This window comes from Sus scrofa, chromosome 8 (genome assembly GCF_054392235.1).
Source record: "Sus scrofa isolate SSC_HxYL_T2T_F1_AM1 chromosome 8, Sscrofa_HxYL_maternal_Yorkshire_Landrace_v2.0, whole genome shotgun sequence".
Taxonomy (NCBI): Eukaryota; Metazoa; Chordata; class Mammalia; order Artiodactyla; family Suidae; genus Sus; species Sus scrofa.
In genome coordinates this window covers 45,761,787-45,833,875 of record NC_139390.1, presented here as the reverse complement: position 1 = coordinate 45,833,875, position 72,089 = coordinate 45,761,787, and positions in this window count along the sequence as shown.

Below are 72,089 nucleotides of genomic sequence, written 5' to 3'. Positions count from 1 at the left end.
ACATATTTCATCAGATCTGATTTGACATGAAAAAACATTTCTTGCAGGTTTGGGTATTTTTTTCTTTCACACAGACCTGTCTTCATATAAGAAGTTTTGTGCATAATACTATACGAGCTAAGTCCAATATTCCTTGTTAAATATATTGACCTATCTCATCCTCAATGATTATTGCAGTTACTCCTGCTATTGACTTATTCTTTCAAGTGAAATCAGTTAAACACTTCTTGGTTGGAGCACATTGGGCTGACTACTGGGATAAAAAAAAGAAATCTATGTCAATGCCAAGGCCTTATAACCAAGTCAGGTCACAGACACATCAACCCTTGAGTAAAATACATTGTCAAAACACATATGATAAGAGGCCCAATGTTTTCATTCCCTCCCACTGCTTTTCAGTTCATGCACCCTCTTTCAACTCCGAAATGCTCTGTACTATCATTCATCATTAGACTCATTCTAATGCATCCTTTGAGACTCTGGTCAGATGAAATCATTAGGTAGCTTTCATCCCTCTTTCCAGAGTCTGGAAGGAAGGAAGGTACTTTCAAAAGCATCTTTTCATTGCACATCACTGGACTAATCACATTTTATTATGTTATAGTTTTTCCACTAGGCTAAAATTTTTAATGAGGTTTGTAATATTATCTTGTGCATCCTCCACTAAGCCTGGTTATAGAAGGTGATTAAAGAAGGTGATTATACATGAAACACAAAGTCTGAGAGTGTAAGAGAACACCAAAGTGAAAACAATTAATTTTGCTGGTATTGGAGGTAATGGAAAGATGGCAGAAAAGCTTCCTGGAAGTGAGGACATTTGAACCAGATCTTTTAGAGAAGGAAGTTGAAAGAAAAGGACATGCCTAGAAGAATAAAAAACAGCATTTAGATCACTTAACACAGATTCCAATTGAAAAGTTATAAAAATATCTTGGGACTTTTCTGATAACCATGTTTTCTAATTTCTAACTCCTCTCTACAATATCCTCTGTACTTTTGGAACATATTTACATACTACATTTTCTAAAATCACTATGTAATTTGACTCAAAATATTTATTTTCTTTTCTCTGCCATTCACTGTATCATTTGCAGTAAAAGGGAATGTGTAATAGGATTGACAAAATAATTTGATGCCGTTTAAAAAAATCTGGAAAATGGCTTATAGTTAGAAATAGTTAGATATTAGAAGAATTTCATAGAGGAACTCCTGGTATAACAGAGAAGAACAAGCCTGACTCCATACTGGATCTGTCCTTTAGGCCCTAACCCTTGTGCTCTGTTGCCTGTGCTTAGACATGCTGGCTCCACATCTTTTGTAAAAGAATGCTGCCTATAGCCTGAAATATACAGCACAGTCCATTCTCAAGGCTTTGCCTCTCAGGCTTGACCTTGTGGATGAAAATTTGGCACTTGCCATCTGTCTCTACAAGGATGAAGTCAGAAGTCACTTGCCACTGCAATCACTGACCTTCAACACACCTTGAAAGGAGCTGAGGGTGGAGAACAGGAATGAGGCACTATGTGCTCTTGGAAAAATGGTGGAATAGGCCTTCAGATAGGTAGATATTTTCAGAAGAAGATATTATGAGCCCAATTTCTTACATATTTTTATTCCTAGAAAGGCATAAAAATTACTAAGGGAGACATCTGCTCCTCGTGACTAGCGATAAGCTTCAAACAAAATATGTGCTTTGAGTATATCCCTCTTCGCCAAAATTGTGTATGTATGAACTTCCCCCCTTATCTCTTCAGAGGAGTTCCTTGGAACTATCTAGAGGCTGTCCCCTAGGCTAGCATCCTCATTTTGCCCCAAATAAAACTTAGCTCATAGCTCTCACATTGTGCTTTTTTTTTCAGTCAACAATCTTTAAAATTATAGCACTTTCCATTCATATAGAGATAAAAAGTTACAAAACAGAATAATATTCATCTTGTCAGAAGTTTACAGGAATGCCATTACTAGACCTAAGTGGACAGTTGCAAGAACAAAGGATTCAGCACCAAAAAGTTTGCAACAACCAATGATCTCATCTACTTTTTGTATAAAAGAAGCTTGACTTCTAACTTTAGGAAGATGGTTCTTTGGGACAATAATCCACTATCCCCTCAGTCTGCTGGCTTTCCAGGTAAAGTGACTATTCCTTGTACCAATACCTCTTCTCTTGATTTATTGGTCTATTATGTGGTAAGCAGTATGAGCTTGACCTTGGTAACACTGGCATCCTTAGTTATTGAGCCTGGCATGTTCTCTGTGTCCCTTTTTACTGGGATGTCACTAAGCATAGACTTTACTTTTGGCTGTGCCCTTGGCATGCAGAAGTTCTGGGTCCAGGGATCAAACCTATGCCACAGCAACAACCTGAGCCATAGCAGTGACAATGCCAGCTCCTTAACCAGATGAACCACCAGGAAACTCTGTTTGGCATAGACTTTTAATTTGCTATTTCATAAAAAGATTTTGTCTTAAATTAAATAGCATTCTAATGCTGACATATGCATGGCATTCTTCACAGTTACCACCAATAGCTTCTCCTGTAATACTTTCTCTCCCTCTAATGAAACTGGTATAGTTTCAGGACAATATGGTTTTATAATAGAACTGTTAAGTTTGAATTTATTTAGAAATGATTGTAAAGTGGAAGGAGTTTTGATGTGCTCAGTGTAGTTTATAAGGCGGTGGGTCTCCACAGAACCTTTAAATTCACATGGAATCCAGGCTACAGTGATCCAGAATTCTCTGTTCTGGATTTTTTTGAACAGAAACAGAATCATGAATTAGACTACTGTAGTTGGCATATATGCTTAATGGGTGGAAAAAAAAGAGGGAGTCTGGGGACAACTAAGTTAGAAAAATATTGGAGTAAAGGTTAGGACGTTTTTGGTTCTTCAGTGTTGAAGAGGAGGGCTGCCACTAATCTGAGAGGACTTAAATGTTGTTATTCTCTTTGTAATCTCCCCTCTGTTATTTTACTGAACTGTTACTTTCAATTTATTTTTCATATCTTATGAGATATTTAGTGAGCATAGTAAGTGCTATCGACGAACTTGATGAAATACTTCATTTAATATATTGTTGTTGTATTTACTATTGACTAGGATGAGAAAAGGGAAAATATTCACGTCTTAAATTTTCACACATATTAGAAAATATACTAATGTTAAGGTAAATTGACTTGTAGTTTTTTACATGGATTAATTCCCTCCTGAGTTAATTATACTGTTTATCATATAGGAACAACTTAAAGTTTCCATTTAATAGCCAGTTTTTTCTTATAATTTCATTGGGGACTACTTTCCCTTTGGGAAAATATTTTAACAAGATTGACTGAAGAGTTGTGTCAGGTAATGAAACGAAATTTAAAAAGTGTAAGATGTTATGTAAATTACAAAGCAAAAATATTAAAAAAAAATGATAAATCAACTTTGGCTTTTGTTTTTAGTCTCACCAAAAAATTCATTATAAAGAAGATAATATGGGAGTTCCCGTCGTGGCTCAGTGGTTAGTGAATCCGACTAGGAACCATGCGGTTGCGGGTTCGATCCCTGCCCTTGCTCAGTGGGTTAAGGATCTGGCGTTGCTGTGAGCTGTGGCGTAGGTCGCAGACGTGGTTCGGATCCCATGTTGCTATGGTTCTAGTGGAGGCCAGCGGCTATAGCTCTGATCAGACTCCTAGCCTGGGAACTTCCATATGGTGTGGGAGCAGCCCTAGAAAAGGCAAAAATACAAAAAAAAAAAAAAAAAAAGGAGATAATATGTTATAAAATGATATCTACTTGGGCTTTTGATTGGAATTGTATGTATAGCTTACTTTGAAGAGAACTGATCTTTGCAAAAGCGATTTTTATAGGAGTAAGATATATTATTTCAATTATTCAAGTCTCATTTTATTTCACAATAGAATTCAAGATAGTGCTTGTTATACACTAAATTGTGAGTCTTTACAATTCATATGTTGAAGCCTCAACTCTCAATATTTAGAGATAGGGCCTTTAAGGGGGTAATTAAGTTTTACTAGGGTCATAAGTGAGGGACCTTAATTCCATAGAACTCATGGTCTTATAAGAAGAGGAAGCTCTCTCAAGGAAAGGCCATGTGAGTATACAGGTTGGGAAGATGGCTCTCACCAGATCTCAATCAGCTGGAACCTTGATCTTGAACTTCTAACATCCATAATTCTGAAAAATAAATTTATGGTTTTTAAGCCATGTAATTTATGCTATTTTATGTTCTATGTTAGTCTGCAAATTGAGCAGACCAATACAGTGTTTTTAAAGTGGTTGTGTATTCCTCGTAAAATTAGGGTTTATTTTTGAAACAGTAATAATGTAAATAATAAGTTTGAATTCTTTTCTTGATAGTCACTCTCCTTAAAAATCTTTGCCAACAAAATGATTGACAATGGATTAATCTCCAAAATATACAACATATAGCTTTATATCGAAAAACAAACAACCACTGATCATCTTAGAAACATTAAGGAAGGACAACCCAACAAAAAGCACATCTTTCTCATGAACTAAGAATCAACTCAAACTTAAGCTGGTGATTAAAGACAGATGTGAAGACTGGAGCCCTCATCCAGCTCAGGATATGATTATTGAGTCAGCTGAAATCACTGAGCATCATCTCTCTCCTATTATTGTTGCAACATCTGTTATTATGAGGTATCACAGTGGAGCAGTGGTCCTGAAAGGGTGAAGAGGGGATGGGCACAATGGCCATCAGTTACCTGACTCAGGACGGAATATCTTTCCTGTAGCTCCTCTGAGGCACTGGTGATATTTAAGTGTCTTCCTATCCAATTAATTATAGCTCCTTCCACTATAAGCTTAAAATCACTAGTGGGGGGTGGTCCAAGGATCTACTTATGTTTCTTCTTTCTATAACTTTTGACAATTATCATGACAACTTTTTCTTTTTTTGTATAATGATTTTTATTTTTTTTCCATTATAGATATAGGAAGGGGTCAACATACTTTAAAAACTGGGCAACCACAAATCAAAACCAAATATTACATTCACAAAAACTGAAAAGTACTCAAGCATAAAATAAATGGAAACCATCCAACCAAAAAAAAAAAAAAAGAAAAAAGAAAAGAGAAACATAGAATAAACTGGAAAACAAGGCTTAAAATGGCAGTAAATACACATCTATGAAGAATCACCTTAAATTTTTTCTTTATTGTTTCTTCCTTCTTTTTTCCTTTCTTTTCTGCACTGCCTTTATTCTGTTCCTGCTTCTATTTTCTTCAAGCCTTCATTTCATTTGTTAACTAAGTATGACATATATCATAGACAATACACATAATAGCTTTGACTGTGAATTACAGAATTGCATCAGGAATGGAAGTTATGGACTTGGAGATGAAATTGGAGCATGTGCATGGACTTACTACTAGCTCTTGGTGTCCCAGTGTTCATCTCTGGAAGTTAGACATGTTGTTTTACCAAAAAAAGGCAATGTCATGCCTTGTGATTCTTTGGTCAGCTTTATCTTTCATCCCATGAATTTGGTAATTTTTATTTATTTATTTATTTTTTGCTGAGCCCATGGCATGTGGAGGTTCCCAAGCCAAGGATCAAAGTGGGGTCACAGAAGTGGAAACACCAATCCAGTGTGTGTATGTAGATCCTCTCCATTCATCATTTATTGTTTAGCTCTCTCATTATGTTCTCTAAGGAACCCTCTTCAAACTCCTCACCCTCCACCTAGGTCCTCAGTGGCTTAGGAATTCCTTTTCTGAACACATGAACATGTATTTCCCAAAGTATGTCACGATGATTCTGAGCATTTCTGCCATTCTATACTGTCAGAGACTTGAGCGAAAGGGAACATTTTTTTTTTAAATAAATTTTATGGGAATATAGTTAACTTACACAGTTCATTAGCTTTGGGTGTACCAGAGAGCAAATCAGTTATACATATGCATATATCCATCCTTTTGCAGATTCTTTTCCATCATGGTTATTACACAGTATTGAATAGTTTACCCTGGGCTATACTCTATGTCCTTGTTACCTATCTAGTTCGTATGTAGTAAAGTGTGCATGTCAGTCTCAACCTCCTAATTTATCCCTCCCTTTGACCATGTTTCCCCTTTGGTAATCATAAATTTGGTTTTGAAATCTTTGAGTCTGTTTCGGTTTTGTAAGTTCTTTTGTATCATTTTATTAGAATCCACATATTAGTGATTTCATATGATATGTCTTTGATTTACTTCACTTAATATGATAATTTCTTATCTTACTTTTACAGTGGCATTCTCAGCACTTTGAATAGACCCTAATATGTAATATTAAAAAGAGTTTACAATTGTAAAGTATTAACTCTGGCCCAGACATGTCCTAATGGCTTTATATATTGAAATGTTCAGTTCTCACAAGACCACATTGAGACAGGCACTATTTTTCAACAGTTGCACAAAAGGCCCAGAACTGCTGCATAACCAGCTCAAGGCCACAGGGTTTGCAAACAGCAAAACTAGTATTTCAGCCGTGGTAATCTGGAAATGGAATGAATGCTCTTAACCTTCATATTATGTTACATCAGTGTACCTGCTACTCGATGGATACTTCCAGTGCTATTAAACTTGAGGATAAGTACCTGTGATAATAGTTATTTTTAATGATATAGCATTATAGATGAATTATGATGATTTGAAATATTTTATAGGGGTGTATAAATCCAGCCACCTTTCCTAATATTGCTATTATGAGAAACTGTTGACTCTAATATAACTAATTTTTCTAACAGAGCTTATTTCATCTTGATGGCTCCCAAATCAAAAAATTGCAAAGGCATGAGTGTTACAATACATGAAATGAAAATACAAACAAATCCTGTAGTTTAGAATAAGTCGAAGCACACTGGGAGTTCTTAAGAGACTGGATACCTATAAGTTAGAAATTTTATCTTAAAAGGAGTATTTTCACTCAGGATCTGATATTTAATAATAATAGCAAATAGAATTCATTAAGTGCCTACAAGTCCCATATTTGTTCTAGTTCTTTACAATATTACATCATTTAATCCTCACAACCGACCTATGGTTTCATAAATTTTTTTTTCCATTTTACAGTTAAGGTAATTGATGGAGCCTTTATACCTGTGTATGCACATGCCTAAGACAGTGATAACAGTAATCCTTGTTGGTACTTTTTTCGAGTTACAAATGCATATTTATTTCCATAATTAATTTCATAAAAATAACAATATTTCTTCCAATTCCATAAAGAATAATGAATAATTAACTTCACTGACTGACACATTCTAAAAGCAAGTCTTTTATGATGTCACTTCAATTGCGGAGTGAAAAGAATCCTTGAAAGGAAGTGTATTGCCACCAAACTGATGACAGAAGCAGATAATAACCCATTTCTTCCTGCCACCAAATGGGCCCCCAGATTTCACTCTGTTATAGAAGAAAGATGCCATGAAAATACTAAAATGAATTCATGTGTCAGGAGTTATTACTAGGGATAGGTCTATAATCTAATCTTAGGGTGAAAAAGAAGCATAAAAGTAAAAAACTAAAATAATAATAATTTTAAAATCACCCATAAATTTTTCTCAGTTGTTTTTTTTTTTTTTTTGGAAGACCTTTATAATGACAATGGGTTTTAAGGATGATTTTAAGTTGGCTTTGTGAAAAACTAAAATTATTTTTTTCTGGGTAGAAAGAAATAGGAAAGCATAGAGAATGAAAAAATAACCATCAAAATAATATCTTTTGCTTTTGGAAAATATGGAGCATTAATTATAAAAAGCATACCTAATGAAATTTGACATTTACCATGTTTTTCATGTTTCCTTTGACAGTATTGGAAATAATAAGTGATTTCTTTCTTTTAGTAGATTTATTGGAATGTCAGAGATGAAAGTTTAAGAAAGTGGTTTTTTAAAAATTGTATGTACAAATGATTTTATACAAATATTAAAAATAAAGCAGAGAGATAACTAGGGTATCACTATTATATCTTCAACATAATGAGTAAAATGGAATATTGTCAAATATATTTCTCACCTATTAAATGAATATAAAGAAATATAGACTCATCATCACAAGTTGAAGATAACCCTGGGACATTCCTCTCTCTCTCTCTTTTTTTGTTCTATTTCTGGAAAACCTGATTTTTAATCTTTTCAGAGAAAACCATAAAACTTGCTCATGACAGTGACAATATATGCCCTCTCATGTAGGGCTATAATGGAAAATTGCACATTGGGAAACTATAATCCTCAGATCTTGAACTGGGGTCATTTCATGGAGGCACCAACAGGTTCTCACAGCTCTGAGACCTTGGATTAGGTTCATAAAACTGCTGTAACAAAACACCCCAAGGTTTGTGGCTTAAACAGCAGAAGTGCATTCTCTTATAGTTCTGGAGGCTGGGAGTCCAAAATCAAGGCGCCATGGGGCCGGGTTCCCTCTGAGACTCCTCATGCAACCCTTTCTTGCCTTTTCCTAGCTTCTGGTGGTGCAGAAGGTCCTCAGCCTCTTCTGGTTCACATTTGCATCAGTCCAGTCTCTACTTCTGTTATCACATGACATTCTCACTTGGGGCTTCTGATTTATATAGTGTGGTGTTTCCCTATTTTTATGAGGGCATGAGTCATACTGAGTTAGGGCTCACCCTAATAGTGTCTTAGCTTGCCAGTAGAGAGCCTCTTTCCCAATAAGATCGATTTATAGGTACCAGGGATTAGGATTTCAACAGGTCCTTTAGGGGATACAGTTCATTACAGGCCATTAGAGCATTACAGTGTCACATCACAAGATGTGATGGCTTACTCGAATCTTAGCATATTGGAGCTTGAAGAGACCCATTGATTTCCCTACCCCAGCCTCTGCAGAGTATGAAAGAAACTCTATGCCAGAGGGGAAATGACTGGGAGGGAGTAGCATGGTGAATTAATGCAGAGTTACACTCACTCTTGTGTTCATGTTTATCTAATAGGTTAATTACTACCTTGCAATACAGGTATTACAAAATCATTACACTTAGTAGCTTATTTAGGAGAAAGTAAATGCATACTTCTAATAATTTAGGAATGTTTTCATAAAAAGCCATTAAGTGCTAAGTCTTTTTATGTATTTTTTGCAATTCTGACTATAACCTGGTAAGATATTTTTGCTCTCATTTCTAAGATAAGGAAACTAAATGTCAAAATATATATTTAAGTGACTTGCTTGAGGTGACATAGCTAGTAAATGATTAAATTTGGATCACAAGGCCCATCTGCTTGGCCAAAAGTCATGCTATTTTTAGGAAAACATGAAGCCACCTAATAAAATAATACAACGTTTGTGCACTTAACATTGTCAGCTTTAACTAATGTTAATGAATTTTTAATGGACAATTTCTCTTCTCAACCATGTTGGTATTGGATACCAGGTAAATTTCTTAAACATCTCGGAGTAATTTCTTACTGCATCAATAAACTTAGGTGACTGAAAGACACAATTTCTGGGACTTTTTATTTGCATAATACTAAAAATACATCTATTTTAATCTTCAAAGATATTTACTTATCCAAAATACTTTATTTCCTGACTATATTAAACAAGAAAGTATTTTATTTTTCTTTTAAGTAAATTACTGAAAATCACATAGAACATTATCACACTCAGGAACTCCTTTAATGATAGCAGTCAAAATATATTTACATGAATATGCATGCACATATACATGCAAAAAGAAATAAGAAAAATAAATGTTAACTTTCTCAATTAAATATATTACTTTTTTCGTAGTATTTAAAAAGCTGAAGAATGTATATTTATGTGTGATTTGGCCAATTTGCTGTACAGTAGAAATTGACAGAACACTATAAACCAACTATAATGGAAAAAAAAATCATTAAAATAAATAAATAAATAAATAAATAAATAAATAAATAGCTGAAGTTATCCACTAAGGGGCTTAGGAAAAATTTTCTTCTTTAATTTAGTAATTAAATGTTATTAATCCAAATAGTTAGCTTTGTATAAAGGGCTTTATTATATCCAATAGAGTCCTTAGATTGGTTTACATTATTAGTTAATTGAGCAAAGAAGCTGTTGTAATTGTCTTTGACTTACTAAAATCAACAGTGGTCTGGGACAAAAGAATGTACTCAATAAGCATTTGTTAATGAATTAACATATTAATGAGAAGAAGAAATCCCTAAAGTGAGAAGCCTTACATGCATGAAACTTAAAAGACAAGACAAAATAATATGAAACACCAATATTTTATTTCCTCCCATTCACTCTTGGAAGTAAAAATACAAGAGTAAACAAGACAGATAAGATCCCTGACCTCTCAAGGCTACTTTTTATTGTTAGAGTCAAGTACTGAAAAACAAACAGTGAAACAAAGAAATAAGCTATTGGTCATTGAGGAATGCTGCGAAGGAAATAAGCCAGGGTAAATGATAGGTGATGTCTGTGTTGGAACATGAATGAAAGGAAGGACACAGCCAGGTGAATGTCAGATGGAGCACTATTCTTGCAGGGAGGAGAAAGTGCAGGGGCCCCAAGGTGGAAACAGACTCCTAATGAAGCCAGCTTTGGAAGATGAATCCCATATGAGGAAGTCATATGGACAGATCCTAAGTGCAATGGGAAGATAATACAATACGATGTTAACTATTAATCAGATGTGATGAGATGGTTATAAATAATGGAGTGGCGTGTTTTTAAACTCTAAAAAGCTCTCTTTGTGGGGAGGGACAGATTGGGAGTTTGGGGTTAGCATCTGCATGCCATTATATGTAGAAAGAATAAATAGCAGTGTCCTACTGCATAGCACAGGTATCTATATTCAACATGTGGACATATTTTTTTTTCAGGGGAATAGCATTCAATTCACTACAAAGAGGATAAAATCAAAAGAGGTCCTATTTATTTATTTATTTATTTATTTATTTATTTATTTATTTATTTATTTATTTTGACAGCCACACCTGTGGCACAGGGACATTCCAATTCCAGTAGAATTGGAGTTGCAGCTGTCAGCCTACACCACAGTCTATGGCAACACCAGATCTGAGCTTCTCTGCAACCTATGCTGCAGCTTGTGGCAAGGTTAGATCCTTAACCTCAGTGAGGCCAGGCATTGAATGAACCCACATCTTCAGGGATGCTGTGTTGGGTTCACTGAGCCACAACAGAAACTTCAGGGCCTTTTTGAAAGTTAGAGTCACTAAAGTGGATGCTACTATAAATTATCCACTAGGGAGGAAGAAATTTATGACACGGTAGACAGAGGAGATATTTACTGCACTTAGAAAATCAGCAGTAAGATTAGATGACATAGGATTCTGAGCCTGATGAAATTTTTTTTTCTTTAACTTTAGCCAGGATTTATTGAAATGGGTTCTGGTAAAAGAGATAAAGGTAAAGGTAAAGTTAAAGGTAAGATTGAAGTTAGATTGAAAATATATTGAAGTTATAAATAGAGATGTTCAGTGTTTGAAGATTGGATGGACAGTCCCAAATTCCTAAACTAAAAAGAGGTTGTACTGGTACACACTGTCCCTGCCAAGCACTCTTGAGAACTGTGATCATGAACTGGTAATTAAACTGGTTAATATGGTTTGCTACATTTCTCTGGCAATATTTAACTGGTGATATGGAGATGGACATGAGGAGGATACTGGGTAAACATGAATTATGGTATTTTCCAGGTGGTTGTTTGGAGGGTGAAAGAGACAAGGGGTACACAGTGTTGGCTTATGAGAGATTATAGTGTTTGACAATGGAATTGTCATTGGTTAAGGAATAACCTGGGGAAGTGGGTCATGGATAGTGATGACACTGTAAGGACAATAGTTTCCACTTCTCAACTTGGTTGAGAAATTGCTGATTTGAGAATGATAGAATAATTAAATTGAAAAAATAAAGTCATGGTCAGTGAGAAAAATGCTTGGAATTGAGGTTTCTGAGGCTCCACAATACCACAGATCTGACCAAAGAAGTAGGTAGGTGAATTTGGTACTAGATTTTCCAATTTGCAGATTAAAAACAGGCCTCATGAACACACACACACACACACACACTCATGGGCATAAACATGCAAACAAATAAATTTGAAATAATTTTATGCATTAATATTTATTTTAGAAGATTAAAAAATCCTAATTTTGTTGGATGTTTTGCTTGTTTTATGGTTAGTGGTTTTATTTTTTCTTTTCTTTTCTTTTGGCCATGCTTGCTGCATGTGGAATTTCCCAAACCAGAGACAGAACTGGTACCACAGCAGCAACCGCACCACAGCATTGACAATCCCAGATCCTTCACCCAGAGTGCCACAAAAGAATTCCTTTAAAAATATTACTATGAAATTGACAGAACATTGTAAAGTAGCTATAATGGAAAAATAAAAATTATTATTAAAAAATATTAGTGGTTTTCATTTTATTTTTTTAAATTTTTTTCTTTAAAATTTTTTTTAATTGTTATATCCCCAACACAGTTGTTTTCCCCACTGTACAGCATGGGGACCCAGTTACACATATATGTATACATATTTTTTCTCCCATTATCATGCTCTGTCATAAGTAACTAGACATAGTTCTCAGTGCTAAACAGCAGGATCACATTGTTAATCCATTCCAAAAGCAATAGTTTGCATCTGTTAACCCCAAGATCCCAATGTATCCCACTCCCTCCCCCTTCCCTTCCCTCCTTCCCTCCCCCTTCCCCTCCCTCCTTCCCTCCCCCTTCCTCTCCCCCTTCCCCTCCCCCTTCTCCTCCCTCTGGCAACCACAAGTATATTCTTCAAGTCCATGATTTTCTTTTCTGTGGAAAGGTTCATTTGTGCTGTATATTAGACCCCAGATATAAGTGATATCATATGGTATTTGTCTTTCTCTTTCTGACTTACTTCACTCAGGATAAGAGTCTCTAGTTCCATCCATGTTGCTGCAAATGACATTATTTCATTCTTTTTTATGGCTGAGGAGTATTCCATTGTGTATATATATACCACATTTTCCTAATCTGATCATCTGTCAATGGACATTTGGGTTGTTTCCATATCTTGGCTATTGTGAATAGTGCTGCAATGAACATGCAGGTGCATGTGTCTTTTTTAAGGAAAGTTTTGTCCGGAGATATGCCCAGGAGTGGGGTTGCTGGGTCATATGGTAGATCTATGTATAGTTTTCTAAGGTACCTCCATATTGTTCTCCACAGTGGTTGTACCAGCTTACATTACCACCAACAGTGCAGGAAGGTTCCCTTTTCTCCACATCCCTGCAGCATGTTTTATTTGTGGACTAATTAATGATGGCCATTCTGACTGGTGTGAGGTGGTATCTCATGGTAGTTTTAATTTTTGCTTCTCTAATAATCAGGGGTGTTGAGCATTTTTTCATGTGCTTCTTAGCCATCTGTGTATCTTTGGAGAACAGTCTCTTCAGGTCCCTTGCCCATTTTTCCATTGGGTTGTTGGTTTTTTGCTATTGAGTTGTATAAGTTGTGTATATATTTTAGAGAGTAGGCCCTTGTCAGCTGCATCATTTAAATTAGACACCATAGTCATTTCCAGGTAGAGAACTTTTTTCAGTTGATTTGCGAGATTGTGATAATTTCTGCTATACAGCAAAGTTATTCATTCGTACATATACACATATCCATTCTCTTTCAGATTCTTTTCCTACATAGATTATCACATAATATTGGGTAGAGTTATTTGTGCTATACAGGAGTCCCTGTTGGCCAATAATTCCATATACCTCAGTGTGCATATGCCAATCCCACAGTCTTATCCCCCACCCCCACCTGTCCCCTCTGGTAACCATAAGTTTTTGAAATGATATGAATCTGTTTCTGTTCTGCAAATTATTTCATTTGTATCCTTTTTAAAGATTCCACATATAAGTAGTATTATATGATGCTTGTCTTTCATGGTCTAACTTCACTTAGTATTATAGTTTCTAGGTCCATCCATGTTGCTTCAAGTGGCATTATTCATTCTTTTTTTATGGCTGGGTAATATCCCATGTATATATGTACCACATTTTCTTTATCATTAATCTTTTGATGAACATTTATTTAGCTTCCATGTCTTGTCTATTATAAATAATGTTTCAATGAATATTGGAGTGCATGTGTTTTTTTGAATTCTGGTTTTCTCCAGATAGATACCCAGGAGTAGGGTTGCTATGTCGTATGGTAGTTCTATTTTTAGTTTTTTGAGGAACTGCCATACTATTTTCCATAGTTGTTGCACCAATTTACATTCCCACTAACAGTGTATGAGGGTTCCCTTTTCTCCACACCCTCTCCAGGATTTATTTGTAGAATTTTTGATGATGGCCATTCTGGTTGGTATAATGTTATACCTCATAGTTGTTTTAAATCTGGCTCCAAGGAGCAAGATGTTTAGAGATTAGTGGTCTAAAAACTGAAAGAACTGGGTTTTTTGATGACTTATCAACAAGGTGAATAGATTTTTTTTTTTGAAATACTGTATGAATGTCCAAGACAGATGCCTGTGTATTGCTGAATTCTAAGGTGACTAAGTCAGGTGTTCATTAGAAGTGGGTCCTCAAGTTTGTGTAGAATATTTAAAAGTTGTTATCGTTTGCTTTTTTATTTAAAAATAACATATCCCAGGTAAAAAATACAATAAATACAAAAAGAAAAAGGAATGAAATGTGATTTGATGACATATATCTCATGATCTGAAGCCAGTCTCTTAGTGCTTTAGGTCTTATCCAATTTTCCTTCATTTTTTTCAAAAATTTTGTCAACTCTGTATACTGTTTAATAACTTCTTAAATTCAACAATATACCATGTGCTTTCCCCCACAGCAATAAATATTTCCTAAAACAAGAGTCAGAATTTATCAAAGTTCCTGCTATCGTGCAATAAGATTGGTGGTTTCTTTCCAGCACCAGGGCACAGGTTCAATCCCCAGCCCAGTAAGGATCCCAAGTGGCCACAGCTATGCTGTATGTTGCAACTGCAGCTTGTATCTGAGCCCTGGCCCAGGAACACCAATTTTTTTTTTTTTATATTGAGGGGCTGCCAAAAAAATAGAAAAAAATCAGAATCTATTTAAAATGTGTAGGCAAAGAGGAAATGTATGCACAGGAGCTGAAGGGGGACTTTTATTCTGTGTAGATGGTAGAGAGAAGACAGTGATCTGACTTTTATGTAAAATATTCCACCTGAGTTAGTAAAGGAGGTACCAGCCTTTAGACCTCTCTGAGTAACAGTCTGAGAAATTGGAAACAGATTCTTCTGGCAAAGGGATTTGTTAGGGAAATAAACTTGATTACAGATTGCAGCACGTCTGACTTATTGAAAGGGTTCAGTGGAATTCACTGAAAACTGTGCGTCCTTAGGGGCTTAGACCCTGAGATGTAAGGTAGCTGCTAGAATTTTAAGATGGCACTTGGTTCAAGAAATGATTTGAGGGAGGAATTATCAACATTTAGATAAAAGAATGGTGATTTAAAGTTTGGATCAGAAACAAAGATATTTCTGAGTAAAGTTTACTCAGAAAGAACATTTAGAAGGGAGTGCTAAAAGCATGAGGTCACCAAATAAAACATGCAACACAGACAATAAAAGGCACACACACCCACACACACTTACCAAGATTACTGAGTTTACAGTGGTTCTATGCTAGGTGGGAAAGTAGCAGTTTCTCAGATGATGATCTCACCTCTCAAAAGCTTTGATGTACTTCTGAACATCTGTATTATAAAAATAATTTTGTTGTTAAGCAGTCAGTGACTTAACAGTAGATATTCAAGATTTCATTTGTTTTAGAGAGCAAAGCTAGACAGTTCTTGCTTTTTGTTCTTTTCCTTTTTCATTCACATTGGTGTGTGCATTTAAATTGTTGGTTGTGATGAGCATGTTTACCCAAAATGGAAGCATACTTCTGCTTCTTTAGGGGTTAAATAAAATCTTCTACAGAAAAGACCGTAAAAAATTGTCAACTGTTCTCAACATTTTTTTATTGCTATACTTACAAAGTTTGTTTTAAATAGAGTAACCAGAATTTAGTACAAGATTTTTTTTTTAATTGACAGCATACCCATATGTCCATGATAGGCTGATTCTACTGTGAGGAATATCTGCTGCCTTGAATGGGTTGTGTACCCTAACCCCCAAATGCCAGTGTCACTTCTTGCTGTCTGAATCCAGTCTGCCTCCTGTTACCTGCCTCACTGTAGTTAATACTTATTTATATATATATATTTAATACATATATCTTTTTTGAATTATAGATGATCTAAAATGTGTTAGTTTCAGGTGTGCAACACAGTGATTCAGTCACACACACATACACACATATGTATATGTGTATATATGCATTCTTTTCAGATTTTTTCCTTATGGGTTATTACAGAATATTTATAGTTCCCTGTGCTTATACAGTAGGACCTTGTTGGTTATTTATTTTATGTAAAATAAATTTATTTTATGTAAAATGTATATTTTAATCCTAATATCCTAGTTTATCCCTCTCTCCCCTTCCCTTTGGTAAAAATATGTTTGTTTTCTATGTCTGTGAATCTATTTCTGCTTTGTAAATAAGTTCGTTTTTATTATTTTTAGATTCCTCATATATGCTATATTATAACTATCTTTGTCCGGTTCACTTCAATTAGTATGATAATCTCTAGGTCCAAACATTTTGCTGCAAATGGCATTATTTCCTTCTTTTTTATGGCTGACCAGTGTTCCATTGAATACATGTACCAACCAGAAAACTGCATAATAAAAAAATAAAATTAGAACATTCTCTAACACCATGTACAAAAATAAAATGGACAAAGACCTAAATATAAGACTGTATACTACAAAAATCCTAGGGGGAAACATAGGTAGAGCAGTCTTTGATGTAAATTGCAGCAGTAGATTTTGGGATCCATGTCCTAGACTAATAGAAGTAAAAACAAAAATAAACAAATGGCACCTAATTAAACTTAAATGTTTTTTTCATAGCAAATGAAACCATAAGCAAAATCAAAAGACAACCTACAGAATGGGAGAAAATATTTGCAAATGATAGGACCAACAAGGGATTAATTTCCAAAATGTAGCCAATATTTGAATCCACAACTCATGCTCTGACATTCTCCTTAAATGACCTTGTGTGAAGAGCTATAAATAAGCAAGCCATTTTGGATATTACCCAGGGCTGCTCCAAAGTGAAAGGAAAGAGAAAATATAATAAAATTTGTTTGGGCCCTGTTTGTTTGGGGTTGCAGTGCATCAAGTGAGAGAGAGAAGGGTGACAGCTACACTTAGGAGAGAGGCTTGGTTGAAGGTACCAGATCTGAGTGGCATGCTTGTAGAAGAAAAAAAATTAATGTCATAAATATGAGTCAATTCAATGGGAATGCTACATGAAGAGAGAAGAAAAGAGAGACTTTACACCGAACATTGGAAATTGTCATAATTAGATATTGGGGGGCATTTGGCTGCATATTATTGAAAGAAATGTAGGAAACCAGACAATTCTCTAGAAAAAGAAGGAAAATGAATCATAATTGTTTCATTTTTCCATTTTTTCAGAAGTATTCACAAGTTCTATTTGATGGTGGATTTTCAGAAAGCACTGTATTGTATTGTAGCATATTTACTTAGGCCATTCTGGCAACATGCAGACGATCCTGAGCCAGGGACTGAACCTGAGCCTTAGCAGTGACCTGAGCCACAGAAGTGGCAATGATGGATCCTTAACTTCTAGGCCACCAGGGAACTCCATTTCATTTATTATTAAGGATTTGCAATTTTAAAAAGTTCTCTATTCTGTTCCATTGGTCTGTATGTCTGTTTTGGTATCAGTACCAAACTGTCTTGATAACTGTGGCTTTGTAATATTGCCTGAAGTCTGGGAGAGTTATGCATCCTGCTTGGTTTTTGTTCCCCAGAATTGCTTGGCTATTCTGGGTCTTTTATGATTCCATATAAATTTTTGGATTGTTTGTTCTACTTCTGTGAAAAATGTCCTGGGTAATTTCACAGGGATTGCGTTGAATCTGTAGATTGCTTTGGGTAGTATAGCCGTTTTTATATTAATTTTTCCAACCCAGGAGCATGGAATATTTTTCTATTTTTTTACATCTTTTTTAATTTCCTTGACTAATGTTTTATACTTCTTGGGATATAAGTCCTTTACCTCCTTGGTCAGGTGTATTCCCAGGTATTTGATTTTTTCATGGTACAATTTTAAAAGGTATTGTATTTTTGTATTCCTTTTCTAATATTTCATTATTAGCATACATAAATGTGATGGATTTCTGAATGTTAATCTTATATCCTGTTACTTTGCTGAATTTGTTGATCAGTTCAAGTAGTTTTTGGGTTGAGTCCTTAAGGTTTTTTATATATAGTATGTCATCTGCAAACAGTGACAGTTTTACCTCTTCTCTTCCTATTTGTCACACTGGCTTTGTCAAAATAACTAATGAAAAATATTGATTTCTCAAATGATAAATCATTTAAAATATAAAATTTTTCAGTGGTATTATTTACTATTTATAAGATTTTGATACATGTGCCCTCATAGTTTCAGTACTAACTCAGTAGAAATGTACCTTACTAAATTACTCTTTTATGATGAAACATTGGCATTTTCCTTGGATTTCTAGCATTCAGTACATAATTTAATTTTACAAGGCTTAATGAGCAAATCTGAGCATGATAACCTGAGTTAATTAGTCTAACCTCACCTTAAAAATGAATTTGTGGAATTCCCATCGTAGCTCAGTGGTTAAGGAATCCGACTAGGAACCATGAGGTTGCGGGTTGGATCCCCGGTCTCGCTCGGTGGGTTGAGGATCTGGCTTTGTGGTGAGCTGTGGTGTAGGTTGCAGACATGGCTTGGATCTGGCATTGTTGTGGCTATGGCATAGACCAGGGGCTACAGCTCCGATTCGATCCCTAGCCTGTGAACCTCCACATGCTGTGGTGCCGTGGGTGTGGCCCTGGAAAGAACAAAAAGACAAAAAAAATTAAAATAAAATTTGTATATTTAAAGGCAATACATAAATTCAGTCTCCATAATAAATAAATAAAATTTACAAGTGTTTTCATGCCTCTTTGACCACAGCATTAAGTCTAATTACCTCTCCCTTCCCTCAAGGTAATCACGGTTATCAGTTTGCTGTATAACCTTTTGGAAATTTCTTTATTATTTCTATATTTACTCATGTTCACATCAATCTGTATGTACTAACATGGACCAATCTTCAAATTTTTTAAAAAAAATTATTCACGTGTAGTTGATTTACAATGTTGTGATAATTTCTGCTGTACAGTAAAGTGATTCAGTTATACATATATATTATTTTTCATATTATTTTTTATTAGGGTTTATTACAGGATATTGAATATGCTTCCCTGTGCTATACATTAGGACCCTGTTTTTATTCATTCTATATAAAATAGCTTGCATCTGCTTACACTAAACTCCCAATACTTCCCTCCCTCCCCCTCCCCCTTGGGGCCCGCAAGGTTGCTCTCTATACCTGTGTGTCTGTTTCCTAGAGAAGTTCTTTTGTGTCATATTTTAGGTTCCACATATAAGTGATATCATATGGTATTTGTCTTTATCCGTCTGACTTACTTCACCTAGTATGATAACCTATAGGTCTATCCATGTTGCTGCAAATGGAATTATTTTATTCTTTTTTATGGCTGAGTAATACTTCATCGTATGTATACACCACATCTTATTTATCCATCCATCTGTCAATGGACATTTAGGTTGCTTCTGTGTCTTGGCTATTGTAAATAGTGCTACTATGAACATAGGGGGCATGGGAGCATGTATCTTTTTCTTTTTTTTTGCTTTGCTACTAACTTTTGTTGTTTTGTTTTGTTTTTTAGGGCTGCATCATTGACATGTAGAAGTTCCCAGGCAAGGGTTCCAATCAGATCTATAGCTGCTGGCCACAGCCACAGCCCAGCAATGCAGGATCTGAGCCGAGTGTGTGACCTACACCATGGCTCACAGCAATGGTGGCTCCTTAACCCACTGAGCAAGGCCAGGGATTGAACCCGCATCCTCATGGATCCTAGTCTGGTTCATCACTGCTGAACCATGATGGGAACTCCCACTACTGATCTTTTTTAAAAAATTCATTTTATTAAAATACAGTTGATTTACAATGTTGTATTAATTTCTGCTATACGAAATATTTTTGTTGAGTAAAAAAGATTGAATTCTAGTACATTTATTATAATATTGATATAAAATATACATATTCAAAATAATACTACCTATTTTCTACAAGTTCCCTTTATTACTACCTTCTTCTCCCCTCCCTCCATGGTCCTTCTCCTCCTCTTCTTCAACTCTTTTTATAGTGCCACTCATTTAGATCTCCCTTCTGCAGTTCTGATCCACATTTCCAGCTGCTAAAAGACATCTGTATCTAATGCTTCATACACATCTTAGATGAAATTTAAAAGCTGAATTTATCATATTCCTGTGTGTCCCTTTTTTACCTTCTATTTCACTATTCTCATGAATGGTATAGCATTCTGTGTAGTCATCAAGGTCTTTCTCCCTCTTAGCCTCCAAATCTAATCATCTACTCTTGTATGTCCCTAAAGCACTTAGCCTTCATGTCCAGGGCATTTCCTTCTTTCTGTGTTCTTGTTGCCACTTATATTATTCCAAGCTTTTGGCTTTTCATTTAGACTATGTCAGTGTCTCTAAGCTACTATGTCTGCTTCTTGTCCAGTGGATCACACATTTACTGGACCCAAGAGTTACTGATGGGAAGTAGTCAAAGCATAGATGGCTTTCACATTTTTATTGTTGAGAAAGTTGAAGTTTGGGAAGGTAGTTCTCTTGCTCAAAATCTCAGAGTTAATTACATGTTTTTCATTCTCCATATTTGAAATCTTTCCCATACTAGACTACATAAGTCTTATGAATTTAGATCTGGTGAGTTTTCTGTTCTCTGGGGGCACTGAAGTTATGACTATAGATGTTAGTGTTAAGATAGCACTTGGTTGCAGTTGTTGAAGAACTAAATGATTTGCAGGGTGAGATTTTCAGGAACCTTAAATATCCATATACATCTTTTCACTTAACGTGTAATTTATTGTCATATTGTGTTTCTTATATAAAATATTTTAACATTACAATAAGAATAATTTTCTAATATTTTAGCTAATATATACCAAGTATGTATCTATATAAAGCCATGTCACAAATTTAAAAAATAAAACAAATAAACAAAAACATTGTTTTTGTCACATTTGCCCTATTCAAATATGATTTAAAAAGTGAAAATTTCTGTACCCTCTTAAAGCACAAAGAAAATTACTAGTCTTTTGATTGGACCTGGATTCAGATATTTCAATTTAAATGTAAGATCAAAAATCTTAGCTCTTTGCAGACAAGGAGCACTGAAAAGTCTCATATGAACACAAGCCAAAATGCTGTAGTATATGAAACTAAGCACATTGTGATTTCCTCTCCTAATATCTCTGTTTTCATCTATATAATTGGAGAACCATACATAGAACCTCCATTAACAATGGGGTTTGCAGACTCAGGACACCAGTGGCCTGCAACAGGTGGGGATTGGTGTAAGTGGTGGCACCAACCTGAGGGTAAATTTTCATTGATACTATGTAGTGACAGTAAAAATCCAAATACATTTCAGTTTACTTTCTATTTTTGTTAAATTCTCAGCAGCTAATATAGTCTCTTTATTACTTTCCCAGAGGTGAACTACTCCCATAGACATACTCCTGATATGACATTTTCTAATTATTATTGTTATTGGCATTATTATTAATACCATAATGAGATTCAGAAGTCATGGGATATTTGTAGCCACAGTAGGAGCAGAAGCAATACCAGCATTTATATTTTTGGGAAAAATGAAACAAAAGATAATATGAACTAATTCATAACTAATCAATGAATTAGTTAGTTCCCTCTTTCTTCACACTTCTTTGGAGGAGGAGGATGGATGGCTTTGTTGTTTGGGCAGCTATAACTGCCTGGATTTTTCATGGCATTAATGGGCATCATGGTTGAGGTGGTGGGGTGGAGCAGGCCTGGGAGACTGTAAGATGGTTTTTCCCTAAAAAAAGCAAAAGAGGGTGTTCTAGCTGTGGCTCAGTGGGTAGGAACCCAACATCGTGTTCATGAAAATGTGAGTTCCATCCCTGGCCTCACTCAGTAAGTTAAGGATCTGGCATTGCTGCAAGATGAAGCATAGGTTGCAGATGTGGCTTGGATCCACTGTTGCAGTGGCTGTGACATAGGTCTCAGCTGCAGCTCCCATTTGACTCCTAGCCTGGGAACGTCCATATGTTGCAGGTGCAGTCCTGAAAAGAAAAAAAAATAGGGAGGTGTTTATATAGAGTGGCAAAAGCTCCTGGGGCTAAGTTTAGAGAACTGTGAATGAGGTTGGTTGGAAAGCCAAGTTTTTTAAAGAAGTTATGCAATTCTATGAGATCTCTCTGTGACCTCGTTAGAAGGGTTTTAAGATTGAAATTACTTTTCACCTTATCCTAGTTGCAATATCTAAAAAAATGTAACCATGATGCTGAGACTGGTTTCAAGGCAAGAATAAGCTAAATAACCTAGCTTACATGGTTATATGCTATGTGTGTACATTACATTATGCATTTTTATAATAAATATTTGTAATATTTTCTCAACCATTGTAATTCAATTAACAACATGTGTTAGTTTCCTACTGCTGCTGTAACAAGCTACCACAACTTAAGTGGCTTAAGTTACATACGTATTATCTAATAGTGACCTCAGGTATACATTAGTGAGTGATAGCTTGAAGGGACATCTTAATTCTTTTTCCAGGACTTGAACCTGTGCAGCCTGGGTGAAAACCAGGAGTTCTAACCACTAGACCAGCTAGAGACTAAAAGCAGGGTTGCCCTGATTCGTGTCCCTGTCCAAAGCAAGAATGCTTCAAGGAGGCAAAAATTATAAAAATAGGTACAAAGTTTATTTTTAGAGGCACAGCACAACATGTGGGAGAGCATATAGAGAATCTATCTAAGGAAGAAGCAAAGCAATAATACATACCCAAAGGAAGACTGTGGGTACAGGTGTCCTCCTGAATGAGGAATGTGACAGAGAGGTGATTTAAACCACTTGTATATGACAGTCCTTCTGGTTCTTTGTTTTCTTTTGGCCAATTATCTTATTTTATTTCTCAGACCTAACTGGACCCAGGGCCCTTCCTGATATGCATGCACATTTTTAGGCAAGATATATTCCAGCTCAAGGGTCTATGGGAAGATTGACAACATCTATTATGGGAAAACATCTCCTCCCACTTCGACCCTGAAGAGGCTTTCTCCACAGCTGTATTCAGGGAGGTCTTCTTTACCTTCTGAGTGATTGACTTGATCATTTTATCATTTTAGTCCAGCAAATCTCAGCTCCCACCATTAACTTTCTCCTTGATGTGTCAAAGAGAAACAAAGTCCAAATTACTCAGCCTGATAAATTCTAGCTCTTCTCAGCCCAGGGCCCATCTACCTCCTACCTCAGTAGTACTAGAGGTTAGAAGATGGAGCTATGTCTTATCAAAATCAAGAGGCTGCATTTTTTCTTGAGGATGTAAGGTCAAATGTGTTCCTTGTCCTTTTTGAATGCTTGAGGCCGCCTGCTTTCCTAGGCTTGTGGCTACTTCCTGCCTTCAAAGAGTATCATCTCAATCTCACTCTCATTCCTTCACCTGATCCTTCTGACCAGCTGACTAAGGGGCCTTTTTTCTGTTTGGTGAGATGTCTCATGTTTCCTCTGGAGTGTGGTCTCTATCCCTATAGTGGGTGACCACACTGGGACCACCCAGACAATCCAGGATAACCTTCCCATCTCAAGATCTTTAACTTAATTACATCTGCAAAATCCATTTGGGACATTTTTGTGGGGCGAGAGGAGATATCTTGCCGGCGACATGCATGGTGCCTGTACTGTTTGTACCGTCTTTCGTAAAGATTTGTTCTTCTGAGATGCCACTTCCCTACTCTTGAACTCTTTATCATGTTTTATTTTCAGTGACCTTGTGTCTGTTAAGCATGCACATTTGGGCTCAAAATCAGTCTTTTGATCTCGGAAAGATTTCTCCCATTATTTTTTGCTTTTCCACCTATTATACTTGAATAGTCATTCACTTTAGATTGGGTTAGTTATATCTGCCACCCATGTTTCACTTTGTATCTTATCACCTATGTGAGTTTTCCCCTAGGTTCCTTAGAGACTCTCTTGATATTCTTTTTTCACTGGAGATTCTCCACATTCCTCCTCAGATCTAGTTTCCAACATTTGTCCATCCTCTGCCTGGGGAAGCTGACCTGTGGGAACCACATCCATGGGCATCTCATTCTAAAGTTTCCAAAAGAGCTGTGAAGTGGGGAGCAATGTGCAATCAGGTAACTTTTTGCCCTACTCCTGCCTCCATGTGCCCCTGAGCCCACTATGCAACCTTCCCGCTTCCTGGTTGGGTAGCATACCCAGGCCTTTCCCTGTCCCTTAACATTTAGTAGGACTATGGCTGCTTCTAAGCCCCAGGTCTATGCTCCACCCTTTGGGGTCCCCCAGTGGCCACTCTTTTGTGAATGGTCCTTTGAAGAATATACTCTCTTCAAATTATTTCAAGAGTCCAGTTGGGATCTTGTTGGAACCTTTTTCAATTTTCTAATTTGTCAACTCCAATTTCTGTAAAAATACTCAGTTTTCTATACTCATAGCTTCCATGGTCAATAGTATTCATCCATCTTTTGGTTCATCCTTTATAGTTTTAGGCACTTTTAAATCTTCGAGTAATAGTTAAAAAGCTACATTGACCTCAGTTTAATAAAATGGATTAAAAATTTCAAAATCTGCTCTCTTTTTTTGTCTTTTGTCCATAGATATTGTTCTGTTCCAGAGGATAGTATTCTTTCAACACACAGTGTCTTTTCACCTCTCTGATGATTTTTCTATTTTCTTGTGTTCATAGGGAGAAGTGTATGCTTTCCTGATAATGAATGCTGACATTAATTCTGCCTGAAATTCCAAATCTGTCATGTCACCATGAAGGATTTATTGAAGATGTTTAGGTTCAGACATGAATTCTCTTAAGGCTATAAATTTTAGGGGGGTTCCTGGTGAAGAGGGTGAAGGCAGCCACTTTTGTACTCAGCAACTTCTCATTTTTGCCAAAAGGAATAATTAAAAATGTTTCATGCAATAAGCAAAAGGCAGTCATATTGGCATCATCTCATTTTACCTGGAAGTGCCATTTTTTTTTTTGCAGCACTTGAGAGCAACCATTTCCCCTGAATTTTCCAATGTGGTACTGATTCTGTCATAGAAACACTTTCTGGAAGTGTTGCATGGATGTGAGGTCCCCTCTAAGGGCTTCATGGCCCACACAAGCCTCAAGTCCCCAACCTTGGTCTTAGGATTCTTTTGATCTCAAATGGACCCATAACACATCAAAACTTCCAAATTTCTATAGAAATAAAGGTTTTGCCCCTTACTATCCATGGGGGTATATATCTATGTCGGTCGGTCTGTCTGTCTATCTATCTATCTATATTAGTGACCTTTGTCCTTTACTTGCCCTAAAGTGAATCTGCCCTTGTTCCTTGTTGAAGCATCTTCCTCTCTTGTTACTTCATGGTCAGGAACTTTATCATTATTATCACAATTAAAAATCGTTTGAGTATCTCTAAATATATTTTCTTATATTCAAACTCTTTAAATTATTTCTTCTTATTTGAAGATAAAATTCTTGAACAAAACAGGTGATTGGAGCTATTGGAGGGGAGGGGGCTGTACCCAGGTTATGTGGAAGTTCTCAAGCCAGGGACTGAACCTGTGACACAGCAATAGGTCAAGGCACAGCCACGATAATGGCAATCCTTAACTGGCTGCAAAACAACAGAATTCCTGGTGTTATTTTTTAATAAATATTTATGACAGTGTTCCCTTTTGAATATATCAGAAAATGTCAGTTAATGCAATCACATACACTTATATGTATCTGTACAGGGACCATTGTTTTGAAAATGAGGCATCAGTGTTCTTACACTTTGCCACCTTCATCCTTCTCTCTTGACTGTTCTTTAACTTTTGATCTTGGATTTCTCTCTTCCTGGCCACATTCAGTTCTATTCTCTTTCTGCTCTTACTTTATCACTGAATACTGTTTTTAATAGAGTAGAGGAAAGGAGGTAAAGGCACTTTATTTTAAAGTATGTGTAATTCTATTTTAAACCTTTCTTCTGTTTATAACCCTTCCTATGCATCCTGTCCATTGGGGTTTATATGTTACTTAAAAAAAAAAGACCTTGGAAACAGTCCAGAAGGAAACATTTGTTTAAAGAGGATTCAGAGACCTTACATAAAATTTGCATAGTCACAGGAAGCTTCCCTCAGCTATAGGACCACTTCTTGCTTTATAGAGTGTGATTCTATTTAGCTGACTCAGGATTTGAAGATTGTTTTTAATTTGATTTGCCTATTGAGAGCAATGTAATATTTAATCAGCCTCTGTTTCCCAACCTTTTTATCCCTTCCTCCTGAAGCTTCCCAGATATATACACGCCATGTGCTCACATCCTGTTACCCACATTAATATATTTCACCCTTGCAAGTTGTTCTTTACGACTGCTCCTTCATTCACAACTGCAGTGTTCCCTATTGTGATGCAACCATGGCTTCTGTAAATTTCTGTTAGTTCCAATTATATCTTTTTTAAGACAAAGTGCAAGCACCTTTTCTTCAGCTTTCAAAGAGGCTGTCATCCAACACCAGAGGGAAGCTGGCAACTTTATGGGAAACACATGTGGAGCCCCTGACCATCACCAATTAATGACTTGCACATGAAGCAATTGAAACAAGGGGAAAATACACTTCATCATCTGAAAGAAAACAAAACAAATAAAAAAGAATAAAATTATGTGTTTTTAAATCCAAAGGATAATTTCTCAAAGCTTAAACAAATGATTTGTGAAAATGAATTCCTCTTCCTGTAAAAGTAAAAGCCTCCTAAAGCTGAGGCTGAAAAATTTGGAAGGAGGTTGGACCGCAGGGAAAAGTCTTCTGAGTTCAAAGCATTTATAAGGTACCAGGATTTCAATATTCCTCCCACCCACCAGAGAAATAACTCCAGAGATATTACTTGTGCAAAGGCAAACTTGGGGGCTTATTACAATTTTGGAGATAACGTAGAAGCATAGTCGTTTTGAACTGAAAGAATATAAGGCTCAATCAATCACTATCCCTAATTAAAAAAAAAAAAAGGAATTCCTGCGGTGGCCCAGTGAAAACATCCAACAAGTATCCATGAGGATGCAAGCTCGATCCCTGGCCTTACTCAATGGGTCAAGGATCTGGTGGTGTTGCTGTGGTTGTGGCGTATGCCAACAGCTGTAGTTCTGATTTGACCCCTAACCTGGGAATTTCTATATGTTGCAGGTGCAGTTCTATAAAGCAAAATAAATAAATAAATAAATAATTTTAAAAATTAAAAAAACCCTAATTTTACAAAAGATACAACTGAGATATTCATAATTAAAAGCATATCTATCTTATAATGGAATACTACTCAGCCATAAAAAGAACAAAATAATGCCATTTGCAGCAACATGGATGGAACTAGAAACTCTCATACTGAGTGAAGTAAGTCAGAAAGAGAAAGACAAATACCATATGATATCACTTCTATCTGGAATCTAATATATGGCACAAATGTACCTTTCCACAGAAAAGAAAATCATGGACTTGGAAAATAGACTTGTGGTTGCCAAGGGGGAGGGGGAGGGAGTGGGATGGAATGGGTGCTTGGGGTTAATAGATGCAGACTATTGCCTTTGGAATGGATAAGCAATGAGATCCTGCTATGTAGTACTGGGAACTATGTCTAGGTGACTATGATAGAGCATAATAATGAGAAAAAAGAATGTATGCATGTACGTGTAACTGGGTCACCATGCTGTACAGTAAAAAAATTGACAGAACACTGCAAACCAGGTATAATGGAAAAAATCATTATATTAAAAAAAGATGTATCTATCTTAGAATAGATTAATTCTTAATTCTACTTTCTTTGTTCTTAATCTTTACTACTTTTCCTGGCACAATATTTTAACATATATTCTTTCTGCCTCAGAATATTTTACCTCTGCTGACAAAGTCTTACAGAAAATAAAAAATTATCTTTCAGAAAATCTGCCTCTCTCCCAAACTTCCCCAAAATAAAATGTCCCCATAAATTTTTAAAATTTAGAAAAATATGTAATTATTCATTTGAAGGAAGCCATCGATCTGTTTTACAGACTATTTTATTAAAAAATAATTGTGAAACGTTTAGTTTTTCCTGATTTAAAAACATCAACACCTATAAAATTTGGGAATGACCAAAAGCTTATATAGAGAAATGAAAGAAAACCATTCACCATCCAACAATATATTTTCTTGCAGTTTCTCCCACTTATTCTTACCTTTTCTGGAACAATTTTTAATATGCAGGTTTGTAACCTACTCTATCATCTAAACTTTGTTTTAGGACAGTTCTTTCTTTGCCTTTAAATGTCTAGTTTACTTCAATATACATACAAAACTTGATCATATGGCTATATCACTGTGTGTGAGTGTGTGTGTAAGGTCCACCACCATCATTTATCCCAGTGATTTGTTATGACATATATAAATGATTGATTTTAAACATTTTTACATAAAATCTGTTTACTATGCTTTAAGGAATTATTTCCTTAGGATAGATGCCTATAAGTACTCAAAATGTACCAACAATTTCAAGGTCAATTTGTTTTCTGTAAACATTTGACCAGTGTAAACTCTGTCACTAATCTGTGGTACTGACTGCCTCAGTTCTGCCAACAATGAGTTTTATACGTCATGTTATTTGAAAATATCAGGCTGGAAAAGTCATTGGTTAATTAGAAAAGGCAGAAAACATAAAACACATATATAGGTACCTACTTTATAAACTTGATATAAACTTGAAATGTCCGTATGTACATTGACTTGTCTCTTTTTTGATTTAGAGCCAAAGGCTTTATTTACCTTTTTGCTATCATGTTTCTTGTGTAAACTACAGCCGCCTTGCATCATTATGATTTTCAGTTTTTGTTTTTTATAGAGTGAAGCAAGAAATCAAGCACACTTATGAAGCAATGGAAATGCAGAAACCTTGTGACCTTTAAAGAAACCGGTGACCCTGTGTTTTCATGTTGTCTCTCCAAAATGATTTTGTCATGAATCACTGTAGGCAGTTTATTTTACTCTTTTCAAAGCATAAAATGGAATGGATTAGTTAGCTGTAAAGGGGAGGGTAAAGACAGCTCTCTTGTCTTCATAACCTTTTATTTGGTACTGAATATTTCCTATATTCCACTATTTTTGGAGTAGAAACTCATAACATACAGTCGAAGGAAGAGGTTAAAAATTATGTCCTAGACCATTTCTCTTTATGTAATTGTGACTTGGGGCAAATGGCTCTTTTATTATCTTTGAGTCTGTACATACTGCAAGAAATTTTTCCTTGCCTCTTATCACCTATAAATACATAAAAAGCAAACTGGTAATAGGCATAAAGACTATTTAAGTGACATGAAAACATTGTTATAGATACATATATAGTATATATATTCATGTATTACATGTTTATTATATATTCATATATTATATATTTAATATATTAAAAGATACACTGTAGACCTATAGTTCATTATTGTTATACTTCATTATGAAAGTCTAAGAGATCAACAATTTGTTTCACCTTTAAGTAATCAACTTACATATTATTCTCTGACATTTAAGAATATCTAAGAGGATTAATTCTTTAAATTAAATATTGACAGATTGATATAAAAAAATGGCATGTACTTTTCACATAAACAATTCTGAAATCACTTAGAGGGCTTTTTAATTACTCCAGAAGAAATGAGAAACTCCATTTCAAAAGACATTTTGCCTATGGTCGGAAATTTTAGCTGTTAAGAGTATTTAAAATCTTTATTGCTTAAGGCTGACACATTCTATTTTTAAAGATTTCAAATCACATATTTTAAACTTTTTTGGTTTTGATCAAGGTTACCTCTTAGTGATAGGGATAGGAGATCAAGAGAAATGTAACTTTTGGTGTTACACGCATCCAAAATTTTAATTTTATTTATTTTCCCCACTTTGGCTTTATTTGTACTGAACCCTAATTTTTTGAACTCCAGATTTTGAATGGGTAATGGCAATTACTTTTTCAGTAAGACCTTTCAAAAACTCTTTCAAAAATTCATTTAAGGGGTCCTCCTTATGGCACAGCAGAAACAAATATGACTAGTAACCCTGAGGCTGTGGGTTCAATCCCTGGCCTTGTTCAGTGTGTTAACGATTCAGCATTGCTGTGGGCTGTGGTGTATGCAAGCAGCTGTAGCTCCTATTAGACCCCTAGCCTGGGAACCTCCATACGCTGCAAGTATGACACTAAAAAGCAAAAAAAAAAAAAAAAAAAAAAAAAAAAAAAAAAAAAAAAAAATTCATTTACCCACAAATGAATTAAAGTAGTCAAACTACTTATTAAGTATTTTTAGGTATACATTTCACTGTTAATTTAGAATATTGTCTTGTAAAATTTGTCAGAGGTGAAATATGTTTACCCAGATCTTTCTGAACCTGAAGTTCCAATAAATGTTCCCTCAGCCTGCCTAATATCTATACTCTTTTTTACAAAGGGACACTCTAGTATACTCTTCATTTTTTTGTGTGACTTGTGATTGCTATCACCATCCTGTCTGGTTATCTCTGTGTTAAATGTATATACCTGATTAAAATGAGAAAAGGAGTTCCCACTGTTGTACAGAGGGTTAAGAATCCAACTGCAGTGGCTCGGGTTGCTGCAGACGTGCCGATTTGATTCCCAGCCTGGCACCATGGGTTAAAGGATGCGGTGTTGCTACAGCAGCTGCAGATGAGATTCAGTCCCTGGCCTGGGAACTTCCATATGCTATCATAGAATTTCAAAAATTAAATAAAAATGAGGAGAAGGAGCAATAACCGGAATTCCTACACATTCTCCAGGAAGAAATCCCCGTAGCCTGAGGAAGGACACAGCTAGCAAAGGGTCAAGGTAGAAAAAGGAAATTCCTGTCCTGAAAGAGAGCTGCTGAGGTCTGAGCATGGGGTGACCACACTTCTGGTCCTGCGCTAACACCAGCAGCAATGATAATGATGATGGTTCCTATGATGATAATGATGGGGGTGGGGAGGGGTGGTGGTGGTAACACCTGATGCTGAGAAACTGGTTACTGCACAACAAGCTCTGAGCTAAAAGCTTCACAGCATTGCATAGTCCAAGCCCTTATGACACCTCTGCTGGGGAGACAGAAATGATAAAGTTAATGATTAGTAGGCAAGGTCTTGCCCAATGTCTCACATGTAGCTCTTGGTAGAATCAGAAATGTTTGGCTTATCTTTGAGATCACAGTCTTGTAGTCTTCTCACTTCCACTGTCTTTCACAAGATCCTCCTTTTTTGCTGAACTTCTGAAGTTGGAAATCTTGCTGGCTTGGTCCTAGATGCCCTCTTTTTAATCACTCTGTATCTCCTCCAAGAAATTTATTAACTGTAAAATGATAAATTCAAAATACAAAAGTCTCCCTAAATGTATATCTTGAGCTCAAGTACCTGCATCTAATCATCACCTTCCAGACAGATTAAATAGAAGTTCCTTGTATTCGTGTTAATACAAGGAAATTTTGAATAGGTTAATTTCGATGACAAAAGAGACATGTGGACTTAAGTTAGGGATCTTGAAATGGGAGGATTATTCCAGATTATCTGGGTGAGCCTCATGTGATCACAAGAGTCCTTAAGTGGGGGAGGCAAGAGTGTCAAAGTCAGAGAAGTTGTAAGAACAGAGGCAGAGCTTTGGAATGATGGTCTTTGAAGATGGAGAAAGAGGCCAAGAAGGCAAGTGACTTCTAGAAGGTGGAAAAAGCTATAAAGTGAATATTTTCTGAAGTCTCCAGGATGTAGCCTCATCAATACCTTGATTTTATCCCAGTGAGACCCATTTTAGATATGTGACCTACAAAACTGTAAGATAATACATTTGTATTGTTTTAAGCCACGAAGTTTGCAATTTGTTATAGCAGTAAAAGGAAGCTAATACAGTCACATAAATGAAATCTGCGCTTATGTGCTTCAGTCACATGTGACTGTTGCTGTTCTAGGTTTGAACAATTTTCTTAACAATTTCTCACTGTCTCAATCTTCTCCATAACAATTCTCCACACTTTAAAGACTTCCATTTTCTTATTCACATTCAAGTAAAAGAATAATTTTTAAATATCCCAGAGATTGTGCTCAATATTTGGATTCTAGTTATAATTAAAACTGTTCTAACAAAGAAATATCACTTCAAGTTCTCATTTCCCTTTGGATTGTTTTGAATTCTTATTGGCTTTTTAAAATTTCATTACCCTAATGACATGGGATATGGAGCATCTTTTCATCTATTTGCCATCAGTATATTTTCTTTTTTTTTTTTAAATATTGCCAATATTTATTTATTTATTTGTCTTTTCTAGGGCCGCTACCTCGGCATATGGAGTTCCCAGGATAGGGGTCTAATCGGAGATGTAGCCACTGGCCTACACCAGAGCCACAGCAATGTGGGATCCGAGCCGCGTCATCTGCGACTTACACCACAGCTCATGGCAACGCAAGATCATTAACACACTGAGCAAGGCCAGGGATCGAACCTTCCTAGTTGGATTCGTTAACCACTGTGCCACGACGGGTACTCCAGCCACCAGTATAGTTTCTTTAATGAGGTGTCTGTTAAGATGTTTGGACTGTTTTTTAACTGGGTTTTTTGTTTTCTTATTGTTGAATTCCTTATAGTAACAAAATTATGCACTCCTTAAAACAAACAAACAAACAAACAAACCAACAAACAAAAAAAAGGGAGCTCCTGTCATGGCTCAGCAGAAATGAATCTGACTAATATCCATGAGATTGCAGGTTTGATCCCTGGACTCGCTCAGTGGGTTAAGGATCTGGTGTTTCCCTGAGCTGTGGTGTATGTCGGAGATGTGGCTAGGATCTGGCATTAATGTGGCTTGGTGTAGGCCAGTGGCTACAGCTCTGGTTCAACCCCTAGCCTGGGAAGCTCCATATGCTGAGGGTGTGGCCCTAAAAAGACAAAACAATATGCACCCCTTCAAATTTAGGCTGTGTTCTCACAGCTTCAGAATTTTTTCACGTATTGTTTTAGCCAGATAATTACATGGGGTGGGGGTTTCCTCTGCCATGATTTAGTTTTCTGAAGACTTGAAATTGTAGGATAACTACATCCTGATAGAAATATTAGGTGATGTAGTACCAGAATCCTTTTGTTGTTGGGATTTCCCCATGGGCATGTGTTAGAGAAGTAGCAAAGTAGAAATATTAATATAAAAATCTAACTTAGAAGGATCTACTTAAAAATTTTGGCAATCACTGTAAGCATCACTAGCCACTACTATAGTTCCAGGCACAGGGTGTTGGAAATGGTGTGCATGGAGTATGTTATGGAGAAAAGCACTGTGCTTGGATGTATGCTTGTTTTCTGGGGTTTACTCTGCATCAGAGAAAATGACCCAAAGGCTTAGGTGAATTCAAAGTTCAGCAACTTCTGGCCAACATCTAGTCCAGTAGTCTATGATTAAATCATGAGATTCCTTCCTTCCTTCCTGCCTACCTGTCTGCCTCCCTGCTTGCCTTCCTCCTTCCCATCCCTCCTTCTTCCCTTTCATTTCCTTATTTTTATTGAAATTTCAGGTTGAGATATAAGGTGCAGAATCCTTTCAAGGAATTTTTTAAAAGGATAATTTAGAGGTTTTTATATATTCCAAAGAGACCCATATTTTAACAATTGTTAACTTTTACATTTTCTAGAAATCTCTAACTTGAAATGAGAATAAATCCCTTCAGCACATCATTGTGACCATTTCATTTTTTTGCATGTGCATCAAGGGTGCTAAGTTGCCATGTATCAGTATTTGATCTATTCACATGATAATAATACTGTAAGAGTTAAAATAAAATTTTGAAATTACAGCTCAAAATGTAAAGAATGCTGAATCAAGAGAAAAGTAGTAGAAGCCTAAGTTTTGCCATCAATGTTATGCTTTCTCTACATTTTGATGAAATTTAAATTAATTTATACCATTGTTATTTGTTAAATGACTTTTTCTTTCAATTTTTATTGTAGTATATTTAATAGTATTGACTCCTGTTTTCAGTTGTTAGAGTTTATTATTCTTGGAGACATACAATGACAATATTTGTAATGTAGTCTTTTCAGTGATATTAATCTAATGCCACAGTTTATATTCTAAGTTTCAAATTTCTGTATGTATTTTTAAAATTTTAAATCATAGTTGTTTTAGTGTTCTGTCAATTTCTACTGTACAGGAAAGTGACCCAGTCACACATATCCTCCATCATGTTCCATCATAAGTGACTAGACCCAGTCACACATATATATACATACTTTTCTCACATTATCCTCCATCATGTTCCATCATGTTCCTTGTTCTATACAGCAGGATTTCATTGCTTATACACTCCAAATACAATAGTTTGCATCTACTAACCCCAGACTCCCAGTCCATCCCACTCCATTCCCCTCCCCTGTGACAACCACAAGTCTGTTCTCCAAGTCCATGAGTTTCTTTTTTGTGGAAAGGCTCATTTGTGCTGTATATTAGACTCCAGATAGAAGTGATATCATATGGTATTTGTCTTTCTCTTTCTGACTTACTTCACTTAGTATGAGAGTCTCTAGTTCCATTCGTGTTGCTGCAAATGACAGTATTTCATTCTTTTTATGTCTGAGTAGTAGTCCATTCTGTATATATATCACCTCTTCTTAATTTATTTATCTGTCAGTGGACATTTCGGTTGTTTCTACATCTTGGCTATTGTGAATAGTGCTGCAATGAACATGCGGGTGAATGTGTCTTTTTCAAGGAAAGTTTTGTCTGGATATATGCCCAAGAGTGGGATTGCTGGGTCATATGGTAGTTATAGGTTTAGTTTTCTGAGGTACCTCCATACTGTTTTCTTAGCGGTTGTACCAATTTACATTCCCAGCAACAGTGTAGGAGGATACCCTTTTATCCACACCCTCTCCGGCATTTGTTATTTGTTGACTTGTTCATGATGGCCATTCTGACAGGCATGAAATGATACCTCATAGTAGTTTTGATTTGCATTTCTCTAATAATTAGTGATGTTAAGAATTTTTTCATGTGCCTGTTGGTGATCTGTATATCTTCTTTGGAGAAATGTCTATTCAGGCCTTTTGCCCATTTTTCAATTGGGTTGTTGGTTTTTTTGCTGTTGAGTTGTATAAGTTGTTTTATGATTTTGGAGATTAAAGCTTTCCTGCTAAAATCTGGAACAAGAAAAAGATGCCCACTCTCACCACTTTTATTCAACACAGAATTGGAAGTCCTAGCCACAGCAATCAGACAAACAAAATAAATAAAAAGTATCCAAATTGGAAGAGAAGAGGTAAAATTGTCACTGTATGCCGATGACATGATACATTTATAGAAAACCCTAAGGAATCCACAAGAAAAACTGATCAATGAATTCAGCAAAGTAGAAGGATATAAGATTAACATTCAGAAATCGGTTGCATTTCTATATACTAACAATGGAATGTTAGAAAAGGAATACAAAAAAATACCATTTAATATCATACCCCCACAAATAAAATACATAGGAATAAACCTGACCAAGGAGGTGAAAGACTTATATGCTGAGAACTATAAACATTAATCAGGGAAATTAAAGAGGATTCAAAGACATGGAAAGATATTCCATGCTCCTGGCTTGGAAGAATTAATATGATAAAAATGGACATACTACCCAAAGCAATCTACAGATTCAATGCAATCCCTATCAAATTACCCATGACATTTTTCACAGAACTACAACAAAAAAATCCAAAAATTTATATAGAACCATAAAAGACCCAAAATTTCCAAAGCAATCCTGAGGAACAAAAACCAAGCAGGAGGCATAACTCTCCCAGACTTCAGGCAATATTACAAAGCTATGGTAATCAAGACAGCATGGTACTGGTACCAAAACAGACATACAGACCAATGGAACAGCATAGAGAACCCAGAAATAAACCCAGAAACCTAGAGTCAATTAATCTTTGACAAGGAGGCAAGAATATAAAATGGGAAAAAGACAGTCTTTTCAGCAAATGATGCTTGGAAAACTGGACAGCCACATGTAAATCAATGAAACTGGAACACACCCTCACACAATGTACAAAAATAAAGTGAAAATGACTTAAATACTCAGAGAGTTTCCATTATAGTAGAGAGGAAATGAATCCAACTAGTATCCATGAAGATGTGGGTTTGATCCCAGGCCTCACTCAGTAGGTTGGGGATCTGGCATTGCCTTGAGCTGTGGTGTAGGTCGCAGATGTGGCTCAGATCCTGAGTTGCTGTGGCTGTGTTATAGACTGGCAGCTGTAGCTCCAATTCCAACCCTAGCCTGGGAACTTCCATATGTCACAGGAGTGGCCCTATAAAGCAAAAAAAAAAAAAAAAAAAAAAAAAAGGCAAGAAAAAAAATAGGCTTAAAGACTCAAAGGTAAGAAAAGACACCATAAAACTCCTGGAAGAGAACATAGACAAAACATTCTCTGACGTCAATCATACAAATGTTGTCTTAGGTCAGACTCCCAAGGCAACAGAAATAAAAGCAAAAATAAGCCAATTGGACCTAATTAAACTGAAAAGTTTTGCACAGCAAAGGAAACCATAAAAAAAGAAAAAAGAAAAAGACAACCTATGGAATGGGTGAAAATAATTTCAAGTGATGCAACTGTCTGAATTTTTTTAATACTTCTTGGCTCCTTCTTCTGTTGTCTGATTTATTACTGGATGTATAAACCAGCTTTAGTGAGGAATGTAATTTGTATTTGTTTTCTAGTTTCTTATAATAAGGTACTCTATTAGAAAGTCTTTAGAACTCATTTCTATAAAATGAAGTTATACCTCACATATAGAAACTTTTAGAGGGTTATAAGGCTTTTATTGTAAGATCCTATTTAGCTCTTAAGGCTATTCATTAATTATACATAGGTATTTTGGTTTAATAAGAGAGACTAGTTCTTGGTTATTCTATTGACATTTGAATTTTAGATTATTAAAAGTTGTATCTAGATTAGAATTTTTTTGCCACACCCACAGCATATGGAAGTTCCCAGGACAGGAATTGAATCTAACCCACAGCTGTAACCTATGCACAGCTGCAGCAATGCCAAATCCTTAACTCACTCTACCCCAGTGGGAACTCTGAGATTAGAATAAGTTTTAAGAGGAAGTATGTATAGTTCTATTTTGAAAGATTTTTTGATAAATCTAGTAAAAATTAAATTTGAGTCCTGCAAGTAAAGATCACATGCTTAAAGGAGTCTGCTCACAAGAAATGATGCTCCCAAGCATGTTAAACCAAAATGGAAAAAAAAAATCCTAAAGCCCAAAATGTGACTTAGACGTGAAGCTCCATTTTATTCTTACATTTAATTTTACATTTTGATAGATTATAGTAAGAGCTCGAACTATCCAAACACCAAAATTTTATTATCTTATTTCACAATAATAAAATATGTAGGAAATTATTTTTGAAAGTTAAAGAATTTAAGGCATCTGGGGGCCTTCTAAAACCTAAGGTAAATTATACGGCAGGTTGGTTAGTGTGTGTAATTGTTCCAAAGTATTCGTTGTCAAATCAGATTTGATGCTGAAAAGTTTCCATAGTAACAAGAGGAATGAAAAGACAGTTTTCTGCTTCAGTGGTCCTTAGTTCTTCATAAAATATCTTATTATTCCAGAAATACACATATGCCTCAGAAAAATATTTACTATTTTTAGAAAGCTGATATACTCACAGGCCAGGCACTAAGGTTGGCTCTTTTGTTCCAGTACCAACAATTCTGGGCCCTGCACCCCACACAGATTTACTGTTTCCATCTAAGAGTTTCTATTTCAATCTTTCACCCAAATTTGCTCCGTAATTTGTCTCTTCATTGGTCCACATTAATTTCTTCCTTCACCTTAACTCCATACAATATCACAAAACTGTTTCCATAGATACCAAAGAAATTTTGAACAGATTCAACATAGATTCATAATGAAAGCTCCAAAGAAAATAAGCTGGAATTTTACACTTCTTAACATGATTGTGTATCTGTATCCATATTTATCTCCACCAATATTTGCCATTTTAGTAGAAATATTATTAGCCAGGATAATAAAACAAGGGGAAACAATCAGAGACATAAAAATAGGTAAAGAAGGAATAAAACTACCTTTATTTTCAGATATGGTAGAATATACCTAGAAACTCAAGATAATCAATGCTAAACTCACTCAGATATCAATGAATTCAGTGAGTTAACAGGATATAAAATAAACAAACAAAACCAATAATCTTCACACACACTAAAAAACAAACAGTGCATAAAATAGCAAAGATAATACCTTCAAGATCACAGCAAAGAAAAATAAATACACAGAGATAAATTTAACAAGAAAGATGAAAAATCCATTGGACAATTTTTTTTAATTCTTAAAAGACAAATAGAATAATAGAAAGTCCAAAATTAGACTCAAATACATATGTAAATTTAATGTATCACAAATTGGCACTTCTGTTCACTGGATCAAAGACTGACTCATTAATGGTGAAGGGAAACTGGAAAAAGAATTTTATCTCACACCATGCATAAGAATGGGTATGTACCTAAATGTACAAAATGATACAGTGGATATGCTAGAAAGAAACACTGGCAAATTTCTCTTTAGTCTCAGTGTTGAAAAGGCTTTTCAGGTGTAATTCAAAATTCAAAGACACATTTTTACATTTGACTACATAGTGAAAAGCAGAAAGTTTGATGTTAGGTGTGGGTTCATCATAAAAGACCTTTATTATGTCCAGATGTATTTATTCCCTCTATACCAACTTTGATGAAAGTTGTTATCATCAGTGGCTGTTGAATTTTGTCAAATGCTTTCTCTGCCTCTAATGAGATGATCATATGATTCTGGTGCTGGACCTGAAGAACTTTGAGCCCATGCAATCCCCTTCATCTTCCGTGCTCCCTTACACAGTCATGAGTCCTGACTTGAGGCTTCCCCTCTCTTCCTACCTGACTTCCTTTGGATCTTTCTTCACAGCCTCGCTTGTGAAGGAGCCTTCCTGCCAGTCTCCATTTTGCTTTCAGTGAGAACTGCTCCACCTGTGGATGTATTTTTGTTGTGTCCCTGGGGAAAGGTGAGCGGCATGTCCTCCCACTCCACCATCTTGATCCTCTCCCCTCTGGTTTTTTTTTTTCCCCTTTATGTTACTTTGTTTAGAGTAATGGGATTTGTGCTGTTATGATTTGTGTTCCTCTGAGTGTCTGTTTTATTTATTTTTCCAAAAAACATCAATCTTTTTCAGATCAATTAGATGGGTTCCAAAATTCTTTCTTTTATTTTTATTTTTTCTGTTACAATTGATTTGCCATGTTCTGTAAATTTCTACTGCACAGCAGTGACCCCCAGTCAAACATATGTGTATTATTTTTCTCACGTTATCCTCCATCGTGTTCCATCACAAGCGACTAGATAAAGTTAGTTCCCTGTGCTTTACAGCGGGATTTCATTGCTCATCTACTCCAAATGTCATAGTTTGCATCTATTATTTTATTTATTTTTCAGTCACAGTCTCTATTTGATATCATGTCGCTTAAAATCCTACAGTATAGAGTTTCCTATTAATTACATGTCTTGTATTAAGGTGTATAGGAATAACAAAGACATGCATATACCTTCTTTAGTTTTCATTTCTGCACCTGGCTGCATGGTCATAGTTCGTACCCGTAACCTCCCTCTTTCAGAAACCAGTTCACACACTCTTTAGTCTCAGCAAGTGTCTATCTGGTGAAATGATCTAAACCTCTTTAACTGGTCAAAGACCTGAATTTTCTTTTTTTTTTTTTTACTTTATTTCAATATAATTCAAATTTACAGAAAAGTAGCAAGAATAGTACAAGCAATTCCAATATATATATATTTTTACTCAGATTTGCCACATATTCACATTTTTGTTGCACTTACTTTTTCCTCACCTCTCTGTTATATGTGTATTAACATTATAGTTTTCTGAACTGTTCAAGAGTTAAGCTGAAACTTTATGTCCTTTTATCACTAAATACTTTAGAAGATGATTCCTAAGAACAAGGCCATGTTCTTACATAACCTTTGTATAATGATCAAATCAGGAAACTTATCATTGATAAAAGAATATTAGATGATCCAAACTTGCAATTCTTGAATTCCTGAGTCATTATTTTTGTATTTTACCATTAATTTTATCACAAAATTGCCACATATGATTAGGTGTCACAGTGTATCCATTGGGTTCCAGACACCAGTGAGAATATTAACTCCTTCAGTGCTTATTGGCAAAACTATTAACAGAATTTAATTCTGTATGATAAGGTGATGGTTGACATGCTTTGTGTGTTTGTCTATGTGCGGTTTCACAAGGCTAATACAGTAGCAATATAATTAGAAAAATAGTATTTTATTATTTTTATTTTTTCAATTTCTTTTTTTTATTACTCAAATGAATTTATCACATCTGTAGTTGTATAATGATCATAACAATCCAATTTCACAGGATTTCCATCCCATACCCCAATCACATACCCCCACCCCCCAAACTGTCTCCTCTGGAGACCATAAGTTTTTCAATGTCTGTGAGTCAGCATCTGTTTTGCAAAAAAAGTTCAGTCTGTCCTTTTTTCAGATTCCACATGTCAGTGAAAGCATTTGAGGTTGGTGTCTCATTGTATGGCTGATTTCACTTAGCATGATAATTTCTAGATCTATTCATGTTGCTAAAAATGATGGTATGTTGTTCCTTTTAGTGGCTGATTAATATTCCCGTGTGTATATGTACCACATCTTCTGGATCTACTCCTCTGTTGATGGACATTTAGGTTGTTTCCATATCTTGGCTCTTGCAAATAGTGCTGCAATGAACATTGGAGTCATGGTTTTCTCTGGACAGATGCCCAGGAGTGGGATTGCTGAATCAAATGGTAGTTCTATTTGCAGTTTTCTGAGGCATCGCCATCCTGTTTTCCACAGTGGTTGCACCAATTTACAATCCCACCAACAGTGTACTAGGGTTCCTTTTTCTCCACACCCTCTCCAGCACTTATTGTTTGTAGACTTTTGGATGATGGCCATTCTGGCTGGTGTAAGGTGGTACCTCAGAGTGGTTTTGATTTGCATTTCTCTAATAATGAGTGATACTGAACATCTTTTCATGTGTTTCTCGGCCACCTGTATATCTTCTTTGGAGAATTGTCTGTTTAGATCTTCTGCCCATTTTTCAATGGGGTTGTTTGTTTTTTTTGGTATGGAGCTGTAGAAGTTGTTTATAAATTTTGGAGATTAATCCCTTGTCAGTTGATTCACTTGCAAATATTTTCTCCCGTTCTGTGGGTTGTCTTTTCATTTTATTTAGGGTTTCCTTTGCTGTGCAGAACCTTTTAAGTTTGATTAGGTCCCATTTGTTTGTGTTTGTTTTTATTGTCCATACTCTAAGAGGTGGATTTGAGAAGATGCTGCTGTTGTTTATGTCAGAGAGTGTTTGGCCTATGGTTTCCTCTAGGAGTTTTATAGTATCTGGTCTTATATCTAGGTCTTTAATCCATTTGGAGGTTATTTTTGTATATGGTGTTAAGAAGTGTTCTAATTTCATTCTTTTCCATGTGGCTGTCCAGTTTTCCCAGCACCACTTATTGAACAGGCTTTCTTTTTTCCATTATATATTCTTGCTTCCTTTGTCATAGATTAGTTGGCTGTAGGTGCATGGGTTTAATTCTGGGCTTTCTATCCTGTTCCACTGATCTCCATGTCTGTCTTTGTGCCAGTACCATACAGTTTTGATGGTTGTTGATTTGTAGTATAGTCTGAGATCTGGGAGCCTGATTCTTCCAGCTCCATATTTCTTTTTCAGGATGTCTTTGGCTCTTCTGGGTCTTTTGTGCTTCCAAACAAACTTTAAAATATTTTGTTTGAGTTCTATGAAAAATGTCCTTGGGAATTTGATAGGATTGCATTGAATTGTATATTGCCTTGGGTAGTATAGTCATTATGATAATATTGACTCTTCCAATCCATGAGCATGGTATATCTTTCCATCTATTTGTGTCATCTTTGATTTCTTTCATCAGTGTCTTATAGTTTTCAGAGTACAGGTCTTTTGTTTCTTTAGGTAGGTTTACTCCTAGGTATTTTATTCTTTCAGATGCAATGGTAAACGGGATTGCTCCCCTAATTTCTATTTCTACTCCTTCATTGTTAGTGTATAGAAATGCCGTCAATTTCTGTGTATTAATTTTGTATCCTGCAACTTTGCCATATTCATGGATGAGCTCTAACAGTTTTCTGGTAGAGTCTTTAGGATTCTCTAGGTATAGGATCATGTCATCTGCAAATAGTGATAGTTTTACTTCTTCCTTTCCAGTCTGGATTCCTTTTATTTCTTTTACTTCTCTCAGTGCCATGGCTAGGACTTCCAAAACTATGTTGAGTAATAGTGGTGAGAGGGGACGTCCTTGTCTTGTTTTTGATCTCAGTGGGATTTTTTCAGCTTTTCACAATTGAGAATGATGTTTGCTGTGGGTTTGTCATATATGCCCTTTATTATGTCAAGGTAGGTTCCTGCTATGCCCACTTTCTGAAGGGTTTTTATCAGAAATGGGTGTTGGATTTTGTCAAAGGCTTTTTCCATATCCACTGAGAGGATCTTTTTTTTTTATTCTTAAGGTTGTTAATGTGGTGTATCTCACTGATTGATTTGCGGATATTGAAGAACCCTTGCATCCCTGGGATAAATCCCACTTGATCATGATGTATAATCCTTTTAATGTATTGTTGAATGTGGTTTGCTAATATTTTGTTGAGGATTTTTGCATCGATGTTCATCAGTGAAATTGACCTGTATGTGTCCCTAAAAGTGAAGTGGGTCTCTTGAATACAGCATATATATGGGTCTTGTTTTTGTGTCCATTCAGCGAGTCTATGTGTTTTGGTTGGGGTGTTTAGTCCATTAACATTTAAGGTAATTATTGATATGTATGTACTTATTGCCATTTTATTAATTGCTTTGGATTTGTTTTTGTTGCTCTTTTTTTCTTCCCTTCTTTTCTTGTTCTCTCCTCTTCTGGCTTGATGACTATCTTTAGTGTTGTATTTGAGTTGATTTTTCTTTATTTGTGTATCCATTGTAGATTTTTGGTTTGCAGTTATTCTGAAGTTTTGATATGAGTCTACATGTATATGAGATTTTTTTAAGTTGTTGGTCTCCTAACTGCAAGTTCGTCTCCAGTGTCCTGCATTTGTACCCACCTCTTCTCATGATTTCTGATTTGGTGGTATAATTGTCCATGGATGATTTTGTATCTTTACTGTATATATACCTTTACTGGTGAGCCTTGTCATTTGTAGAATTTTTGTTTCCTGTTGCTATCTTTTCTTTTCTGCCTAGAGAAGTTCCTTTAGTATTTGTTGTAAGGCTGGTTTAGTGTTACTGAATTCTCTCAGCTTTTGCTTATCTGTGGAGGTTTTGATTTCTCCTTCAAATCGGAATGAGAGCCTTCTAGGTAAAGTAATCTTGGTTGGAGTTTTTTTTGCTTTCATAACTTTAAGTATATCACACCACTCCCTTCTGGCCTGCAGAGATTCTCCTAAAAATTCTGCCAATAACATTATTGGGGTTCCCTTGTATGTTATTTGTTTTCTATCTGCTTTCAAGATTTTCTCTTTAATTTTGGTCAGTTTGATTAATATGTGTCTTGGTGTTTTCCTCCTTGGGTTTATTTTATATGTTACTCATTGTGCTTCCTGGATTTGAGTGGGTGGTTCCTTTCCCATGTTAGGGATGTTTTCAGCTATTATCTCTTGGAATATTTTTTTCTGTCCCCTTCTCTCTTTCTTTTCTTTCTGGTATCCCTATTATACGGATGTTGGAGCATTTAACATTGTCCCAGAGTTCTCTGAGACTCTCTTCATTTGTTTTCAATTCACCCACTCCCTGCCCTTGCTCAGTGGGTTAACAATCCGGCATTGCCGTGAGCTGCAGTGTAGGTCGCAGACACGGCTCGGATCCCGCGTTGCTGTGGCTCTGGCATAGGCCGGTGACTGCAGCTCCGATTTGACCCCTAGCCGGGGAACCTCCATATGCCGTGGGAGCGGCCCAAGAAATAGCAAAAAAGACAAAAAACAAAAAAAAAGACAAAAAAAAAAAAAAAGGAAATGGAATCACAATTATGACTACGGAAAGGTTTTTGTTTTTTTATAAAAGAATTCATGAGATAATTTGCATAGAAAGAAGAGCTCAGACCAGTAACTGCATAAATGAGCACTCATAAATGTTAGCTATTGTTCAGTTTGATGACCAGAGCCACAAACCTGAATCTCCTTAGGGATGCAAGTTGGTTTGTGCTAGACTTGCTAGTACTCAATCACAAAACTGGTCTTTTCAGATAAGACATCAACATGTTCAAGGAGGAATAATGGCGGAATTATTATTTGTTAATTTTAGTGCATGACAAAATATTTGAGAAGTGGGATACAATGTTCTGGTTTAAGATTATTATCCAAAGCCTCCTTTTCTTCCTCCTAATGTCTGCTGGTCTCTATCACAGGATGGGCCAGTGCTGGCCCACCAAGAGCCACACAGATGAAGGGCCCTTGAGCATCAGTTGAGATATCCTGGGAGCCACCATCTTCGGTATGAACTGAAGTTTATCGTGGGAGCCTGGAACTCTTTGTAGATGGGGACCAGTCAATGTGCCAGTCACCTTCTCTTTAGATTATAAAGAGGAAGAACCAGAAGTATGTAAAGGTTAAGGATAGGGCCAAGTTGCTCAGTGGTTTAAAGGATCTGGTGTTGTTGTGAGATGTGACTTGGATCTGGTATTGTTGTAGCTGTGGCTTAGTCAGGCAGCTGCACCTCTGATTTGACCCCTAGCCCAGGAACTTCCACATGCGACAGATGCAGCCCTGAAAACAAAACAAAACAAAACAAAGATGTGACAAGTGTTTCAGTTATGATTCAATTTATCAGACTATTGAAATTTATCAGAGAGATTATAAGATATATCATTCCTGTCACCCACCCATGATAAAATGATGGTGCAGAGGATTGCTTTTTAAAAAATATTTTCTTGGTGTTCCTATTGTGGCTCACTGGTAATAAATCTGACTATTATCCATGAGTAAAGGGGTTTGATCCCTGGACTCGCTTGATGGGTTAGGAATCCAGTGTTCCCTTGAGCTGTGGTGTAGGTCATAGATGTGTCTGTGATCTGGCATTGCTGTGGCTGTGACATAGGCTGGCAGCTGCAGCTCTGATTGGACCCCTAGCCTGGGAACCTCCATGTGCCATAGATACAGCCCTAAAAAGACATCCCCCCAAAAATAAGTTTTGTTTTCTCCCTTAAGATGAGCTTGACTCTTTCCATACTTTAATTATTCTTCAGATGAAAATAAACTTAATTTACAGATCTTTTAAAAATGTTTAATTGGAATTATTCTTTAAGCACCCCTGTTCTTTGCTTCCCAGTAATAATTCTAGCTACTCACCTTTGACCATTTAAGCCTCACTTTGCTTTTGTGGGTGGGATTCCAAAGTGACAGTTCCCAGTATCCCCAAAACTTTCAATCTATGGCCCATGGTCTATGTTCCCTCTTGTTCAAACACTGTAAGAGACATTTCAAGATTCAGTTAAAATTCTTCTGTTTTAAAAATCCTTTATGGGAGTTACTCTGTTTTGAATTTGTGCACTTAATTTCTTTCCTACTAGTCCCTTGATTTGTTTGATTTTTGCTTCCAACCTGTTTTTCTAAGGGCTGCAAAAGCAAACAGAACTGTATCATTGTGTCAATTTTCTGATTCTGGAAATAAAACCAAAATAATATACTATTTTCTTCTCTTCTGTTAATTAACTTATTTTTCCTCAAATGGTATCACATGCAAAACCTTTATATTATGGTTCATATCTTCAGCATGAGGGAGATAAAAGGGAAAAAGAAAGTGAAATAGGAAAAGGCAATCTTATTACAAAAATATAAAGCTTTAGAGAAGAGGAAAATAAAGTTTAAGGAAAAGGTAGAATTTCCTAAATACTTCCTGAAAAAATGGCTTAGTAATAAGTAAATCAAAGGAATGTTAACAATAGCTACTCCAAAGCAGAATGGAAGCAAAACCTAAAACTCAGGATTATTTTCAAATGTAGTCATTGTTATCCATGTTAATAATTATTATCATAATGCCACAGTAAAATGGAAAACAAAATTCAGAATTACTTAATTAATTAGTAATATTTCCAGTAACACATGAATAAAGGATGATCAAAATAGGAATTCCTATTGTGGCTCCACAGGTTAAGAACTCAACATGATGTCTTCAATGATGCAGGTTCAATCCCTGCCCTTGCTCAGTAGGTTAAGGATTTGGCAGTATGGTAATCTGTGGTATATGTCACAGATGCAGCTTGGATCTGGTTTTGCTACGGCTGTAGTATCGGCCAGCAACTGCAGCTCTGATTTGACCCCTAGCCTGGGAACTTCCATGTGCTGCAGGTGCGGCAGTAAAAAAAAAAAAAAAAAAAAGAAAGTAATATATGACAGTAATAACTTCTGTAGGAAAAAACAATCAATGCATGCCAAATTTTGTGGGCAAAAGCATAATGAACAAAAGGATATTTTCTCCAAAATTCTTTATAATTATAAATAGTACAAAAGATAGCTTTACAGTTGAGAAACTTGGTGGATATCACTTTAGTCATGTTTTCAATTAATACCACCAGTAATGAGACATATAAATGTCATATACCCTTTAATATAATAAACCCAGGAACCACAGAACCACTTCCCTGGTATTTTTCCAAAAAAATGCAACTTAACCATAAACATAAGGAAATTTCTAACTTACCCAAATGAGGGAAAATATATGAAATTCCTGCCTGCTATTCTTCCAAAGTGTCAAGTTCATGAAACGTCCCATGAAGACTGGGAATTGTCACAGATTGGAGGAAGTTGAGGACAGCAGAGACTAAATCCAGTGTGTATGTTCTGATTGAATCCTGGACCAGAGAAAGGACATTACTGGGACAAATGATAAAATGTGAATAAAAATTTGTAGGTTACTTAATAATATGCTGTTACTGTTAATTTCCTGGGTCTTGACAATTGTACTATGACTTTTTAAAAATACTAGTCTTTGGGGAAGCTGGATAAAGGATGTGGGAAATTATTTGTAATACTATTTCACCTTTTTGTAAGTCTAAAATTATTTCAAAGTAGATTAAAAAAAATGGAATAATGGAGAGACAGCCTTTGTAAACACACTTGATCTTCAGTTAAGAATTTGAATGTTTCGGGAGTTCCTGTTGTGACTTAGCAGTAAAGAACCTAACTATCATACATGAGGATATGGTTTTAATTCCTGGCCTTGCTCAGCCAGTTAAGGATCTGGCATTGCCATGAACTGTGGTGTAGGCTGGTAGCTGCCACCACAGACGTAGCTCCATATGCCATGGGTCAGGCACCCCCCCCCCAAAAAAAAAAAGAAAGAAAAGAAAAGAGTTTGATGTTTAAAGATAAATTCAGGGTCTCCAAATAAAACTTACAGAAATGGACTCATTTTATTGCTTGCAAAATAGTAAAATACTTGTCCAGTCAGTGAAGAATGAACTCATTTGGTGTGTTTAACCAAAGAAGATTGTATAGTTTATGAAGTGTGTGAGTGTCTTGGATGGACACTTGGTAAGACTTCTGTGTTTATTTTGAGGTTATTTCCTTTTCTGCATCTAACACCAAATAAGAAGTTTAAAATTTTATTTTCATCCCAGAAGAAAAGAAAATATCAAATTCCTTATGATTAACAGCAAACTGATGTGAGATCACTTACCTTTTGCCCTAACCTCTTCCTAAACTAGAAAATCACACCTTTGGTATTCAAACTGTATTATGAAAGGTGTGATCCTAGAATTTTTCACTGAGGTTGACTCAAAAGGAAGATAAGTTATTTTTACTTAACTCACCTCCCCAAAAAAAAGCTATAAATATTTTTAGAAGTTGATAATTGCTTCTAGAACTTAAAAATGTAAAAAAAAAATCCTACAATGTAGTTACAACTACAACTGAGTTCTTTGTAAGTCATCTGTAGCCAGGAAAACTTTCCAGGATATTTCTTAAATATGGTTTTTATTTATTTAATTTTATTTATTTTTTTACAGTTTGAACAATGTGACTCAGATTTTATGAGTAAGCAAAATAACCCTGAGAAGATTCTTATCTGGAGGTATGAGATGGCCATTCATTCTTTGACATTCCCTCACTCATGATGTGGCTTTTTCATCCCCTTGGGTCCACTCTTGCATTTGAAGCCAAGTAATGATTCTTAAGAGTCTGATTCTTAAGAATCTGACAGCTTCCACTTTTTGTACAGATGACTCACTCTTGAAGTCTAAGCCACCCTGTAAGAGAGATGATGTGAAGAAAACATGAGCCTACATGGAGAGGGACCATGAACCAATTCAACCAACCTTCTAACCATGCCCACATGTCTCTAACAGGTGCATAAAGCCTTCTCACACCTGGGGATTAGCCAGCTACCCGCTGAAGACCACCATGCGACCCCAGCCAATCCTTGCAGCAGAAGAATCACTTAGCTGAGTCCTACCCAAATTCCTGACCCATGGATCTTTAATATAAAGAAAGGAGCCTTGTAATGATTCAATAACTTTGGGATCATTTATTATGCAACAATATGTAACCAGAACACATGGATATGAGGAATGCTGTTTGTCGGGGTGTGTTTAAGACTGTAGTTTTCTGTCCTATTCTTACCTCAAATACATGTGTCAATAGGCCCATTTTAAGACAGATAAATACAATTATCTGATATAACTTGTATGTGGAAGCTAAAAAATAACATGAATCAATCTATGTACAAAATGGAAATAGACTCACAAACATAGAAAACAAACTTGTGGTTATCAAGGTGGAGAGGGACAAATTAGGAGTACAAGATTAGCAAATCTATACTATACCTAAAATAGGTAAACAACAAGGATTTACTGTACAGCATGGGGAATTATCCCCAATATCATATAATAATCTATAATGGAATATAATCCATTAAAAATCACTATGCTGTATACCTGAAATTAACACAATATTGTAAATGAACTATACTTTAATTCATAAAATAAGAATCATAATTTCCAGGCTCTTTTTAAGGTCTATGTGGCCAAATGGCAAGCATTTCCTCAGAGCCGTAAGAGGAACTACGATTTGCACACTCTAGAAAATATCCTTAAACCATTTCCCCTTCTTTCTTCTCTGGCCCAGAATGTGAATGTGGTTATTGGTGTGACACCTTCATCAGAGATGTGAAGAGGAGCCCTTCACTCCCCAGGTGAGGGAGTTTAGGGTCAGGAAACTGTGATTTTAAGAAGCCAGTGATTTTATTTTTCATGAATGAGAAACGCATATCATTTTTTTACATTACTCTGAAGTTTTGGTATATGAAACTGAGACTAACCAATGCAGTGGGTAATTAAATAAAGCAGGAAAATAAGGAGGCGCAGTCATTTATTTCAAAGAATGTTAAGGTAGAAATATCATACTGGCTAGGCTTGGAGATCCTAATATCCAATTATTATACCAAGGAATCTTTCATTTTTCCACCACCATTGTTAGCCAAGATCTAGAAATTTCATGACACATTCCAGTACATGTTTGCCAATTCCTAGCCACCTAATTTAACTCATTGTGGTTGTGTGTACTGTTTTTTAATAAATATTTCATTATATAAAAATTAAGAATAACATAACAAACAATAATAGATCCAACCAAAGAAATAAAAACCAGAGACAGAGCAAAAACACTCTGTGGACTTCTTCCCAGTTGCATTACATTGCTTTCCTGTAGCCTCTGTTGTAAATTTGGGCTATATTAGCCCTTTTTTTTTTTTACAGAAGCACTGCTTTATTGAATATGCATTATTTTTTCACTGGCATGTACTTTTGATTGTCATGGTTTCAAATTTCATAAAAAATTAGCATGCTGTATGTATCCTTCTTCAACCTTTATTTTTCTTTTCTTTTCTTATCTTTTTCTTTTCATGGCTGCACATGCAGCATATGGAAGTTCCTGGGATAGGGGTCAAATTAAAGGAATTAGGCAGGTGTGAGGACACATTCTAATTCCTTACCTGCAAATGAAAAGTGTCAGTTAGAAATAGATAAAAATGAAGTTTTTATAAAGTAGTAGTTTGTGTTACTACATACCTATTAGAATAACTAAAATTTAGACCACTTACAACACTAAATGTGGTGTAGTTGTGGAGCAAGAAGAGCCCTCACACATACATTGTTTGTGGGAATGCAAAATGGCACAGCCACTTTGGAAGACAGTTTAACAGTTTTTTTTTTTTTTAATTAACTTAAACACACTCTTATCATAGGATGCAGCAATTTCACTCCTTGGTAATTTATGTGGAAGAGCTGAAAATATGTCCACACAAAAAGCTGCAGATGGCTATTTAAGTGAGCTCTATTCATAACTGCCAAAACTTAGAAGCAACCAAATGTCATTCAGTGGGTGACATAAACTGTAGGTATCTAGACAATAAAGTAAATTCAAATGAGCAACTAAAGCATTAAAAAACAGACAAACTTAAATACATGTTACCAAGTGAAAGGAACCAATATTTCAATGGCTATAAACTGTATAATTCCAGCTGAAAGACATTCTGGAAAAGGCAAAACTGTGAAGAGCATAGAAAGCTCAGTGGTCATCAGGAGTTGTGACAGAGGGAAAGATGGATAGGCAGAGCACAGATTTTTAGGGCTATGAAGTTCTTTTTTAGGTAATGTAATAGCAGATACCTGTCACTCATTATACACTTGTCCACACCCATACAATGTACAACACCAAAAGTGCACTCTAATGGGAACTATGGACTTTGCGTGACTGTGTATCAATGTAAGCCCATCAGCTGTAACGATTCCACCACTTTTGGGAGGATGTTAACAAAGAGGGAGGCTAGGCATGTGTTAGGGTAGAGGGTACATAGGAACTCTCAAACTTCGTCTCAATTTTGCTGTATACAAATGTGTCCTATAAACTTTTGGGGGGCCGTTCCCATGGCCTTCAGAAGTTCCCAGGCCAGGGATCCAACCCAAGACACAGTGCAGACCTAAGCCACAGCAGTGACAATGTCAAGTCCTTAACCACTAAGCTACCAGAGAATTCTAGAGACTTTTAAAAAAGGAAAAAAAGTAAGATTTTTGTAAACTGCCTTGTCTAAGAGACTTCAAATGATATTTATATCAAGTAAAGATTACTTATCTCCTTTGTATTTTTTACCCATTCGATAATTTCTTTGTATATTTATTTTGTAACTTTAGATGAAATTTTATTTTCATAAAGTAGTACCTTTTATTTTAAAGTTTAATTAAGATAAATAATATTTGTAATTTGGTGCTGAAAATGTAGTTTAACCTTAATTATTGGCAGGTTAGATGCCTCGAGAACTTAGATACTTTATTTTTGGTGGCATGTACCCTGTGACACATTAGCATTTCTTATTACCAATATAAAGCTGCTTTAGTTTCCTTTTTGTTTAGTTAAGTGACTTTGGTTTGGATTTATTATGAACGTATATCTTTCTGGAAAACTGAGAAATATTTGCTCAGAATTATTTACTAATTTCCCTGGGTTTCATCTGTTTGCCAAGAATTTTCCAAAGTCATGATTTATCTGTAAACTAAAAAGTTACTTGTTACATGTCATGAATGCTGGTGGAGTATGGGAGATGTCTGAGGTAGATACAAAGGATTTTACTACTCATGGCCCAGCAAGTTCTATAAGAAAAATAATGTATCGAGAGAGGCCTAGCAGATAACGCAGGCAAAATGTGCATCTTAGCTAATTTGCATCTTAGCTAATTTGTATCTTAGATCAGGAGCCCAAATCTTTCTCAGTGTTCAGTGAATCTGACAGTTCATTGCCTCAGATGGGGACATTACATATGTTACCCAGACATGGTAAACACTTTCCCTTTGCTCCATAGGGAAACACTAGCTCTATCTTGCAAGGCTATTTGTTATAGAAAATTCTTGGAAAGGTATTCTGGAACAAAGGTAACCAATGTTTCTCTTTGGAAGATATACAGAAACATGGGAGACACACCATGAAGACACACAGTGAATCATCTGGAAACAATGTTCATCCATACTTTCTATTTTTTCTTGGCTTCTGCTGTATTTTCCCATAAGTACAGCTCTGTCAGCCACTCTGATGTTACTCACAGTGTCTGAGACCAAATTTGTTCAGTTTTTCCCCAGACAGGATTTAATTAAGTCCTGTACTCTCAACAGGATTCTGAACAGCAGAATGACACCCACCGGGAGGAATGACCTCCAAGGGCAAGGATGCAACCAGCTGAACCAACCATCAGGCGCTTTTCCTTGGTTTTCTGTATGTACATTTTACTTGGCCTGAGACATTATTTCAGGTATGGAAGGATGTATTGGGGATTGCACAACTTCTACCTTGAGCCATAAGGCACAAGGCTCAGATGATTTTCTCATAACAACTTAAACCAGTGAACTGAGACCGATCTAAATGATTTTGGGGGCCAAGGTATATCACTGATCGCTGCAACACAAGTTAGAGAAAATTTGATCATAACTCTTCTCCCAGGGGAAGACTCCAGCATTAAAAAGCATTACCTACAGAGTAAAAGTAAATAATTAGCATACCCTGAAACCTCTCCATAGTTTACTTTGGTCAGTGAAGTCGTATACAGGGATTTCCTTGAATGCCTTGAAAGTGTAGGTCTTCCGATCTTTGCTGAGTGCATGTGTGTGTGTGTATGTGTGTGTTTCAGTGTTCAGGTTGTTTACTCTGCCTTTGCCTTAACTTCTTCTTCTTCTTTTTTTTTTTTTTTTTTTTTTTTTTTTTATCTTTTTGCCTTTTCCAGGGCCGCTCCCACGGCATATGGAGGTTCCCAGGCTAGGGGTTGAATCGGAGCTGTAGCCGCCGACCTACACCAGAGCCACAGCAAGGCAGGATCTGATCCGTGTCTGCAACCTACACCACAGTTCACGGCAATGCCGGATCCTTTAACACACTGAGCAAGGCCAGGGACTGAACCCGCAACCTCATGATTCCTAGTTAGATTCATTAACCACTGCGCCACGACGGGAACTCCTGCCTTAACTTCTGACATGTGCAGAGCCTCAAGGTCACACAGAGATGAAAGACTGGAGCTCTCTTACGCATATTCTGGCAGCCCTGTGTGTGCATGTGACTTTATAGTTTTCTAGGTATACATCAGAGATTTCAAAGTTCTTTAAGGATGTCCCATCACCCAGATCTTCTTCCTATATTTTTGGCCAGACTCCTATTTGCTCCAACTTGTATATAAACATCAGGCAGATGCTGTGTTAAACAATTACTGCTGAGTTTTTCAGACAAATCCTTAGAATAGGGCTTTTCTTATTCATTGGGCTACAAATCATGACAAAACCCTGCAAGGGAAAGTTTTTCAGAAATCTACAATGAGTATGGGGGTTTTGAGGAACTCTAGGCTCATTCTGTTCCTTCCAGTGGAGGCAAGCTATTGATGGTAATAGCTATTTAGTGATGCAATAACTACTTCAAGACTACTGTCAGGTTAGGGATAGAGGAGCAAGAATAAGACAAGTAAAAAAGTTACAAACTTTGCTATTTGTCCTGAGGTCCAGTAGTTTTTCTGGAGTAGCTGATCCTTTGTCGTTGCTGTTTTTGTTTGTTTGTTTGTTTGTTTTTCAAAATTTGATTAAGACTCAGGATTCTGAAAAAGAGGATTTTGAAAGTTTTGGTAAGCATTTTGATTGTTTATTTTTTGAGAATCTCATTCTCATACTTTTTAAAAAGTTTCATTGAAATATAGTTGATATACAATGTTGTGATAATTTCTGCTGTATAACAAAATGATTCAGTTATAAAGTGCACACGTTCATTCTTTTTCATAGGCTTTTCCCATATAGATTATCGTAGAATATTGGGTAGAGTTCCCTGTGGATTAAGGCATGTCCCCAATGGCCAACCATTTCATATCCAGAGTAGTCATACTCCAATCCCCAATTGTCCACCCCCTCCCCAACCTGTCCTCTTTGTAACAATAAGATTGTTTTCAAAGTCTATAAGTCAGTTTCTGATCTGCAAATAAGTTCATTTGTATACTTTCTTTTTTTAGATTTCACATGTAAGTGATATTATATGATGTTTGTTTTTGCCTGATCTACCTCACTTAGTATGATAAACTCTAGGTCCATCCATGTTTCTGCAAATGGCATTATTTCATTCTTTTTATGACTGAGCAATATTCCATTATATATATTTGCCACATCTTTATCCATTCTTCTGTTGATGGACATTTAGGTTGCTTCCATGTATTGCCATTGTAAATAGTGCTGCAATGAGCATTGTGGTGCATGTATCTTTTCAAATTAGAGTTTTCTCTGGATAGATGCCCAGGAGTGGGATTGCTGGATAGTATGGTGGTTTTGTTTTTTTTTGTTCAATGAACCTCCATACTGTTTTCAATAGTGGAAAATTTTACATTTCCACCAACAATGTAGGAAGGTTACCTTTTCTCCATATCCTCTCCAGCATTTATTGTTTGCAGACCCTTGATTATGGCATTCTGACTGGTGTAAGGTGATTTCGATTTGCATTTCTCTAATAATTAGTGATGTTGAGAATCTTTTCTTTTTTTAACCATCTGTTTGACTTCTTAGGAAAATATCCTTTTGGATCTTCTATCCGGTTTTTGATTGGGTTTGTTTTTTTTGATATTGAGATGCATGAATTGTTAGCATATTTTGGAGATTAATCCCATGTAAGTTGCTTCATTTGCAAATATTGTCTCCCATTGCATGGGTTGTCTTTTTGACCCTGAATAGCAAAAGCAATACTGAGAAATAAAACTGGAACTGGAAGAATCAGTGTTCCTGACTTCAGACTATTCTGCAAAACTACAGTCATGAAAGCAGTTTGGTACTGGTACAAAAACAGAAATAGAGATCAACAGAACTGGATGGAAAGCCCAGAAATAAACCCACACACCTATGGTCAACTAATCTATGACAAAGGAGGCAAGAATACACAATGGAGAAAAGACGTTCTCTTCCAGAAATGTTGGGAAAACTGGGCAGCTAAATGTAAAAGAATGAAATTAGAATGCTCTCTAACACCATGCACAAAAATAAACTCAAAATGGATTAAAGATCTAAATACAGGATCATGTAATATAAAACCTTCGAGGAAAACATTGAGCATTTTCTGGTGAAAAACTGCAACAATATCTTTTCAGATCCACCTCCTAGAGTAATAAAAATAAAAACAAAAATAAACAAATGTTACCTAATTAAACTTCAAAGATTTTTATGGCTGAGTATTATTCCATTGTGTATATATATATGACATCTCCTTAATCCATTCATCTGTCGATGGACATTTGGGTTGTTTCCATGTCTTGGCTATTGCAAATAGTGCTTCAATGAACATATGGGTGCATGTATCTTTTTCAAGGAAAGTTTTGTCTGGATATATGCCCAAGCGTGGGATTGCTGGGTCATATAGTAGTTCTACGTTTAGTTTTCTGAGGTACTTCCATACTGTTTTCCTTAGTGGTTGTACCAATGTACATTCCCATCAACAGTGTAGGAGGGTAGTCTTTTCTTCACACCCTCTCCAGCATTTGTTATTTGTTGATTTGTTCATGATGGCCATTCTGACAGGTGTGAGATGGTACCTCATGGTAGTTTTGATTTGCATTTCTCTAATTATTAGTGATGTTGAGCATTTTTTCATGTGCCTGTTGGCATCTGTATATCTTCTTTGGAGAAATGTCTATTTAGGTCTTTGCCCATCTTTCAATTGGGTTTTTTTTTTTTTTTGCTGTTGAGTTATGTAAATTATTTGTATATTTTAGATATTAAGACTTTGTCAGTTGCATCGTTTGAAACTATTTTCTCCCATTTGGTAAGTTGTCATTTTGATTTTTTTAAGGTTTCCTTTGCTATGCAAAACTTGTCAGTTTGATCAGGTCCCATTGGTTTGTTTTTGCTTTTATTTCTCTTGCCTTGGGAGACTGACCTAAGAAAATATTTGTAAGGTTGATATCAGAGATTGTTTTTGCCTATGTTCTCTTCAAGGATTTTGATGGTATCTTGACTTACATTTAAGTCTTTAAGCCGTTTTGAGTTTATTTTTGTGCATGGTGTGAGGGTTTGTTCCAGTTTCATTGATTTATATGTGGCTGTCCAGTTTTCCAAGCATCATTTGCTGAAAAGACTGTCTTTTTCCCATTTTATATTCAAGATTAATTCCCATTTTATATTTCAAGATATGTCAAAGATTAATTGACTCTAGGTTTCTGGGTTTATTTCTGGGTTCTCTATGCTGTTCCATTGGTCTGTATGTCTGTTTCGGTACCAGTACCATGCTGTCTTGATTACCATAGCTTTGTAATATTGCCTGAAGTCTGGGAGAGTTATGCCTCCTGCTTGGTTTTTGTTCCTCAGGATTGCTTTGGAAATTCTGGGTCTTTTATGGTTCTATATAAATTTTTGGATGTTTGTTGTAGTTCTGTGAAAAATGTCGTGGGTAATTTGATAGGGATTGCATTGAATCTGTAGATTGTTTTGGGTAGTATGTCCATTTTTACAATACTAATCCTTCCAAGCTAGGAACATGGAATATCTTTCCATGTCTTTGAATCCTCTTTAATTTCCCTGATTAATGTTTACAGTTCTCAGCATATAAGTCTTTCACCTCCTTGGTCAGGTTTATTCCTAGGTGTTTAATTTTTGGGGATGTGATTTTAAAAGGTATTTTTGTATTCCTTTTCCAATATTTCATTGTTAATATAAAGAAATTCAACTGATTTCTGAATGTTAATCTTGTATCCTTCTACTTTGCTCAATTTGTTCATCAGTTTGAGCAGTTTTTGTGTGAAGTCCATAGGGTTTTCTATGTATAATATCATGTCATCTGCACACAGTGACAATTTTAGAACAAGATAATGCCATTTGCAGCAACATGGATGGAACTAGTGATTCTCATACTGAGTGAAGTAGGTCAGAAAGAGAAAGACAAATACCATATGATATCACTTATATCTGGAATTTAACATACAGCACGAATGAATCTTTCCACAGAAAAGAAACTCATGGACTTGGAGAACAGACTTGTGGTTGTCACAGGGGAGGGGGAGGGAGTGGGATGGACTAGGAGTCTGGGGTTAATAGATGCAAACTATTGCATTTGGAATGGACAAGCAATGAGATTCTGCTGTATAGTACAGGGAATTATATCTAGTCACTTATGATGGAACATGATGAAGGATAATGTGAGGAAAAGAATGTTTATATATATGCGTGTGTGTGTGCATGTGTGACTGGGTCACTTTGTTGTACAGTTGAAAATTGACAGACCACTGTAAAACAAGTACAGTGGAAAAACTGAAAATCATTTAAAAAAAGAAATCTGACTATGAAGGGAACTGAGAATTAACTATGATAAACATACAATTATTCCTAAATAACCATGGTAGTAATAATTAAAATGATTTATAAATGTTATAATTTTTAAAAAATAATATTAAATTTAAAACAAAATGATAATATGATATTGAAAATAACATTGTAATAGATTTGGTGGGGATCCTAGAGTAATTATATTTCATATTTTTTTACCATGGGGTAGGGGTGGAATTGATGACTGTTAATAAATTTGATTGATTATTAAAAGATTTTGAAAGAAAAGGAAACAATAAACAAATCATTCTCATACTTTGAGTTTTGTTTTTTCTATGAGTAACTCTGTTCTAATTTATTTTTTGTCTTGTGATACTTGCTTTATGTGTTCTCTTCTCCAGGGGTTTTAGCTGAAATCAGTATAAAAGAAATGTTTATAAATCTAAAATCTTTGTAAAAAATTTAGTGTATTCATCATTAACTCATAAACAACAACAACAAAAAAAAACTTTTAATTTTATTTCAAAGGTCAAATCAATGAAGATTATTGTAAATATGCTTAATTACATTGACAGATTATTTTTCCATACTATACTGCCTATTTTATAGCATATGCTCTTTCAAAACTAAATAAATTTTAGTTGACATGAACATTTTGATGTGGTTATTAACCAAAAATGTGAACTGATTATTTATGTGTAAAAAAATAAAAATTTTGAATTTTGGTAGACTATAAAAACCCATGGTATACACAGTGCCATGAGGATACATTTTACCATTCCACTTTGGGTGGTTATTAACTTAAAATGTGTTTTGTTTTGTTTCAGTTCCCCCCCTTTTAGGGCTGCACCCATGGCATATGGAAGTTCCCAGGCTAGGGGTTGAATTGGATCTATAGCTGCTGGCCACAGCCACAGCCCAGCCACAGCCACAACAATGAAGGATCCCAGCCACATCTGTGATGTACACCACAGCTCATGGCAATGCAAGATCCTTAACCCACTGAGCGAGGCCAGGGATTGAACCTGCATCCTCATGGGTCCTAGTCAGGTTCATTACCACTGACCCACGATGGGAACTCCAAGTCAAAATGTTTTATATTTTTATTTTTAAAATTTTTAGATTTTTTTTTTTTTTTTTTTTTTTGCTTTTTAGGGCCACACCTGCACATGTGGAGGTTCCCTGGCTAGGATATGAATCGAAGCTACAGCTGCAGGCCTACACCACAGCCACATCAATGTAAGATCCAAGCCACATCTGAGAACTACACCACAGCTCACGGCAACGCCAGATCCTTAACCCACTGAGCAAACCAGGGATTGAACCTGCAACCTTCTGGTTACTGGTCGGATTCATTTCTGCTGCACCACAATGGGAACTCCAAAAAGGTTTTTTCTTTCTTTTTTTTTTTTTTAGAAAGAATTGTTAAGTGGTTTAAGATTAAAGGATATATATTCACAACTTTATTCATTTTCCAAGTTTTAAGAAATCTTTATAAATTTATAAAACATCATACATTCATCACCTTGTCTGAGTCGAGAGTGACACCCCAGACTTTGGCTTAGATTAGCTATCAAGAAACTAGATTAAGATCATGTATATTAATATATCAGGAAGCCTGTGTGTTTCAGGTGGGGTGTTTTAGGAATCACAATTCGAGAGCTGTTGATATAGATACTAGAGTAGTTATGGGGTCTCCCAAATATTCAGCAATGGTAGCAAGAAAAATATATACAAAGAGGTATATATTATTTGTATGAATCCTAAAATTCATTTATGTTCAAGGAAATATACATTTTATTAATAAAAAGGCTAGTAATTAATTAAGTATAACACTAGGCTTGGAGAATATATCTTAGCCAAAACTTCATAATTTGTTCTTTGTAATAATGATTTGGATGGATACAACAAAAAAATCATCTGAGGTACCAAAAGCGTAAATGGAGAATTCAGTGGTAGTGAGGCAACCACTACCATATATTTTATAATTCCATACAACAGATTAGTAAATTTCTATTTTGCAAATTTAACATAATTTCTCTATCAAGTTTCAAATGAAAGGTACTTAAATACTCTGATGATCAGCAAGAAAGTAACAGATTACTATATATAATATTCTGGGAATATTATTTTTATCCATAAGCATATTGCCTGTTGCCAGAGAAAAAGGAGAAATGAGAATAATGGGGTTTGGGGTAGGGTGGTGTTATCATTTGCACTTTTCAATTCTAACATGAAAGATTGTATAATCTCTCTTTACCTAGACAAACATGCACTATTATTGTGTATTTTGATTATTAATTAAATTAAAATACTGTAAATGGAAAAATTATGAATGCTTTGTTTTATAAAAGAAATAGAATTCAAATACTGACGCAAGTTCAAAATTATAGGGTGCCTAAGTTGATAATACAGAATTAAAACTATAACCAGTGATCATGAAAAAGACTTAAAATACACTACAGCCTAAATTATTTAAGTCTGAATTATCAAAAAATTATATCTGTTTTTTGTTGTACTTTTTTTTTTTTTGAGACACAAACTTAATCTTACAGTTGTCACCATGGTGAAATCTTAAAAAGTATTTCTCGGAATGCTTCTTTGGGTTTTTTATTATACCTTTTAATTCCATTATAGAGCTTGAATGCTTTAATTGTCATCTTTTAGCAGTCATGGGACTAAATTAAAGGAATTTTAACTGAAAGAAGTGATAGTTTTTCCATGCTCTTGGATAGACATCAAAGGATGAAAGCTCTATTTTAGTCCTTGTGATTTTCTTTAAGCTTTGGGAGCCAGGAAGTATCATCAGAGAACAAACAACCAGTTCAAAACAAAAAAGAAAAAAACAAATTTTTTCACGACCATAAAATGGTCTCAAAGTTATTCTTGAGGGAGGAGGCGAGTTTTGAAAGGGGTATTAAAAGATCATACAAAAACAACCCTAAATGAAATGGAATGCTTTCATTTTGCAGGATGTTTTGAGATTATAAGAACACAATGTTTGCAGAAAAACCTATGGCAAAATCAGATTATTTTCTGAAGTTGTCAATCAAACAATTGTACCAAAAAGAAACAGTATCTCAAGGAACTCCTGAACTAGGCACTGGGCTATGATAGACACAGTTAACTCCAGTTGTAGGTGCAGGGTTCTGCCTGGAAGTGTACTCCGTGCTTACCAAAAGGGAGTAAATTGAGGAAATCTCAGCTTCACCTACTTGAGGCCTCATTTGGACATTCTCCCTCCTATTGCTACTCACAGTCAATTTGCGGCTATTTTTCTCAATTTAGGGGCATTAATCTCTACCAGAATTTGGGTAGGATGCTTGAGGATAATTATTGAGTGTTCCCCAAATGCTTCTTGCCCCTCCTGTCTGACTCAAGTCAAACCTACAACAGACAATAATGAAACAAAGTACAAAGTTCTTAAAGGAAGTTCAGGTCAATCTAAAAATACCCATAACTAATTGCGATGTGAAGATGTGAATTGTGATTATTAACTGTCAGTCACGCGGGGCCATGTTCATCCGTACTGTTGCATTTTTTCATTTTAAATATAAATGCCATGGGATCAATTTCTTCTCAGATAAATGCCCCTATTACAGTGAGTCCAATTTCCAACCTTATGCAGGTAATCTATATATCACTTAGAGACACTGTGCCATTTAAGATAGGTCTATCCCACCTGCTAAGGAATCTAGTGGTGTCCTCAGCAATGATATGACAAATTAACTTGTCTATGAAACAGAAACTGACTCAAAGACTTAGAGAACAGACTTGTGGTCCGCAAGGGGGAGGGCTATAGGTGAGGGATGGATTGGGAGTTTGGGGTTAGCAGATGCAAACTGTATATAGAAAATGGATAAACAACATGGTCCTACTGCATAGCACAGGGAAATTGATTCGATACCCTATAATGAATAGGGTATATTAATATATCATCATCAAAAGAATATGAAAAAGTATATATATGTATAACTGAATCACTTTACTGTAGAGCATAAATTAACACAACATTGTAAGTCAACTATACTTCAATAAAATGAGAAAAAGAGTGTGTGTGTGTGTGTGTGTGTGTGTGTGTGTGTATGATTGGGTTACTTTGCTGTACAGTAGAAATTGCCACAACATTGTAAATCAACTATAATTCAAAAAAGTCGTCACAAAAATTAAATAAAAATACATTAAATTAAATAAATTTAAAAAACCCAAATATTCAACAAGTGCCATGACACTGAAACATCACAGTGCAATGCAGCCAGTCATGATGGTCCTGGCCACAAGCCACCATAGGGGCCACACCATAGCTATGCTGTACCAGGTGACACATCAACCCTGGTCCTCTTGAAATATCTTTGAGCTTCTAAAGCATCACTCTTCAGTAGTCAGCTCCAGTTTTCTGTTTCTGTGGCTTTTCCAAACTGTTTGTGGCTTTTCATTGTTTTCTTTCAAGGATGTATTAGTCAAATCCCCAAAGCAGAAAATGAATTTATTACTGGCTATCTATTGAGAGAATCTATGTATCTCTGGGTAATCTTGATATTTAAGAACAAAGAGAGGAAGTAAAGTGACAGAAATCAGAGATGCTTGTTAATAGATGGCCCATGAATGTGCAACCATGAAGGGGTTTTGAGTAGTCCCTGTATCTTTGCATTGCTTGCTGGGGATTTGATCATCTGGCTGGAGCCTCTCTTTTGCTAAATTTCAGTTGCCTTTCAGTACCTAAACCTGGGGAGTGGACCTTCACTTCACATTCCATAGAGGCAAGAAGACCTCATCTTTCAAAGAAGAATCTTCCAAGTTAAAAAAAAAGACACTTGAAAAAATAAAACAAATTTAAAATGTGTAATTTTACTGTATAGCATAGGGAACTATGTTTAACTGGCTTAGAACATGATGGAAGATAGTATAAAAAAAAGGAATGTATATATATGTATGACTGGGTAAACAAAGCAGAAATTAAAGGAACATTGTAAATCAACTACACTTTAATAAATTTTTTTTAAAAAATTAAAAAAAAAACTTCTGAATCTTGTTTTAGATTTTCATTTCTCATCTCATGAATTTTATAATTATTTTCCTTAAGATGAAAACCTGCATACATAAATATATAAATTTATTTTCTTCCCAAAGATTAACTGTCCACCATGCTAAATTGTAGTTTTCGTCCTTATATGAGCTGATCTATCTAGAGACTAGTCATGTCCTGAAAGTGTTACTTTCTGTGGGAAACCATCCAATATGGGGGAATTTTTTGTCAATTTCCCATAATAAAGTTCATTTATCCCTGCCTGCTATTTTTTATACAATGAGTAGTAAGCTTTTTAAAAACTGTGTCCAGGAGGTTCCCACCAATGAAAATATTTATATGCAAACACTTCAGATAAGTTTATGACTATTCACAGATGGAAAATGTGCAACGTGTATATGTTTGAGAACAACAGACATTACAAATAATAAGAATAAACATTACATTTAAATAATTTGTGATAGGATAGCATTTACTAATTGCTTATCCATATTCAGGGCTGAGCTAGGAGAAACTTCAAAACAAGATAACTCATGTAGTCTGGGCCCAAGTAGTCTGTGAATTATTAACTCCCTTGCTTTGAGTATGATGCTAATGAAGTCCAGATCACAGGTTTGATCTCTTTGTGGGCTGGTTAGTTTGGCACTTTGCCATTGCTACCTATTTCACTTCTAATGTTCATGGATAACTCTTACACCGGCGTGTCACTGATCACAAGGAGAAACAAGATACAAACTCACCAATACAATTGGAACAACAGAACATACACTTTTCTAGTGGGAGGTCAGTAATCCTCATATGATCATATGTCCATTTCTAATAGTATTATCATTGTTTTTTTTTTTTTTAAAGCAGTATTTTTTTTTTCTTTTTATCTTTTTAGGGCTGCCCCCGCAGTATATGGAAATTCCCAGGCTAGGGATAAATCAGAGCTATAGCTGCAGGCCTATGCCACAGCCACAGCAATGCAGGATCTGAGCGGTGTCTGTGATCTACACCATAGCTCACAGAAATGCTGGATCCTTAATCTACTGAGCAAGTCCAGGGATCAAATCTGCATCCTCATGGATACTAGTCAGAATAATTTCCACTGAGCCACAGTGGGAACTCCCAAACCCAATATTTTTAGATACTTGGCAGGATGTAAACAGTGCCTTCACATGTGATACGTCATTTTCTCCAGGCATTCAAGGACACAAACTCTGCATCTGCTCATTTGTTTTCACACAGAGCACTGAAAAGTAGATCATTTGAAAACATTTACATAAAAAAGGACTTTTCTTGTCAGAAACCAAGTAAAAGAAGGGAGCTTTCAAAACTTTGAGGTAAAAGTCCAGCTTACTTATATGAATATAAACATCAAACATTTTATGGAAAAAATGAATGTATAAATTGTTAGTAAAGTAAAAAAAAAATTACTGATAATGACCACAAAGCAAACTGATGATGTTTTGCTAAAATATTAGTTTCGACATTTATCTCATTATTCAAAGAATTTTTGCGTCTGAAGATTAGTCATCCTGATGATTCAGGTACAACCTTTCTTGAATTTTTGTGGCAACGTCCAACATTGGTTGTAGTCTTCCTTCAGGTGAAGCATTCTAAAATACTGCTTTTGTTCATTTTTAACAGTCAATTAATAAATTAATAAGTGAATTGGAACAGAAGAAATATTTCAAAGTTTAAGAGCTATTTCTCTTGAAATTTCTATCTCTGCCAAATGATTATTTGTTACATATGCATGGACCATTCTCCTAAATTCTTATATTCTTACATATTTTGCTTGAACAAATTATGTGAGTCTTTAAGAATAGTGTTGTATATTTTTAATAAATTATAAGGGAAAAGAATCTGTAGATATATATATACATCTCTACATATAGCTCTACATAATAGAATTTCATCTTTAAAATAATTAAACTTGACTAAGGAGTTAGTATTCAGTTCTTTTTATATATGCATAAGCAAATCACTGTGCTATACACCTGAACAACACAGTAAATCACCTATACTTCAATTTAAAAATAGTATAATATAGATTCATACACTACTGTTTAAAAATGTATTTTGGACCTTATGAATGGGATCTAAAAGCTCTTTTAAATTTTTTTATTTTTTATTTTTTAAATTTTATTGGAGTATAGTTGACTTAAAAATGTATTCATTTCAGGTGTACAGCAAAGTGAATCTGTTATACATATATATACACACATGTATACACACATATATCAATTCTTTTTTACCAGATTATTACAGAACATTTTAGACCTTCCTGTGCTACATAGTAGGTCCTTGTTAATTATCTGTTTTTTATACAGTGATGTGTATATATTATTCTCATCCTCCTAATTCATCCCCTACACCAGTGGTTTCTCATATGATAACCATAAAGAAACTCACAGGTTTTGAAATCTGTGAGTTTGTTTCTGTTTTATAAATAAGTTCTTTTGTACCATTTTTAAGAGCGATACCATGTGATATATGTGGTATCGTATAATATGTGATAGCCATGATAATTGTATTTCTCTGAAAACTGAGGTATTTAACCAATGGGTCAGGTTAAAAAATAGTTTTAAAACTAAAAACTTTCTAGGATTGTGGGACATTGAACTAGCCTTTTTTTTTTTTTAAATTGAAGTTTGAAAAAGCAGCTTTTATCTTCAAGCTTTAATTTCTATACTGGGTATGTTTTGGTTTAACCAATGCAAAGATGTAATTTTTTAAAAAAAGTTACTTAGGAATGACTTTTAAAAGCTATCTATATTCCATCCCAAAGCAAATGAATACAAATTTTTCTCAAGTGCACACAGAATATTCTCTAAGATTGATTATATCCTGGGCTACAAATCAAGCCTCGGTGACTTTAATAAAATTGAAATCATATCAAGCATCCTTTCTGACCACAACACTATACAACTAGAAATCAACAACAAGAAAAAAAAAAAAAACTGCAAAAAACACAAACACATGGAGACAAAACAACATGCTACTGAACAACCAATGGATCACTGAAGAAATCAAAGAGGAAATTAAAAAATACCTGGAAGCAAATGACAACAAAGATACAACACTCCAAAACCTATGGTATGCAACAAAAGCAGTTCTAAAATGGAAGTTTTTAGCAATATAAGCCTACCTCAGGAAAGAAGGAAAAACTCAAATAAACAACCTAACTTTACATTTAAAGCAGTTAGAGAGAGAAGAACAGACAGGACCTAAAGTTAGTAGAAGAAAAGAAATCATAAAGCTCAGAGCAGATAGTAATGAAATAGAAATGAAGAAAACCATAGAAAATATCAATGAAACAAAAAGCTGGTTCTTTGAAAAGATAACAAAATTGATAAACCCTTAGCCAGACCTATCAAGAAAAAGAGGACCCAAATCAATAAAATTTAGAAATGAAAAAGGAGAGGTTAGGACAGACATCACAGAAATACAAAGGATCATAAGATACTACTATATGCAACTATACATTAATAACATGGAAAACCTAGAAGAAATGGACAAATTCTTAGAAAAGTACAATTTTCCAAGACTAAACCAAGATGAAATAGAAAAGATGAACAGACCAATCACAAGTACTGAAATTGAAACTGTGATTTAAAAACTTCCAACAAACAAAAGTTCAGGACCAGATGGCTTCACAGGTGAATGCTACCAAACATTTAGAGAAGCACTAACACCTATCCTTATGAAACTATTTCAAAAAAGTGCAGAGGAAGAGACAATCCCAAACTCATTCTATGAGGCCACCATCACTCTGATACCAAAACCAAACAAAGATACCACAAAAAAAGATTACAGGCCAATTTCACTGAGGAACACAGATGCAAAGCTCCTCAACAAAATACTAGTAAACCAAATCCAACAATACATTAAAAGGATTGCATACATGGGATTTATCCCAGGGATGCAAGTTTCTTCAATATCTGCAAATCCATCAGTGTGATACACCACACTAACAAACTGAAGAATAAAAACCATATGATCCTCTCAATAGATGCAGAAAAAGCCTTTGACAAAATCCAACACTAATTTCTGATAAAAACCCTTCAGAAAATGGGCATAGAGGGAACCTACCTTAACATAATAAAGGCCACATATGACAAACCCACAGCAAACATCATTCTCAATGGTGAAAATCAGAAAGAATTCTGGCTGAGATGAGGAACAAGGCAAGGATGTCCACTCTCACCACTATTACTCAACATAGTTTTGGAAGTCCTAGCCATGGCACTGAGAGAAGTAAAAGAAATAAAAGGAATCCAGACTGGAAAGGAAGAAGTAAAACTATCACTATTTGCAGATGACATGATCCTATACCTAGAGAATCCTAAAGACTCTACCAGAAAACTGTTAGAGCTCATCCATGAATGTGGCAAAGTCGCAGGATACAAAATTAATACACAGAAATTGACGGCATTTCTATACACTAACAATGAAGGAGTAGAAATAGAAATTAGGGGAGCAATCCCGTTTACCATTGCATCTGAAAGAATAAAATACCTAGGAGTAAACCTACCTAAAGAAACAAAAGACCTGTACTCTGAAAACTATAAGACACTGATGAAAGAAATCAAAGATGACACAAATAGATGGAAAGATATACCATGCTCATGGATTGGAAGAGTCAATATTATCATAATGACTATACTACCCAAGGCAATATACAATTCAATGCAATCCTATCAAATTCCCAAGGACATTTTTCATAGAACTCAAACAAAATATTTTAAAGTTTGTTTGGAAGCACAAAAGACCCAGAAGAGCCAAAGACATCCTGAAAAAGAAATATGGAGCTGGAAGAATCAGGCTCCCAGATCTCAGACTATACTACAAATCAACAACCATCAAAACTGTATGGTACTGGCACAAAGACAGACATGGAGATCAGTGGAACAGGATAGAAAGCCCAGAATTAAACCCATGCACTTACAGCCAACTAATCTATGACAAAGGAAGCAAGAATATATAATGGAAAAAAGAAAGCCTGTTCAATAAGTGGTGCTGGGAAAACTGGACAGCCACATGGAAAAGAATGAAATTAGAACACTTCTTAATACCATATACAAAAATAACCTCCAAATGGATTAAAGACCTAGATATAAGACCAGATACTATAAAACTCCTAGAGGAAACCATAGGCCAAACACTCTCTGACATAAATGACAGCAACATCTTCTCAGATCCACCTCTTAGAGTATGGACAATAAAAACAAACATAAACAAATGGGACCTAATCAAACTTAAAAGGTTCTGCACAGCAAAGGAAATCTAAATAAAATGAAAAGACAACCCACAGAATGGGAGAAAATCTTTGCAAGTGAATCGACTGACAAGGGATTAATCTGTAAAATTTATAAACACCTTCTGCAGCTCAATATGAAAAAAATGAACAACCCCCTTAAAAATGGGCAGAAGATCTAAACAGACAATTCTCTACTTAATAGAAATTCATCATTAAAACATTTATTAAACTTTACTAAGCAGTTAGTATTCAGGTCACTGGAAAATGACTCAAAATTGCTTTGTACAACAGAGCTGTTTTTAATGACTTCTTTCTAAATGTAACTTTCATCCAAAAATGAATATTTTACTCATGAAACAATTATTTAGTTAAAAAACTGAGTAATATAATTTAGTTATAATAAAGAGAACGTAGGTGTTTTAAAAAATAAACACACGGTATATGTATGATACAAGTGTCTGAGAATTGCTGTCATCTACATTTTTATGTTTCTTTTAATTATTAGGGGAGTTCAGGGTTTACTGTGGATGGTTTTTGTAGTGCAAAGCACCTGCAGGCACATTTCTGAACATGGTCAAGTTTAATAAGAGAAGACAAATACTTAGTTTTCCAAATGAAGCATTTTTGTCATATATTTTGAGATTACATAATACTAATAAAGGATGTAGGTCTTTTTCCATCTTTCCTTTAGAGAGTTTACAATAGTGCCTGGGCATATTTTTGGAAGATATTTTTGTTCTTTTCTTTCTTGCCTTATTTTTTAAAAGCATGCCTAAAAATTAGATCTCCAAACAAAACAACAAAACTGTATTTGAGAGAAATATTGGGTTGGTTAATCATTTCTTTCTGGTATCTTGAAAGTGTATGAATATCAGGAGGAGACTGGATTTCTCCTAGAAGTCCTACTTTGTTTACAATAAGTGTCTTTGGTCCTCCCTGTATCCCCATCCTGTGTTCATTCTGTGTGTCCAGTAGATCAATTCCAGCAGAATAAACCCATTCACAGCAATGAGTCCAAAAAGCAAAATCACAGTCATAAGAACAACTTATGGACTCAATTTATAATTCTCAAGGAGCTTGAGAATAAACATACAACCAGCAAAAACAGTTGTTGATATTTAATATACATTATCAGGGTCATGTCACTCACCACATCAAAAATCAAAAACAAAATGCCGCTGAAAAAACATCAGCTCTAACTTCAAAACTTAGTAGTTATATTCATACCGTGATGGGAGGAAAGACACCTGCACACATATCTTCCTATAAAGGATGATGATTTACTTAAAACAATCAGCTTTTTAAATTCTACTCATACTTTATTCCAAGTTTTCTTTGTGCATTATAAAAAGTGAAGTGATAGAAGGCTATGAGTTGGCTTCATTAACAGAAGAAGAGTTTCAAAAATTTAAAAGATGCTACTTATATATTATTATAAGATATTAAAATAGTGAAAAACAGTTAATTCCAATAACTGATGTTTTAATCAAAGTTACTAAATCAAAACTTTGAAAACTTGAATGGTATGTTGAGTTATAGATTCAGTGTGGAATGTTAAATGTTTATCTGCAGTGATAATTTGAATACTAACTTCCTAGGAGCAGAGTATTATGACAAACAGTATTCTTGCTGAATTAAGAAATGGTGGAATAGATATGTACTAGAGGAGTTCCCATTGTGGCTCAGTGGGTTATGAACCCAACTATTATCCATGAGGATGTGGGTTAGATCCCTGGCCTTGCTTAGGGGTTAAGCATTGCCATGAGCTGTGGTATAGGTCACAGATGCGGCTCGGATCCTGCGTTGCTATGGCTGTGGTGTAGGCTAGCGGCTGCTATTCCAATTCAACCCCTAGCCTGGGAACTTCCACATGCTGCGGGTGCAGCTGTAAAAAGAAAAAAAAAAAAAAAAAAAAGGAAGCAATTCACATGACTCCTAATTTTGACTGTATCAACTGCAATATTCTAGCAATTTAAATATAAGCTACTTGTTAACATTTACAAGCACGTCTAAATATACAGAGCTATAGTAAATATACTTTAAGAATTATGTGATGACGTGCTAATACAAAAATGACTGCATCGTGGCAGTAAATCTCTTCTCTTTGTGCTACTTATCATCAATTGGATTTTAGAAGTGGTTTTGCCTTATTATTATTGAAAACAAAGCTTTCAAAAAGAAAGACATTCAAATGTGTTCCTATGAAAAATAAGAGCAAAATAAGAAAAGTGTTGTGGTTCTCTGGGGGGAGGGCAGAGGGAGTGATGTGGACAGGCAGTTAGGGGTTTTTGGATGCAAACAACTGTATTTAGAATGGATGGGCAATGGGGCCCTACTGTACATCACAGGGAACCCTGTGACTGGGTCACTTTGCTGTACACAGAGATTGAAGAAATTTTGTAAATCAGCTATAATTTAATTAAAAAAGAAAAAAAAGGTGAACAAATTAATCTATGAGAATTTGAACAGTTTACAATTGTAATTTTGAGTTCAAGATTAGCAAAACAGTTGAAAAATAGTAAATACATACATTTGAGAAAGAATATAAAATGTTAAAATTGTATAGAAAGAAATAGAATACCAATAGTCATTAATGTAATTGAAACAGGAACAAAAGATGAGACTATGCAACTATCAACTGAGTTAATAAATATGAAGAATTTTTTAAATACAAAAAAGTATGCATAATAATGGAGATCTTTGCCATGTTCCTTTAAATGCAATGATTTTCCAAGTTAAATATGCTGTTTCTGTAGGTTTTTTATACAAAGTCTGTTCCTGATAAGTACAATAATAGAAGTCCTGGTAAACATAATAAGAAAATGGAAATGAGGAATAAAAACTAAAAAGAAGTGTATTTATTTGTAAATGATGTATCATCCACAGAGTCCATAAACAAGCTAATAAAATATTAAGAGAATTTGGTCAAGCTTCAAAACACTTGAATAATTTACACAAGTTGACAACATTCCCTCATAAAAGCAATAATCTTGGCCAAAAAATAGAAAGAGGAATTCCCATGGTGGCTCCGACCACCACAGATACTAATAGCAGTGAACCTGACTAGTATCCATGAGGATGTGTGTTGGATCCTTGGCCTCACTCAGTGGGTTAAGGATCCAACATTCCATGAGCTGTGGTATAGGTTGCCTTTGCAGCTCAGATCTGGCTTCTGTGGCTGTGATATAGGCTGGCAGATGCACTCTGATTCAACTCCTAGACTGGGAACTTCCATGTGCCATGGGTGTGGCCCTAAAAATACAAAAATAAAAAGAAAAAAAAATGGAAAGAAGATGCCATCTCCATAACAACAAGAATTACATAGAACATAATATAGAAGATACTTATGGAGAAAAACACTAAAAGAATAAAAGAATAAAAAATTATATTCAAAATAAAAATTTTAAAAATGAGTGACATCTTGAAAGAAGTATTTTCTTATTATGTTTACCTGACAACTGTGTATTATTTTTATTCAAATTAAAGATTTGTCCTTAATCTTCTCTTTAATCAAACTTCAATTTATAGGCACAAACCTGTTTTAACAATGAAGTCAGACAAAGATCTGGTACAGAGGTTTTTTTTTTTGCTTTTGCGTTTTTAAATCCTCACCCGCGGCATATGGAGGTTCCCAGGATAGGGGTTTAATTGGAGCTGTAGCCCCCTGCCTGTGCCATAGCCACTGCCAGATCTGAGCCATGGCTATTACCTACACCATAGCTCATGGCAATGCTGGATCCTTAACCCACCGAGCGAGGCCAGGGATCTAACCTGCAACCTCATGGTTCCTAGTCTGATTTGTTTCCACTGTGCCACGATGGAAACTCCTCGGAACAGAGGTTTTAAGATGATTTAAGTATAGTGTTTATTTTCATTCAACTATTTCTATAGTTCTTCTCTATAGCCACACAGGCTACAAATTTGTATTCATGAATTTGTAGAAATCATAAATTGACCCTTACATTTTAAAATACTGATTATATTAAGTTTCTTTTCCCCTCAAAGTGGAATTTATTACTTCTGGGGAGCTGTGGGTTAATCATAAAGGGTAACAGATCAGCATTTTCTTTATTCACATTTCATTGTGTCATTCTTGCTTTATTAGTTGTGGCCCCACTCTGCTGAGTCACCCTTATTCTGTGGTCAGTCATTTCTA